This window comes from Tenrec ecaudatus, chromosome X, assembly GCF_050624435.1.
Source record: "Tenrec ecaudatus isolate mTenEca1 chromosome X, mTenEca1.hap1, whole genome shotgun sequence".
NCBI lineage: Eukaryota > Metazoa > Chordata > Mammalia > Afrosoricida > Tenrecidae > Tenrec > Tenrec ecaudatus.
In genome coordinates this window covers 110,784,777-110,856,865 of record NC_134548.1, presented here as the reverse complement: position 1 = coordinate 110,856,865, position 72,089 = coordinate 110,784,777, and the positions used below count along the sequence as shown (strand labels likewise).

The following is a 72,089-nucleotide window of genomic DNA, read 5'->3' as shown; positions in this document are numbered from 1 at the left end:
CCCAGGTGGGCTGCTCCAGGTGTAACGCCCATCCAAGGCCACTGGCGGGAAAATCCAGGTTTGTCCTCTGCTGGCTCTCCTGGGCATACGCAAATGGACTTCCCAATCCCTAGGCTAAGCTGCCTAACAATGAGGCCTTTCTAAAACAGGACATTTAGTAATTTATACTAATAAATAAATAAATAAATAATATATTATATATAATTTATATATAATTATATTAATAAATATATATAATTTTATATGTGTATATAAAATTTTTATCTCTAGGCAATGTTAAACTTAATAAAAAATGTTACTATATGTTATATTTGTTTCTTTTCTCATGTTTGTTTCTAATAACCCACATTTGATTTTGTTAGTTTTCTGGTAGTAACTACTATGAGAGAAAAGGAAGTTCTGAGTAATATATATTCATATATCTCTGGAACAAGCGCAAAGTTGCATGGAGGATCACGCAAGAGTTCAAGATTGAAATGGCTCCTGGGAAGCACAAAAAAATGCATGGAAAGTGGCAGAAAGGGGAGGCAGTGGAACCAAAAGGGGAGCATCGAACTGAAAGAGAGCGAGCTCTTGCCCACTGTGTGGCTTTTATCCCTCCTACTCCTACTGGGATGTCACTTAGGATGTGACTGGGGTTGGTGGCCGTTTTTAGTGGCAGCATTAGGCGCATGTGTGATGTAGTGTTGCTGAGTTCGAGTGTGGATGTTAGTCCATGAGTGGCCCCCAGGGGCGGAGTGGCTTCCTGTTGGGTTGCAAGCCACTGCATGGGCAGTTGGAATCCACCAGCCTCTCTGAGGGAAGGGAGAAAAGCTGGGCTTATTAGGGGTTTCTGTGAGTCACCCAGGCCCAGCCCGGAGTTCATGAGTTTGTTTTTTGAGTTTTTTAATGTGGTAGTGGGAATTGCTTCTCCCTGAGAAGGCCTCTGATGTGAGCTGGTATTGATGATTTCGTGGGCCTTATTCACCTGAGGGCCTGTTATTCCGCATCCCTAATCTAGGCTTTGACGAATGACTTGCATTTGATATCACAGAGTATGTTTCAGAGGGAAGAAAGCAGGAGCAAGGGGATGATTATAGACTGTTTCCACTTTGTTCAGCCTGAGCTAGTTCAGGTACGTATGCAACTAAGGCAAGTTTTAGGCTGCTGTAAGACATGGTCAGGCATGAGAGTGAATCATGTGCTGCGATACGAATCAAAACGTGACAGTCTGAACCGAATCAGCACTGGCAAAAAGATAAGCCAGTCTGTTTCCATTTGAGTTTTCTGATCTCAGAAACCTGGGAAGCAGTTACCACTCTATCCTATGCACTCACTGAGTCAGAATTGACTTGAGAACCTGCTGAGCTTTGCGCAGTGACAATATCGTAGCCAAGGAGGTCTATGCGAGGCACGATTATTGCTAATTGAAAACTTTTCCCCAAATGTTTCCGAAGCAGGATGCTTTTTTAAAGTCAAAATGTACATTTCAAAGAACCTAAGAAAGTGTAATTCAGATCAAAAAGGAAAACCTTAAAAATGATTAAAATTTATTTCAGTGCTGTTTTGTGGTATATAATCTTTTAAAGTAATTCGATGATATTAAATTGAATTCATAGATGTTTGTTGTGATTACAAGTCCGCATGCTTTTTAAAAAAAAAGAGGAATCAATATTCAAGTCCGCTAAATAGTGTGTTGGTTTGGGTTCCTCTATTTTGTTCATTTTTCCTGATTTTAAAGGGTTCTTATCAGAGTTACATAAAACAATGTTTGAAGAACTCATTCATGATAAATGTATTTGCTATAAACAAAACGCTACTCATCTCACTGAAAGTTTAATTAAATTTTTGGAGGGGAGTATTAATATTGAACAGTATTATCAAAGAATTTGGTTTCTTGCTATTAGAAAATTTTTAATAGTAGTCTCAAATATAGTTCATTCTTTTAATGTCTGCCTTCCAGGTAAAGGGTAGATTGGATTTTACAAACCACATGATCTCAAAATAAGTACTGATGCTCTGGCATTTCTCAGATTATTCCTGATAAGTCAAAATCTCATGTGAAATCATGTTACCTACTTTCAAATTTGTAGGTGACCTAACTGCAAGTTGTGCTTGCTTTGTTTCTCACCCCAACCTTCCTGAAATATTTTTTTATGCTTTGCTTTGTTTCATGACGTTATATTGCTCTAGGAAAGATATGGTATCCGAATAATTTGGCCTGGAGGACCATCTAAGACTGTTCCACCCACAGGGTCATTAAGCTATCCAAGGAGATTGTTCAAGCATATTCCTCTTACTGCTTTATCTAATTAATATAGTGGACATTTAAATCAATGATTATAGTTTTTATTTAATAGTGTTCATTGTTTTGATTACTAACTTGTTCTTTTCAAATCTATCCGCTTACCTACAGGCTTAATTAAGACCTTCCTTTATAATTTGGTATATTTTCAAATTAGTGTGTGCCTTCCTTAATTTAAAATAGGCATGTCCTAAGTGTGTATCTTGAAGGTCACGTTGGCAGAGGGCTCCTCAGGTCATCAGGGATCAAATTGTCACCAGAGGAGGAAGGAATATTGATTACTTTGTGGTTGTCATGCAAATGTATGACAAAGTCCCCTGGATAGGCAGGCATTCCTATTAGAGGGATAAGGGATACTGATAGCAAAGCCAAGTTAGGAGAGGGAAAGGGAGGAGACATGTCTGGGAGAAGATACAAGATATGTGCATGTCTGTTGGTAGAAAAAGGGGGAGGACCAGCTTCCAGGTGGGATAAAAGGTGATTAACAATACTTTTAAGGACCCTAACGGGGAGTATGATCGGTAATATGCCCTTAATATGCCATTTTGGCAAGAGTTTCTGCACACACGCAGGGGATCCAGGCCAAGTGCCAAAGAACACTGTGGTATTGAATTCTGGTACACACCACGCTCTAACGACCAGGCCACAGTGATCCAATGTGGAAACTCCATTAGGTGAAATAGACACTACTTCAAACACACCTATAACATGATGAATTAAGACTGAAAATTCATGGTGTTTGAAGAAGCAGAAGACAGTTATACCAAGAGTATTGAACTCTTGGTAGGCACACAAATTTTTACTTACTACATCAATGCCCTACAGGCTGTGTTAAGATATATATTATTCTGACAGACCTGTGATCAGAATTGTCGGTGAATATTATTGTAAATTTTTCCTGACAACCAACTCTCATTGTTTGTGTAAGTAGCTCCCAGTCACATAAGGAATTATTCTGTACAAGTGAATAATTCAGATATTACAAACGTAATTAGCCTACACTGGTCCAATACCCCTCTCTGAACACCGTTTGAACAAGTAGTACCAGGGGCTAATCAGTGACACTATTAACAGTAGACCTTATGCTCCAGGAAGATGATTGATATTATTCTCTACAGTAAGTTAACCAATAGGTCTCCACATGGAACCAGAAGCAGATAAAAAATACATAGATCCAAGAGTGGATTTTGGGCTGGCACTAAATCCTAGCTCCAATTAAAGAACGATTAGTTCCTACAACACGACCCTACTCGAGACTTGCCCTCCCGAAGGAAACATGGAAGATATGGGTGCTAGAGCAAAATGTGCGGAAGGAACTACATGGCACCTGGCTGGCAGATAGAATAGTATCTGGAGTCTGAAAGCTTTTTTCCAAACCAGCAGTCATCAAAGTGAGATATTAAATAAGTCCACATGGAAGAAGTACACGAACACCAGTCACCAAAGGATTGTAAAACATATAATCCGAAGCTAAAGAAGGAATAGTACCAGAGCCTAAATTGTGAGATTCTGATTTACAGAAGGCTATGGATGACATTCGGGAGCTACATTTATGGGAATCTACACAGGAAATAAATCTCTGGTGATTTTCTTTAACCATAATTGACAGATGGGAATAAACTGGTTAGCAAACAGAGAGTATTGGACAGATGATTATAAGAGATTAAAAGGATAGATCAGAATTGAAGGATAAAACCTTATCACTTGATCCCCCTCTGATACACGTTTGGTTTTCAATATTTTCTGTTTGTTTGTTTGTTTTCATATTGGGGTTTCTCTCTGATATATTTTGTCATTGTGGGTTGCCTTCTTGAATTTTTTTATGTTTTTTTCTGTGTTTTGGTATATGAAACCCAGGACTGATGAATCCATAAAGACGACAGGGAGAATAAGGGTTCCTAGTTGGGGGCGGGGTACTGGGGAGGTAAAAGGAAGCTGATATAAAGGAGTTCAAAAAGGAAGAAAATATTTTGAAACTGATTGTGGTAGCAATTTTACACTATTGTTTGATGTGGTTGAAGTATGGCTTGGTATAATATCTGTATTAACTCACAATAAAATGGTTTTGAAAAATAAAATATGTATGTCATATGCAACGTGTAAAAAAGAACATTTTAGGGTGGCAAATCCACGTGAAAAGGTTTAGTGTAGTCCAGGCTACTAGATGAAAATAACCTTAAGAACTGAGTTAACAGTTTTAACATGGGTTGAAAAACTAGGAAGAAGATGGAAGGGTTTATAATATGCTTTTGTATTTTTTAAAATTTATTATTTTAGGGAAGAAGGAAATACTTTTGTCCTAAGTTAGAATATCTGGTTGTGCTAGAATGTGAAAGATAGTGAAGGCTGACCTCAGGGTGTGTGGTAAGCTGTACAAAGTTTGAAGGGAAGTGAGCTTTGCTTTGGTGTAGAAAAGAAAATATTATAAAACAAACAATATGAAATAAAATATAGTAGATGTGTTGATAAGATACAAAAATCTGGTGAATCCCCACAAAGTCAATACTTTATACTAATATACCAATGGAATCATAGTCTCTTAATCAGGTTAAATAAAGTCAACCCAAAGGCTTCTATCATGGCTAGTTTATATCAATGATCAATCCAAGCAAATATTAATGATCATATTAAGTGTACTTGACCGGTGGAAATAAAGTTGAGAAAAGATTGCAAATGGATGACTCCAACAGTTGCTCAGTTATACAACTGAGAAATTATGGCATACGTTTTATTAACTTAGGTTTAATGTTATATCTGAAACTTTCAAGCATTGCATTTTGAGATATTTCCTTTTGATCTAATGTCCCTTCTGATTTTTAGTTAACCTTGCTTGGCTTTGCATTGATTCAGGATTTTTCTAATCCAGTCTTCAAAAACACACACCCACACCTCCTCACATGTGTGTGTGTGTGTGTGTGTGTGTGTTGCTGTTAATTAACCATGGTCAAATAGTTTTATCATTTACAGATACATTTTTGCTTTGTTAATCTTCTAAGATAACTGAACAAAATTTTCCAAAAAATAAATGGATCATATTGAACTTATGAAGGACTAATATACTGAGTTGTACCTCATCAAACTAAATCAAGAATTTTAGGACCCTAGGAGGAGACAGTGTACATGAATTACAACTGATCCAAAAATTGTCAAGAATAGCAACTATCCACTAAATAGATTAAATGTTTCTATAAATTGAACGTGTGGGAATATTGTGGTTGTTTGGCTATTCCTACCTGTAATGAATACTAAGGTGCAGGTCAAGAGAGTAAAGCTGCCTTGGGACTTCTTTCAAGCAAAATGGCTGTGGCAGTTACATAATCTGTCAACTTGAGGAAGGGGTGGCGTCTGGCCTGTCAGTCAGGTTGCAGCTTGATGATCTCATTTGGAGACGCTAAAGAGATAAATAGCTCACTGGATGCGGGACACACTCACTCTCTGGAAGACATTCTTGTTGACAAGACACATGTAGTCATGCTAGAGCCCTGGAGCTGGAGGAGTCACATGGAGACCCCTGCCAGTGCTCAGAAACTTCCAGTGCCACTGAGTTCACAAGACTTTCCACCCACTGGCTTGTGATCTTCCTCTATTCAGCACCATTGCATGTGTTACTTGATTCTGAAGAAGAATTTATAGATTGGTACTAAGCATATGGGCTAATATTGAACTTCCATGGACTTGATCTGGACTGGGCTGCAACGTTTCTCAATATACAACTGCTCTTTTATATAAAGTTATTTCTTATACCTGTATGAGTGTCTATGAATTTGTTTCTTTAGTCAACCCAGACTAACACAATGGCTGATAGAAGGAGAGACCTGCTGAATTTTTCCCCTTTGCCAGCGGTCCAAGGCGATATACATATTGATGGGATTGCCTACATAAGAAAGGATTAAATGTGTGAGTTTCAAAAATAATTGTGTTTAGGATATGGCCATATTAGGATTATATTGATTTCTCCCATCTACTCTAATTGACACAACGTGTGGTAGAAATGAATATAGATAATTAATGATTGAGGGAACTCATAAGTTTACCCATCTTCAGCCTTTACAATTGGATCTGTTTAAAAAGACATCAAGAGTTGCCTGGAGGAAATGACCCTTTGAAACCAACATAGGAGGCTTTAAAAGGTAAGCCTTACCCAACACTTTGACTGTCAGGATTTGCCAGATCATAAAAATTAATTGTTCTTAGATTAAGACTGTCACTAAGAGTAAACTCAAAATCTAATCATATATCTATGGCTGCTGGTCCACTTTAGAGATTTCATTATCCTTTAATTGGGTACATTATTAATCATCCCCATGGAGCATATAATAATAATTCTATTGATGTTATCAATTTAGCCAATGGTACAGAAAAGGAAAAATATATGTGTAACACTGGTCAACACACAGTTTGGTGCCTCAGATCTTAGTTTTTTTTCTCAGTGTATTTGATCTGCTGACTCAAAAAATTGTACAAGTTCTCACCTATCAGCTCTAGTTTTTGAGATACAGAATATATGCCATATGCCACTCTTGCCCATAAAACATCAGAATATTTTAATTGAATGTTAGCTAACCTGCTGGCTTTATTTAAAGTAGTTTATGTTATACCAAATACTTAGGTCAAGTTACACTTCACAAGGTGTCCTTTGATCCAAAAATATATTTGAACAGTGCAAATTACATGAACTTGGAAATTCCTCCAAGTGTCATTGCACCTTCACTAGGAGCCGAATAACAAACAGTTCCATTTTGTTATCTTTAAAGGGGGGCCAGGAATAGGAGTTACTGTACAAAAATAAGGAACCCGAATGGCATAGTGTGTTATGTGCTTGACTGCTAACCACAAGGTCAGCTATTGAGTTTACCAGCAACTCAAGAGAAAGATGAAACTTTTTGCTTCCATAAAGATTTACAGCCTCAGAAACCCACTGGAGAGGTTTCTGTCAGTCCTATAGGGTTGCTATGTATCGTAATCAACTGACTGGTAGTGAATTTGGTACAATCAATGTCAGGGTAAGCCAGCCCCTAACACATCATTACGGGTCCGGTAGGCGCAATTGTACGGCGATAATAAGTAAAGATCATAGTAAAGTCATAGAGAGCATGAGAGATAGAAGTGAAGTATAGAAATAAATGGGAGTCAGTTACAATTCATGGTAGCATGCTCACCTCAGCTCCACTCGATGGTCCACATGGAGGGAGAGAGAGTCTTTTTCTTTAATGTTAGCCCACGCTTTTTATCTTCTCTAGGGACGTGTAAGTCCCCTAATCACAGGTGAGTACATACGTCACAGGGAGGGGTGGTACCATAGGTAATACAGTAATGAGAAGGGGTGGTCTAGGGACATACATGCAATAGGAAGGGGAGGAATTGGGGGTATACATTTGATAAGATGGGCGTATAACTTAACTTTGGATGTCACAGTCAGTTTGGCCTGTTCCCTGACTCAGTTGATAGAGATCATTATTGGTAGGCTGAGAACAGCTTGGTCTCAGGCCTCAAGGAGGAATAGTTTATTGTCTCCAGTAGCAGGGAGTGAGGCCTGCCAGATAGTCTGGCTGACTAACTGCCCTAGAGGCCTACCCTGTAGTCTGGTGACTAAGTACCCTGGGGAGGATGTCTGTAAGGGCTTGACCTCTCCCCACAAATCAATAGAGATTCAAATGTCCTGATCCAAAATAGGTGTTTCAGAGTTCAAACTCCTTCATTAAAATTAAAATGTTCCAGTCTTGTTTTAAGAAGGTACAGTGTCTCTACCTGTGAACAGAAACCCTTAAAAATAAAAGTTAGAAAAATAAATAAATAAAAAGTTATAATTTTTCTTATAAAGCAGCGGAGTCAACTTCATCTCTAAAACATTTAACATGAATTATCCACTGACTTCTATGTATTAAAGTGTGTTCTGAAACATTTGCTGCATAATTTGAAGTAGAAAAATTTAGATCTGCAAAATATTTATGAAAATTCCTATAAAGTCTTACACCTTCCATATATGTGCCTTTTCAATTTTCTTTTTTCTTTTACACATTTCTCAAGCTGAATTCTAACTTTGCCGTATCGAACATGTGCACCTCAAGGGCAGAATCCCAGTAGTCTATAGCACACATCCGCTTTGTATATTACATAACCTTCCACACCAAAAGGGAAAACCCACTGCCATGTACTCAATTCTAACGCATAGTGAACCTATAAGACATAGAAAAACTGTCCCTTTGGGTTTCCAAGCATTTAAAGCTTTTAGAGGCTACAGAATGTCATGGGTTTTGAACCACCGGCATTACGATTGACAGCTTAATGTGTAACCAACTAGCCACCATGAGTCCATACACAACTTCCCTTGGAAGTTATTTAATATCTAATTATTTTCAAATATTTCTTAGCTGTTTTGTCTTATCCTATAGTTTGTCACTCTGAATTCTTCTCATATTGAAAGCTAGGATGACCAATTAATAAATTATTATAACTTAATACCTGAAAATAGAGTGGAGCAACATATCTAAGAAACTAGCACTGATATGGTCTACCCAATGCAAATTTCTGAATCAACACCCCAAATAGCAGAAGAACAAGCCTACAAACCAAGACACCTTGGTCTGCATGGGGCAGCTTTGTAGACTAAAGTGCATAGTTTGTTGACTTTCACGGATTAAAAACATAAGCGAATAGACACTTTACACAAACAATAAGGGTTGGCAATAGGGCAAAACTTTCAATAACACTTATTCACAAAGGCAGAACCATGCCTGCTAGATGCAGATATTCCATTGAAAAAGCAAAGAAAGCATGTAATTAGGGAATAACACTCATTCACAAAGAGTCCATGGACCTACAACTCTTGTAATAGCATTAATCTGCTACTTTTCAAAATTGGGAATTTCAGCCCTAACTCCAAGGGAGTAGTTCAATTTCTTCCATCTGCTACAGGTTAGTTTAAGGTAAAGCCCAGTTCACTTAGGGAACAAGAAAAACTCTCCAAACAGAACCACAGAAGTTGAACACCACAATAACAGAATTACACATTCTAAACAGGTGTTTGGTTTTTTTGGTAAGCCAATGCTTTTGAAGTTTGTAATCTCTAGCATCTCTTTATTGCCATGACATCATTTATATTGCTACTGAATTTTTCAAAATCACATCAGAGAACTTTGCATGATATACAGTGAAACTCTGAGAGTGTTAGCCACAAGACGGTTTTTCCAGGTCTTGCAAACTTTGGTCTATTAACCACATTAATTTTTAAAATGACAGCACACTTTCCATAAAAGATACCAATCTTTATTGCACTTAAAATAGAAAACGTCAGGTGTTTTTTTAGTTTTTGCTACTCTATTAAAAACATGTATACAGCAAAGGCCAGGAAAGCTGGAACCTATATAAAGCAGAAACCAGTCAGTGGAGGAAAACGCAAATATTTCCAGTAATAGAAACAGTATTAAGCTGCAACCTGTCAAATGTAGAAACCTTGCAAGTTCTGTAGAAACACACAATCCTGTGGTCAGCAGTCTCGTGTTTCATTTATATCATATTTTTAATGACTACATGGTAGCCCTCTTTAATTGTATGAGTAACCCACTGAAATCAAACTATTTTGACTCAATATAAGATGTCTGAGACTGTGAATTTCTGTATAGCAGATATCCTCATCTTTCTTCCAAGGAGTGGCTGGAGGGTTTGAACAGCTAACCTTGGGGTTCACAGTCTAACACTCTCGACAGCACCACCAGGGACATGCTTACGAGAGCCACATCCTTAGAAAAGGACCTCATACTTGGTACAGTAAGAGGACACTCAAAAAGAGGAAGACTCTTGACAAGATGGATTGCCGTGGTGGCTGCAAATGTGACCACAATTGTGAGAAAGGTGCAAGACAAGGTGGTGTTTCATTCTGTTGTACATAGGCTCTCTAGGCATTGCCACCAAATCAAGGGCATCTAAAAGCAGCATAGGTTAAGGAATTTTCTTTCTAAATTAGTCAAACTTCAGCAGTTTCCTCCACAGTTATTTTATGCTCTAGGGAATATCATAGTAACAATTGTACTTAGAGTTGCAAAAAATTTCCAGCTTTTTAAAACACACCACATCCTCCCCACCCCTCTATACATTCCTCCCAACAATACACACTAGGCAGATGGTGTGGTAGAAATGAAAACAAAATATGGATTGAAAAAATGGAATGATTTTGGAATAGGAAGATATGTATGTAGACATCCATGCAAGATATTGCATTCTTCCAAATTCCTGGAAAACAGTAAGGGTTTTAAAAGAATTAGTAAACAAAGATTTGTGCTCACAGGCATGTGGGAGTCAAGGGGAGCATGGCATAAGTTACAAAGGGTTTGTTATACTTTTAGCTTGAATATTATTATTAAGCTCTGTTTGTTAAATTCTGAGACTGTTTTTGCATCCCTGAGAATTTAACAAAACATTCTTTAACAAATTAGGGCCTCGTTATCCCTTACAGTTTCAGTTTACTTCCCTATTTGAACAAACTGAGTCTTTACAAATTTATAAAGAGTTAGTAGAAACTTTTGAGATCCTGGAAATTTCATTTGAGAGTCTGAATATTCAGATCTTAGCTCTACAGTTATTTATAGGTTCTAATGTAATTGAACATTCCTGGTGCTATTTCTATCCTCTTGCTGGCCAAGGTGCCTTCTCTTGGGTCAGCTGCACAAACATTCTTAACAGGTACCGAGCAATTCTTTACCTAGGTTAGAAATCCTGACTTCTGCATTCTTTTTCAAGCAGTCAAGAAACCTGACTGATTTCTTTATGAAAGTACAAATGAAAGTCTTAGTCGGGATTGAGTTTTTTTGTTTTGTTTTGTTAAAATTGGAATATTAGATTTAAGTCTGATGTCACCCATTGAATGGGTGACATTTTTCTAAGTTTTTTCCCCAGTAACTAGATTTTTCTAAGGTTTACAACTCCCAGAGGTACACCACCTGCATGCTTTTCTTCATACAATCATTCTCTTCTTACCCTGTATACCCCAACTTGAATGGATCACTTTTCTTAGAGGTATACTCTGAATAGCATCCATACAGTAACGTTTGCCGGTTTAAAGTTGTGATAGTAAGGTCTTCTAAGAAGCATATTATTTATACCTTTAGTCAGAGGCCGCCAAGGGAGGAGAGGTGATAATCGAGGACTCTTGCAGAAAACTCAGCACTGAAGAGAGGTGGAGACACATACCTACCCAGCACAAAGGAAGGTGAAGGATGGGATAAAACACATTTCCTTATCAGTGAAAGACACCTGGAGATAATGAAGTGGCCAGGGGAAGAAAGACAGGATGTTTACACAATCCTCACAATGGCTGCAAAAGATTCTGGAGTCTGGACCCTAGGTTCTGAGACAAGAGCACAGCATGACATCTGGAGAGGGGGGTGTGCTGCTGGGATGTGCACACCTGAAAAGAGGAGGTGCACTACAGAAGAGCAAGCAGAAGCAGAAAACCCTCCAAAAAGCCAGCCTATGATTGGTTTAGCATTAGCAAAATATAAGGTTTGGCTTTAAGTTTTGCCAGGCCTTTTAAATAATTAATTAATTTTTAAGGTTTTGATTCTTTACTTTTTAAACATAATATACAACACTATTTCAAATTATGGGGGGCCACATTGAAATATACTTACATTTGACATGTCACAGCTACAATGCTGAAAATTGTCATGAAGGTGGGTATTTTAGCCATTTATAAAACAATAAAATATCTGCTTGTTACATGGGTCAACTTTGTAATAGTAACATGTTTTAAAATACTGTCAATTGGACTTCAAGTTATTATTAAAGAATAATAAAGGTGACATAGGTATATGTTTCTGAAATATGCAAACCTGTTCTGAAAGGTGGAAAGATCAGGTAAAAAGTGCTTATCTCCACCAATTGCCTACGCTAAACAAAAATTAGCTGACCATGTCACAATAAAGTCGTTTGAAAGAAATCGTGCACATTTTAGACACCTATGGGGACAATTCAAAGCAGACCATACTCATTCCAAGGTCACCTAGACACAGGTGAAGGTCAACCTGGGCACAGTGCTAGCCACCAGCAACATTACATCACAAGAAAAGTGGTCAATACCCTCAAACACGCCCCCTTAAGTTGGGTGAGAGGGGATAAAAACCAGGGACCAAGGGCACTGCTCTTTTGTTCTGCACTCTTGTTCCAGTATTCCTTTTTTGTGGTTCCTCCACCCCCCACCTTCCCCGCTCCCTAGAAGTGGTCATCTTCAACCCTGGAATTCCTGTTCAGTACCCCGCGTGGCCTTCCACACTTCCCCAAGAGAGTGTGTACTGAGACTGTAATTCACGAAACTTCCCCTACCCTCATAACAGTTTCTTGGATTTACAAAAGTGCTTCTGCCGCGTGAATTCTTTCAGCGTTGAGAAGCAAGAAGCGACGTAAACATCCCAGAAACCTAACAGTTCTATTTTGAAGGCTGAAGGTAAATGTTATTTATTATGGAATGCTTCGTGAGACTTTTTTCTCCGTTGCATTTACTTGTCAAAGACCAAAGGCAAAGCCAACACTTTTCTAAAAGTCACAGCTATTTCCAGACTCCATTAGTATAATCACAGAATCACCAGAACTACAGGATCATTTTATACTAACCATTTTCACCACAATCCATCTTTTTCCTAACAGACAAAAAACACCAGGAATTTAACATGACAAAATCACAAACTTTCTGACTTTAATAAACTTCAACTCTTCTGACAGGATTCTGTAGCCATTGGTTTTTCCTGATGTGGTGTCCAAACTAACCTACTTCACGACTCACCACCCTCATATTCTAAAGACCATTTTGGTAATATTTCTCTTAAGACCTGGGTTTTCTTTCTATTGGAAATCCATGATATATTTAGTATTCTTTCCCAGCAACAAATTCAATTACACCAGTCTTTCTCTGTTCTTTTTTCATTATCCTGCTGTTGCACGATGTGAGGTAACTGATTTGCAATAGATTAGTCCAATGTGATTTCTTGATTGCTGCTTCTAGGGACATTTGCTTATGATACAAGTAGAATGATATTACTGACAAGTTCTTTTTATTGCTCCTGAGATAATCCTGGTGTAGTTTATCAATTCAGCTTATAAGACCTTTAGGCTTTATAAAATCAAAAGGATTTCCCTTTCATTCACATTCAAGTATAATCTAAACTATTTGATCTTCATAAAAATTTAAATTCCAGGCCACATTCTTCATGTACAGAAACACAAAAATCCTTAACAATATCTAATCAAATCAGAGCCAAAAGTACACATACCCACAAAACACACATATGTATTAGTCACGTAGGAGTGTGAGATTGGTTTTCCAATTGAAATCCTATCCGTGTAATTTTCAAAATTGGCACAATAAGGTGGGGAGTAGCTACCATTTCAATAGATGTTAAAAAAATGCACATTTGTCAAATTCAAAAACTATCTTTAATTTTAAAAATACTCTTTAAAGTCTAGCACACTTATATCCAGTAACAGCACAATGTATGTTATTCTGTAGTGTACAAGGAGCATCTTTTAAGATAGGCCATATTTTAAGGCACAAAGTAAATTTCAATTAATTTTAATATGCTGAAACCATACACAATATATTTTCCAATCACAATTAAATGAAAACATAAATTAATAATTATAAAGAAAACTTCCAAATACATGGAAACTAAATAACAGAAAAATATTAAGTAGAGAGTGCTAATATATGGTTATTCACTATCATATTCTTTCAAATTGTCCATATATTAAAAACGTTTTCCTGCCCCCAACACGCCAGACCTCCAGGCAGGAGTCCTTTGGTCCATTGGCCTCCTCCTGCCGCTAAATTGTTGTCCTCCTGCTGTGTATGCATATCTGCAATCTCATCAGGTTGGGCCTGGGGGTGGCTACAGTCAGTTGTTTTATTTGTTTTGTTTTCTTTATCCTCTTTGATTTTGTTTTTCTGTCTCCCTTCCACCCTGTGTTTGGTCTGTTCAAAAAAGTAACTGTTAATTTAGCAAAAATTGTCATAATTGACTTTTTCAGAACTCTGAAATCTAGCTCACAACAACCAGAAGAAATCTTAATGAAGAAAGGAATTGTGGAATTGGGGTTAGCAAGTACTATGACATTTTAAAGAGTCTGTATGCCATCTGCCACACATTGGTAATGGCCATGAAGACACTGGATGGAGATTGTTAGTGTCACAGGGGACAAATAGGACCTCATTCTCAAGGAATTGTGGTTGTGTGTTTTGAAGGTCTAGAACTAAAGCAGGGACAGGATTTGTTTCACCTAATACTGAACATTCCCAGAGATGGGGTGAAGTTCTGGGATGCATTGGCTGAAAGCACTTAAAGACCAAGCTAATTATTTCTGAAATCTGGAGCAAGGGATAAAGTCACGACAAACAATACATGGAATGAAAAGCCTGAAAAAATGGGAATGAAGAGCCTGGAAAAAATGGGAAAGGAGATGTGTAGAAGAATTGGGTTCTTAAGAACTCCATGTATACCAGGAAATTAATAAGATCATCGCCTGCCGAGGACTGAACTCATAGTCAGAAAAGATGGGAAAAGCCACAATGCTCTCAGCAATGACTGACCTTCTGGCTCCAAGAAAACAGGAAGTAGAAGCCAAGGAAGCACATGTTGAAGGAAAGTTCCAACACAGTGTCAGTATGCAAAGACTGGGGGAGGCTTTCTCCCTCTCTTCTCCTAAGCTCAAGAAGTTTAGAGAAAGCTGTCAAAACATTAGATGAACACTAGCTAATGGAGCAAAGATTTCAAAAACTGTATATGACAAAGTATACAGACTTTACAAAATACTTTATCAAAGTCACTATAGAAACAAACAACGGCTCATATTAAGACGCAACAAAAAATTCCAAAAAGGAGGGAGCATCTTAGTTCCAGAGTTGCCATATAGCACCATTCAAAAATTGTATATATACTTATCATATTATACACATACTATAAAAATAAAATTCAGTAACAAAAATACAAGATATGCAAATATACTAGAAAATATGGCTCATACACTGGAAAAAGAACAAAAAATATCCCTGAGGAAGTCTGCCCATTAGACAAAGCTGTTAAATTAATTATCTCAAATGAACTCAAATTGGTGAAGGAAATAATGGACAAAGAAATACAGGAAACTAGGAGAATTATGTCACCAAAATGAAAATATCAATAAATAGGTAGGTATTATAAAAAGGACAAAGCACTAATTCTAGAGTTTTAATATATTAAATTCACTAATTTCGCTCAACTATAGATTTGAATGGGCAGTAGTCTTGTTCAGTGTACCTGAACCTAGAACAATAGAAATTATCTAGTCTGAAGAAGAGAAAGAAAAAAGCGTGAAGAAAAATATCCAAAACATAATGAGCCTGTGGGACACAATCAAGCATACCAACATATGTACAACGATCATGTCAGAAGGTGAAGAGAAAGGGAAAGGAGCAGACCAAATTTTTGGGGGGAAAACCGCTGAAAATTTCCAAGATCTGATACAAAACACGAATCTACCAATCCAAGAATCTCAATGAACACAGAGCAGGATAAATTCAGAAAGCCACAAAAAGACACCAAGCCAAACCAAACTCACTGCCATCCAGTCAATGCTGATTTGTAGGGAACCCCTCTCTGGGGGTCTGAAACTGTAACTGCTTACTGGAGTAGAAAGCCCAGTCTTTCTCCTGTGGAGTTGCTGGTGGTTTCAAACCACTGACCATGCTGATAGCAGCCCAACATGTAACAAAGAGATTCAGTGTAGTTCAAATGTCGTGAGTAAAAAGAAACTCTCAACCAGATTTACAGCCAATTTCTCTTCGGAATTCATGGAAGCCAGAAGGCAGTGCGATGACGTATTTCAAATGCTTGAAGGAAAAATAAATGGTCAATCCGAACTTCTGCAACTGGCAAAATTATCCATCAGAAATGAAGTAACTTAAGTGTCCATTCAAGCATCTACTGAAATCACCACTATTGTAGGAATGCACATAAAATTATATTTACATCTATAACCTCCCTTGCTTCCATGGTTTTGTCAACCTCCTTCTTATTTTACATTATCCTCTCCTTCATCCAAGTGGCACAATGGGTTACAAGATAGACTGTTAGCCACAAGGTCAGCAATTCAAAACCACCACCCACTTGGTGGGAGAAAGAGGAGGCTTTCTAATCCCATAAAGCTTTACAGTCTTGGAAACTGGCAAGAGCAATTCTACTCTATTGTGTATGGCCATCAAGAGTTAGAATTTATTATGTGAGTGTGACTTTTTTTTGGTCCAATTGACATTTGGTCCAATTGACATTTGTCTACGCTCTAGCCCATGAATCCCCCTCCCTTACAACTCTTGCTAACCACCAAAGAATGTTTCTACAATGTGAAAATCCTCTCCTTGACTTTTTACAATAGTGATCTCATACAATATTTGTCCTTTTGTGATTAACAAAGTCACACAACATAATGTCCCTCAGGTTCAAATGGGAAGCTTCACAGAGTTAATATTACTCTTTAATGTGTAGTATTCCACTGTGAATTTGTACCAAAGTTTATTAATTTGTTCTTTCATAGATTGTTGTTTCCATCTTTTTTGCTATTGTTATTAGCACTGTGGTGAACATATGTGTACATGCATCCATGTATATTGAAGCTCTTATTTTGTAGGATATATACCAAGGGGAGAGATTTCTGGGTCATATGGTATTTCAATTGCTAACTCCTTGAGAAAGCACCACACCACTTTCCACAGTGGTTGCAGCATTTTATAGCTCTATCAGCAATGTGTAAATATTCATAACTCTCTGCAACCTTGCCTTCATTTGTTGTTTTCTGTTTTGTGAAGTTTACTATTAATGTTGGGGTAAGGTTATATTACATTAATGTTTTGATTTGTATCTCTCAAATGGCTAATGATTTTGAGCATTTCTTCATGTGTTTGTTAGCTGTCTGTATGTTTTATTTGGTGAAGTTTCTGCTCAAGTCTTCTGCCCATTTTTAATCAGATGATTTGTATTTTTCTTGCTGAAGTTTTCTATCAATTTTAGAGATTAATCCATTGTCTGATATATCATTGCCAATCCTCCCCCCCCCCTACCCAACCTGTGAGGTCTCTTTTAATTCTTTGGTGAAATGTTTTTATGCATATACTTAATTAATCTTTTCGAGGTCCCAGTTATCTAGTTTGTCTTCTATTGTGTATTTTTCATTATGTTTCATAATTAGCATCTCTAAGCTTGTATCTGTTTTCTCATTGATGATGTTTATAACTCTAAGCTGTACATTTAGGTCTTTGATTCATTTTGGGTTCATTCTTTTATATGGTTGAGGTAGGGGTTCTATTTCATTCTTCTGCAAAAATATATCCAATTTTGCCAGGATACCTCTTCCCTATTTACTGTGTTTCAGCCCTTTATCAAATATCAGCTGTTCTTAAGTGGATGGATCTAATACTGGTTCCCAGTTCTGTGCCATTGGCCTGTTTGCCTATTGTTGTGACAGGCTGTTTTAATCTCCTGAAGTCTTCTTGAAATTCAAACAGTAATTTATCTTAGCTAGTAAAAGATGTCTAACTTGAGTATTATGCCCTTTTAAGAACAAGTGATCTCCATCCCCCATAAGAATATATTTTAGAGGACAGCACTGAATCTGCAGTTCTGGGAGAGGGACATGTCTTATCAGAGGGCATAGGAGCAAATGAAGTGGGAGAAAGAGAGAGTGGGCCACATCCTGGACCACCAAGCCTTGAGGACGATATTCCCACTCAGAGCAGCCAATCCACAGAGAAGACCACATGGCCAGCCCCACTAGGAGACACGATGCCCCTCAATGTCCCATAGCCCTACAGGGGACAACACTGGAGACACAATATGGGAATTGCACTCGATTTGAGCCCACCTAACCGAGGCAAAACACTAAGGGCATGGAACAGAAAAATAAGGGGTACAGAGCAACGAAGTCCCCAGGGAATACCAAAAATAGACTTTGGGGCCAGGGCTTGGTGGCCTATCAGACTGGACTAGAAAACACTCCTAAAGGCTAATAAATAGTCCTTAAACTAACTAAAAGCTTTTCTTTCTTGTTGTATTTTGTCTTGCTTTTTGTCATTGGCTTGTTGTTGTTTTGTTTTATTTTGTTGCTAGGTTTTTCTGTCTTGTTTTTGTGCATGTTATTATCTCTGCAGGTCTGTCTAAATAACATAAGTTGTATGAACAAACTGGAAGAGAAAACAACGGGACCGACAGTTCTGGAGGGACATGGGAGAGGGGGAGGTGGGAGGAAAAGAAGTAGTATTAACAAACAAAGGAACAAAAAACGATCCAAATTGGTGGTGAGGAGAGTATAGGAGGTGTGGTAGGGCATGACCAAGGGTAATGTAACCAAGAGGAATTACTGAAACCCAAATGAAGGCTGAACATGTTAGTGAGACAAGAGGCAAGTAAAAAGAAATAGAGGAAAGAGCTAGGAGGCAAAGGGAATTTTTAGAGGTCTAAATAAAGGCATGTACATATGTAAATATATTTATTTATGAAGATGGGGAAATAGATCTATGTGCACATATGTATAGGTTTAGCATTAAGGTAGAAGGTGGTTATTGGGCCTCCACTCAAGTACTCGCTCAATGAAATAATACTTTATTCTATTAAACTTGTATTTAATGATGCTCACCTTCCCAACACAATCACTGAAGACAAATGGGTGCATAAGCAAATGTGGTGAAGAAAGCTGATAGTGCCTGGCTATCAAAAGATGTAGCATCTGGGGTCTTAAAGGCTTGAAAGTAAACAAGTGTCCATCTAGCTCAGAAGCAACAAATCTCACATGGAGGAAGCACACCAGCCTTTGCATTCACGAGGTGTTGAAAGGAATAGTTATCAGGCATCAGCAGAACAAAAAATCATATCATTATAAATGAGGGTAAGTACGGAATGGAGACCCAAAGCTCATCTGTACGCAATTGGACATCCCCTTATGGAAGGGCTGTGGGGAGGAGACGAGCCAGTCATGATACAGTGTAGCAAGGATGAAACATACAACTTTCCTCTAGTTCCTAAATGCTTCCTACACCCATCTCCCACTATAATGATCCCAATTTTACTTTACAAATCTGGCTAGACCAGAGGATGTACACTGGTACAGACAGGAACTGGAAACACAGGGAATCCAGGGCGGATGAGCCTTTCAGGACCAGTGGTGAGAGTGGCAATACCTGGAGGGTGGGGTGAAAAGGGGGAACCAATTACAAGTATCTACATACAGCTTTCTCCCTGAGGGATGGACAACAGAAAAGTGGGTGAAGGGAGACGTCGGAAAGTGTGAGATATGACAAAATAATTATTTATAAATTATTAAGTGTTCATGAGGGAGGGTGCAGCAGGGAGGGAGGGGGGAAATGAGGAGCTGATGCCAGGGGCTTAAGTGGAGAGCAATTATTTTGAGAATGATGAGGACAACGAATGTACAAATGTGGTTTATACAATTAATGTATGTATGGATTATGATAAGAGTTATATCAGCCCCTAATAAAATGATTTTAAAAAAAGAACAAGTGATTTAAAAATTGATGGTGAGGAGGAAGTAGAAAGTCTTGTGGGACTTTATCAAGTGCGCTGTCGCCGAGTGAAATTACTGAAAGCAGAATGAAGGCCGAACATGATACTGTGACAAGCGGAAAATAAAGGAAATAGAGGAAAGAACTAGGAGGCAAATGACATTCATAGAGGTATAAATACAGGCACATGCATATGTAAATATATATAAAATGATAGGTACATAGATCTAGGTACATATATGTTAAATAATAAGGCAACAGATGGACATTGAGCCTCTACTAAAGTACTCCCTTAACATGTAACCTGGCATTCTGTAATGCTCACCTTCCTGACACAATTGCTGAAGATAAAATGAGTGCATAAGCAAATGTAGTTAAGAAAGCTGACGGTGCCTGGTTATTAAAAGATATAGCATCTGGGGTCTTAAAGGATTGAAGATAAACAAGTAGCTATCTAGCAGGGAAGCAACAAAGCCCATATGGAAGAAGCACACCAGGCTGTGTGATCATGAGGTGTAGATAAGATCAGGTATCAGGCATCAGAAGACGTGGGGTGGGGGAGGGTGGCAGAGTGGAGAACCCTCACAGAAGGGTCAAAAGGAAGGGATGAGGCATCCAGGGTGCAGTATAGCAATGACAAAACATACAACATCCCTCTAGTTCTTTAATGCTTCCTCCTCACCACTATCATAACCTCAATTCTACTTTACAAATATGGATAGACCAGGGCATGTATACTGGTATATATAAGAGCTCTTGACACACGGAATCCAGGACAGATAAACTCCTCAGGAACAATAATATGAGTAGTGATACTATGAGGGTAGAGGGAAGGTGGGTGGAGAAAAGGAAACTGATAGCAATGATCAGTGTATAATCACCGTCCCCCCACCCTGTGGTAGCTACATAATCTGGTGTCAGTTTTGGACTTCAGAAGATTAAAAGTGAAGGTGTGGAGCCTAGTCTGTCAAACAGGTCATAGCCAATGAGGCTTATGTGTGGGCATGGATTTCCCCTGAGGATTCTGGGAATTCCTGCATTTCCTCCTTGGAGTCAGGAGAGACACTTTCTCTGCTCACTCCCTGAGAGGCACTCTACTGACAAGATCACATGGCACTGTGCTTATAGACCCTGTGCTCTGGGAATGGGAGGAGTCACATGTAGACCCCTCAAAGCGCTGAAATGCTTCCACGGTCAATGGATCCACAAGACATTGCACCCACTGGCCTATCATCATCCTGCATTCAGCATCATTGCATGTGTTTCATGAGTCTGAAGAGAACTTTATAGATTGGTATTGGACATATGGGCTAATATCAGACTTATGGACTTCATTCTGGACTGGACTTGGATATTTTCTCAATATTCAATTGCTCTTGTGTATAAAATTCTTTATTTTTTTCTTTTTAAATCATTTTATTGGGGCTGATACAATACTTATCACAATACATACATACATCCATTGTGCCGAGCACATTTGTATATTTGCTGCCATCATCACTCTCAAAACACTTTCTTTTTACTTGAGCCCTTGGTATCAGCTCCTCATTTAATTTTTTTATATACATATGCATGTCTATGAATTTTTTCTCTAGTCTACCCAGACTAACACCCTCACCCCAGGGGGACAAACGTGGATGAAGGGAGAAAGCAGTTGGTGTCAAATATGAAAATAACAATAATTTATAAATTATTAAGGGTTGATGAGCATGAGAGGGTGGAGGGAAGAAAAAAATTGAGCTGATACCAAGGGCTCAAGTTGAAAGAAAATGTTTTGAAAAGTATGATGGCAACTTATGTACAAATGTGCTTGATACAATGGATGTATGGATTGTTATAAGAACTGTAAGAGTCCGCAATAAAATATTTTTTTAAATTATCTATATGGGATGAAATTGATAACAGTGATTGAGACGCTTAACCTTAGGAGGTAGAGAATTTATGTTAATGGAGAAGGAAAAGGATAGTGAACATAGCACAACTGGAAGAGGGCAACAAACGCCAATGAACTGTACATGTAGAAATCGTCAAATTGATGCATATTTTGCCGTGTATATTTTCTAAAAGGACAAAATAAAATTTACATACTTTAAGATACCTATAAAGTGCAGTGGAACAGCAAGGGAATGGAGCGGCAAGGTCCCCAGGGAATGCTGAAAGTGGACTTTGGGGCCAGGGCATGGTGCCCCAACAGACTGGACTGGAAAACACTCCTAAGGGCCAACAAATGATCCTTGAACTAAAAAAAAAAAAAAAAAGATACTTATAAAGATTTACACCACAGAAATCCTATATTGGGTCACTATGACTCAGAAAGAACTCAGTAGCAGTGAGTTTATGCAGGCAAATAAAATATATTATTTAATTTTGGGCTAACAAACCCGCTCCCCACTATTAAAAAGGCAAATGCATTAGGTGCTATCTTTGCTCTCTAATGCCAGCCTGCGCTGCCGAGCTCCAACTGAAAAAGAGGATGGGTGGGGTGTAGGGGGGAAGAGATGGATTGAGGAATGAGGTGGTGTCCCTACTAGGGCTCCTACCACGCAGACAGCCCTGCAAATCCATCAGCTGTAAAGCACCCTGGACACAGCTGGCTACAAAAGCGCTCACAAGAGTGCGCCCTCTATTGGAGGCAAGGTGGTGGTAAAGAAACCACATCATTATAGGCCTGGTTGCTGCACTTCGTGAGATTAGACATTAACAGAAGTCCACGCAACTTCTGGTTCTCACAATTTGCTTCTAGCACCTGGTGTAACAAAACGGCTTAGGGCTTCCAAACACACCTGCACTTCCAGAGGGCACCTATTGGTACTTCGAAGGAGGCCAGGGAGGCCTTTCTGGTTGGCCATTTTGAAGCCACAGACCTGTGTGCTGTCCATACCAAACGTGTAATAATTACGGCAAAAGACATCCAGCTAGCATGCTACCCACATGGAGAATGTGCTTAAGAATCTACTGTGACGGAAAACATTTCATTCTTAAAATAAATAAATAAAAGATTCTCTTCTTCCTGTTCTTAGTAGTTCTGAACCATTCGTTTTGTTTTTTTTTCCCTAGGGTCAAAAGGTACCCAATTATATGATTGCAAAAAATAGAGGACAGCAATCAGGTGTTGGCAGTTTTTCCATTTTCATTTGTATGGGGATTTTTACATGATAAAAATATAGCATGCAGATATATAAAGAAATTGTACCATTCAATGACAAGGCAAATACAAGCAGACCCTGGGTAATGAACAATATCCATTCTTAAGTCTTCATGTCAAAGTTCTAGTTAAGTCAGAACATTGATAATGGTTCTTACTTAGCCTTATGTTAGTGCAAGAAAAGGCTTGAAGACTCTTGAATAACATAAAATTGTTTAATCTTGGTGAAAATTAAATCCATCCTGGAGAATGACAGCTTATTGGCATCTTACTGACATTGAGTCAATGCCGACTCATAATGACCCCGTCCTGCAGGGACAGAATAGAACGACTTCTGTGAGTTTCCAAGACTGTAACCTTTTATAGGAGTTGAAGGCCTGCCTTTCTCCCATGGAGCAGCTGGTGGTTTCAAACTGCCAACTTAGCAGTTAGCAGCCCAATGCTTAACCACTATACCATCAGGGTTCCTTACTTACTAGCATAAAATTCTTAATTTAACATATACATTAGTTTGGATCATATTCATGCAATCATATTGTGGAATATGCTGGAGCACGGAATGAAGTTCTGACATCTGGAGACCAGACCATATGTTTACACTTACAGTCATTTTATTATTGTTCAATTTCTTTCCTACAGTTCTATGTGCTTGTTTCTCTGGTTAAAAAAAAAGTTAATCAGAGGAAAAAAGAAAAACAAATTAAAACAAAGCATTATCACTAGCCAGGTCCTCAATATTGTTGCTGTTTAGTGCCACCAAGCGGATTCTGACCCAAAATGACCTTATGCACAACAGAAGCAAAGAAAGCCCAGTCTTGCATCATCTTCACAATTGTTGCTATATATGAACCCCACTGTTGCAGCCATGGTGTCAATCCATCTCATTGAGGGTCTTCCTCTATTTCACCACCCCTCCACTTTACCAAGCAAGCTATCCTTCTCCAGGGACTGATCTCTTTTGGCAATATGTTCAAAGTACGTAAGACAAGGTTTCACCATCCTTGTCTCTAAGGAGCACTCTGGCAGCATTGTGTTTCTAGCAGTCCATAGTACTTTCAATATACTTCTCCAGCACCACAATTCAACTGTATTAACTATTTTTTGTTCATTATTTAATGTCCAGCTTTCACATGTATATGAGACCATTTGAAAATACCTTGACTTCAGTCAGACACATCATAATTCTCAAGTAAAACCCTTGTTTTTCAATACTCTAAGGAGGTCTTGTGAAGCGTATTTACTCAATGCAATGCAATAGATCTTTTGATCTATTGGCTGCTGTTTTCATAAGCATTGTGGATCAACGCAAGACAAAACCCTTGACAAATTCAATCTTCTCCCATTTATTGTAACGACCCATTGGTCCACCTGTGAGGGTTTTGCTCTCTGTTACATGGAGTTGTAAACCATACTGAAGGTTGTAAGCCGTGGTCTTCATCAGCAAGGGTTTCAAGTCCTGCTCACTTTTGGTAAGCAGGGTTGTTTCCCCTGCATATCATAGGTTATTAATAAACCTTCCTCCATTCTTGATGCCAAATTCTTCTTTATATAAGCCAATTTCTCTGAATATTTGCTCAGCATACAGATCGAATAAGTATGATGACAGGATACAACTCTGTCCCACACCTTTCCTGATTTTGAACCATGCAGTATTCCCTTGTTCTGTTTGCACACCTGCCTCTTGATCCATGTATACATTCCGAGCACAGTGAAGGGTTGTGGAATTTCCATTATTCTCATGGTAATCAATAGTTTGTTTTGATCCACACAGTTGAATGCCTTTGCATAGTTAATGAAACACAAGTAAACATCTTTGTGGTATTCTCTGCTTTGAGGCAAAACCCATCTGACACCAACAATGATATCCCTTTTTCCACTCCTCTTCTGAATCTAGTCTGAAACTCTAGCCACTCTCTGTCAATGTACTGCTACAAACTTTTTGGATGATCTTCAGCCAAATTTTACTTACATGTGATATTAATAATATTGTTCTATAATTTGAGCATTTTGTTGGGTACAAGTGTAGATCTCTCCCTGTCAGTTATCCAAGAAGATGTCTTCTCAATTTCCGGGCATAGAAGACTGAGTGCTTCATCGGCTTCTTCAAACATTTCATTTGCTCTCCTATCAATTCCTGGAGCCTTGTTTTTAGCTAATGCTTTCAGTGCAGCTAGGACTCCTTCCTTCACCACCATCGGTTCCGGCTCATGTGCTACTTTCCGAAATGTGGAATGTTCACGAGTTCTTTGTGGTAGAGTGACTATGTATTCTTTCCATCTTCTTCTGATTCTTCCTGCATCCTTCAATGTTTTGCCCATAGAAATGTTCCACATTGCAACTTGACATTGGCATTTTTTCTTGAGTTCTTTCAGTTTAAGGTGTGCTGAGTGTGTTCTTCCATTTTGTTTTTTCTAATTCTAGGCCTTTGCCCATTTCATTATAATATTTGGCTTTGTCTTCTCAAGATGCCCATTGGAATTTTCTATTCAGGTCTCTTCTGATATCTACTTTGGTCTTTTCTTTCTTTTTAATGATCTTTTGCTTTCTTCATGAATGGTGGTCTTGATGTCCTCCCATAGCCCATCAGGATTTCTGCCAGGTCTTGTGTCCATTGTTTAAATCTTTTCTTGAGAGGTTCTCAGAAGGAAGATGAGATAGACTCAAGGCCTATTTTGGCTTTCATGGATTTGTTTTAAATTTCTCTAGCTTTATACTGAACTTACATATGAGCATAGTCTGTTCCAAAGGCATCCTGTGGCCTGGTTTTAGGTGCTGATACTGAGCGTCTCCATCATCTCTTTCAACAGGTGTAGTGCATTTTATTTCTCGGTATTCTACGTAGAGAAGTTCATGTGTATAGTAGCTTTTTGTGTTGTTGAAAAAGATATTTGTTATGAACAAGTCATTACTTTTGCAAAATTTTATCATGTGAACTATAGCTTCATTTCTATCACCAAGTCCATGTTTTCCAACTACTGTTCCTTCCTCTTTTTTCCCAATTTTGGCATTCCAAGTGCCAATAATTACCAATGCAATTTGACTGCATGTTTGGTCAACTTCCTAAGGAAATCCTTGGTAGAGTAGTTCAATTTCTTCATCACTAGCATTTGTGGTTGGTATATAAATTTGAATAAAAGTTGTATTGATTGGATTTCCTTAAAGGTAGATAGATATAATCCTATCACAGACAGCATACTCCATGACTGATTTTGCAGTGTACTTTTGACAATGAATGCCATGCCATTTCTCTTTATTGTGTTATTCTCAGCAAAGTAAATCATATGATTTTTTGAATTAAAAATGGTCAATACAAGTCCATTTAAGCTTACTAATGTTTAAGATATTGATCTTTATGCATGTTATTTCATTTGTGAAGACTTCCGTTATTACTGAATTCATACTTCGCATATTCCATGTTCTAATTATTAGCAGATTTTTGCAGCTGTTTCTCCTTATCTTGAGTTGTGCCCTACCAGCAAATGAAGACCCAAAGGGATCCGTTCCCACGGGCTTTTCCTGACTCACGTCACCATGGTGAACTCCACATCAAGAAGTGAGCTCTTCCTCAGTCACATTTGGAGTGCCCTCTAACCCAAGGTGCTCACCCTCCAGCACTATCTTCAACAATGTTCAGCTTCCATTCTTTAGACCTTCAATTCTCACCATGTTTGACAGCTAGGCATAAGGTTTTCAGGGGCTCCTTCCTCCAAAGTGGGGAGCCGAGTCCTTCTTAGTTGTCTGTTTTTCTTCTGGAACCTTCCCTTAAACCTTTGGGTGACCCTGATGGCATTTGAAACACCAGTGACATAACTTCCAGCATCACAGCAACACGCAAACCACCTCAGTACGACAAATTGACAAATGAGGGTCCTCAACATTTTCTTAAATTTCACCTTCACAGTCATTGCTATTGAGTCAATTGTGACTCATCATGATCCTATAAAACAGTACAGAACTGCTCTTATGGGATTCGGAGACTATAACTCAAAGGAAGCAGAAAATCTCCTCTTTCCCATGGATCAGCTGGTGATTTCAAACCGCTGACCTTGTGGTTAGCTGCCCAACTCATAAACACTATGCCACCCAGGAGAGAATAAGCTTTCTATTTAGGTAAATAGTTTTTCCTCCTAAATTGACCCTTTTCTCACAAATTTAGGTTCAATTATATTAGTAATGAAGAGGCACCATTAATGACAGATGAAAACATTAACAAAAATATTTTATGTATATGTTAAGAAAATAACTTGTCAGGTTTTATTTTTCTAAGGAATTATTCTATTGTGCAAGGATGCTTGACTACATTATCCTTAATATCATCAATACAAATTGAGATTTTATAGATTTTTAATTTCTTTCTCTTTAATAAAAACAATATTACTGCTGAATGATCATCAGGTTCAATTTTAAAACCATCATTTATTTTCAGTCAGGTAATCATTAATTTTTATAAAGATATGAAATGTCTCAAAATCATTTGAAATAATTGAAAGTGTCAAAGGTTGTAGAGCTGTGTCTAAAAGAATAAATAGCTTTCCCATAGACATGAAACCATTTTAAGAGCACTTTAGGATGAGAGAAAGAATGGAGAAAGGCACAGAAGTAGGAAAGTGCATAGCATAATAAAGAAATAGCAAATAGCTCTTCTTCGGCGCTGCCTACGGAGGAGGCAGCCATCTCCCACCGGCATCATGGCTGCCCTCAGACCCTTGGTGAAGCCTAAAACTGTAAAAAAGAGGACCAAGAAGTTCATCCGGCACCAGTCCGACCGCTATGTCAAGATTAAGCGCAACTGGCGCAAGCCCAGAGGCATTGACAACAGGGTTCGGAGAAGATTCAAGGGCCAGATCTTGATGCCCAACATTGGTTACGGGAGCAACAAGAAAACCAAGCACATGCTGCCCAGTGGCCTCCGCAAGTTCCTGGTCCACAACGTCAAAGAGCTGGAAGTGCTGCTTATGTGCTACAAGTCGTATTGTGCAGAGATTGCTCACAACGTTTCCTCCAAGAATCGCAAAGCCATTGTAGAAAGAGCAGCCAGCTGGCCATCAGAGTCACCAATCCCAACGCCAGGCTGCGCAGCGAAGAAAATGAGTAGATGGCCCATTTGCGAGTTTTATTTGTCCTAAATAAAACCATAAATGAAAAAAAAAAGAAATAGCAAATAATCCAGTATGGTTTGGATGCCAGCCACATGGAGGCATATAAAAGGAAAAGTGGAAAGGCACAAATGAGTGCAGAGATGCATTTAAGGATCTCATTATATCTATAGATTAGCTCTCATTGAGGTATTCTCTTTCAAAATGGAGGGAAGGCGAAGGACCAGTTGCTGCTAATAGTCCAGTTGAGCTGTTAGAAAATGAGAAATCCACACACTGAGTTGCATTCACAGGCAGCAACTTTTTAAGATATGTAACAATTGGATTAGCCTTCTTGATGCATAAAACAAAAAAAAACCCCTAATTGCCATGGAGTTATTTACACTTACAGGACAGAGTAGAATTGCTCCCCTGTGGGTTTCTGACCCTGAGTCTTCCCGGGAGTAGGAAGCCCCTTCTTCCTCTGGCGCAGTGGCTCCAAACTGCCGACCTTGTCATTAGCAGCCCCACACCTTCTCCACTATACTGCCAGGGTGATATCGGCTTGCCCAAATTATTTTCTTAAGAAGGAAAATAAGAAGATAAGGCCAGCAATAAAATTTTGGTGGCAAGCACACCCTAAGGACAATTTAAAGGATGATCCTGATTCTCACAAGCTCCACTACAAGAAGATACCATCAAATTTTGCTTATACAAACACACATACACTCGCATTCACCCTTCTCTTTTGCTAACATTGGAAAATCTCACAGCCATGAATTGATCACGTCTTCTCTATAGGGCATTTGAGACACAGTACGTTTTCAAAGGGTTTGGAGAGATTGCAAAGATGCACAATGCTGAGAGTAGTGCACACAGCTGGAATTCCCAGTTAGAGGAGTACTGTGAATTTAAAAATAAATGATAAAGAATTTCATAACCATCTGCATTATAGCTGTACATTTCAAAAGTCTAATGTACAAGATATATAAAATATAGGTCCAGACATGACCTCAATAGAAATTAAACCAGGGTTATATGTTATCATGTTGAGATTTTCAGTTTAGGCCTTTTTTCAAATACATAGAGGGAATTATCAAGTTTAAATTTTGACCAGCAATGTACACTAATACTTATATCTATATTTTATAATTTGGGGTAATGAAGGGGTGAGGAAAATGACAGCAAAATATCAGGGATAAAAAAGGCAGAAATATCCCCTAGATCACAATCTATACACTGCCATTTCAAATCAAAACCCCCATCAAGAACCTACTTTTGAGAAGTGTAAACAAGAGGAGCTAAGGTAGACAATAGTGTGTCAAACTGGTAAACTCTGCATATAGTAAATTAATGGAGTTAGGGCAATTAATTTCTTTCTAACTATAGTTTTCTGAAATAAGTTGATATCATATGATTGTGGTGGAACTGAGATTTAACCTGAAAACAAACAAACAAAACAACCCCAGCATAAAAGGGGACTGTCTTCAAGTAAAGGTGCAAATCACCAAGGTCAACGCATTGGATGAGAGTAAGCAGTTCCCAAAATGGGTCAAGTGAGACTATCTGTGAAATAACTTCTATAAGTGGGACTCAGAAAGCCACTCCTTTGAGGCCTATGACTGCAGGGGAAAAGAAGCCTCAGATGAAGCAACAGATGTGGTACACCTGGTAAGGAGGGTCTGTTGACGGCATAATGAGGTGGATTACTGAATGCAGGTGAGAATTAGGAATCCTTCTGGAGTTAGAAAACCTCAAGTTATCCAGATGTGTCATCATATGAAAGTGAAAGTCCTTGTACAAGTTCTGGGGCCGATATTGAGATGAAAAAAATAGTGTTCCTTTTCCTTACACTGTATTCCCCTTTCCTAGAGCTACTCAGACTACATGGCTCAGTCCTCACCTGGAGCCTTGTCATGTGGGACTTTCAGTCCACTGTTAGCATGGTCATGTCTTTTTGTGTACAATGTGATTCTATTACTTGCACATGTCAAAACTGTCAATGTGGAGCCTTGCTGTACAAACTGTACAGACACAGCAGGGCTATTCATCCCCTTATTTGTGCTTTTTCCCTGACTAGATTCTCAATGAAAAAAACTATGACAGTGTTTTCACCAGTTTTAGCACACAAATTTATTAACAATATATTAATCACGTCTCAAATGAATGCACTCATGACCATATAAAATGCACATATATAGTTTACTCAAGACAAATGGGTTCATTATCAAATTATGTTGAAAAACTACTAAAATATCTCAATATATATCTGGCAATAAAATTTTATAGCAAAATAAAATCAACAGATGTTATCACTCTTGAGATCACTTGGAATGTCAAATAAAATTGACACTGTCCATCAACACAGATAACATGCATATTGAATTTATAATCTAACGCATATTGGTTTCATATTTCAAAACCAAAAGTTCTTCAGAGGTTTGGGATATCGTATGATTCTTCAAAGTTTGAGTATTAATTGTGCAATTTTATCTCTCACCTCAGTATCATTGTGCTCTGCTAAGTCGTGGAGTTTCTGAGAAAGCTCTTTTGCTTCATGAAATATGGAAATAAGTTCATCCTTAGAGAACTGTTCCTTGGTAAAGAGTTTTACTCCCCGTTTGAACTGGTAATTTGTATTCTCAAATGTCTCAATGATAGCAAGAATAATGAACTTTGACTCATACTTATTGAAAAGTGCAACCAAAGATGACAGTACTTCAGCACTGATCAATTCTCTGATATTGACTTGATTTTTAGATAAATAAGAAAACACTTTTAAAATAAAAATTTTCGTCATAGCATTTCCGTTGTTCAACAAGTAAAAGGATATCTGGAATGTACTTGATGATTATATTGTGATCTGGAAATTTCAAACTCAGGTTCACTAACACTTTTAGTCCAGAAAGCTGCACAATGGAATTCAAAGGATAAGAGATTATATCCTTGCAAATTTGATTTACATATGAAGCTCTCATTTGCGATACTTCAGAAGACTCAGAAATGTCATCTGCTATATTTAGAGTTCTAGGATGTTCTTTAACATTAGGATTAGTGATCAAGTTTTCTACCATAACATTAATACCTATATCATGAATTATGTCTTGGGTAAATGGATAAGCAGGACTGACACCCATTACCATTGTAGCAATCTCATGAATGAAAGGATCCTCAGTTAACTTCAGTAAAGCAACGAGTCTTTCAAACTCTCTAGGCTCCAAACTAATGCTGTAAGCTTTGCAGCGGCAGTTCTTTGGATTGGGCCCATATTTTTCCCCATACCTAATCTGATGTTTTATTTCAGCTAAGGGCTGGAAGTAAGGCCCACTATAGGGTGATATCTTGGTCAGAAGCTTTATCCCCAGAGGAGTTTCTGTCAAGGTTTCAATTAGGGTCCAATTCCCTTCTGGAGGCAAGAATAGCTCTCTGACATCGATTGGGACTAAGACACTATATCTGGCCCTTAACCATGTTGCTGCTGCCTTTTGCCTTATAGTAAGTTCCCTTTGGGGTATGAGCTCAGGCTTGTCGTTGATCTTTGGCGGGGGATTATAAACTTGAGGAGGGGTCTCTTCTTCAGACCAGAACCAGGACTCTGTACTAGATTCTTTTTCAGTCCATAACCAGGAACAGACATTTTCTTCATCCTTGTCATTGGATTTGACTCTAATGTTAGCTTTGTTACCAGCCTCTTCCCTTATCTGGGGTCTGGACTCAATACTGGTCATGTCAGCAGCTTTCACACATGAACTAATATTGACCTCATTTCCAGCATCAGTCTTGACTTTAGATTGAGTAGTGGCACCGTTACTGGAGCCAGGCATGGCCTGTGACTTTATCTGGGGCACTACTCTGGGTCGTGTCACTGTTTTTCTATCAGTCTCAGGTATGACATTGGTCTTAGTCATATCTTTCATTTTGCTCACTTCCCTTGTCATAGCCACAGCCTCAGTTTGTGTGCTTCTCTGTGTCTTGGACACTGCTCCATCCCCAACCTTGGCCTGAGTCACTGATTCTGTTTTGAGTTTTGCCACAGCCACTGTTTTGGCCTGGATCATAGCCTTGGCTCTGGTTTGGGAATGGCCCTGGAATCCAGCCCGTCTTCTAGTTCTTGCTCTGGCCCTGGAGCCAGCCATGGTTGAAATAAAAGACAAGACCAAGTTATGTTATCTCACCCCAGTCTCAGCATTGACTGGAGATCAATCCCAGGTTGGTCTTTTCTTTTTTTTTGATTGTTTGATTAGGGGTTCATACAACTCTTACCACAATCCATACATACATCAATCGTGTAAAGCACTTTTATACATTCATTGCCCTCATTATTCTCAAAACATTTGCTCTCCACTTAAGTCCCTGGCATCAGGTCCTCGTTTTGCCCCTCCCTCCCCGGTTCCCCATCCCTCATGAACCCTTGATAATGTATAAATTATTGTTTTCTCATATCTTGACCTGTCTGATGTCTCCCTTCACCCACTATTCTGTTGTCTGTCCCCCAAGGAGGAGGTCACATGTAGATCCTTGTAATCATTTCCCCCTTTCCAACTCACCCTCCCTCTACCCTCACAGTACCCAGGTTGGTGTTTTCATACAAAGTTTAGTGGTCCTTCAACTCCTTTCCAAACAATTGGCTCTGCCAATGATATAGACAATGTGCAGAGGAAGCTCACTCAGGGTAGGGAATGATGGCTGTTTCCCTACGTGCAGCCCTGTGGAGGATGGTCCTCTTCGGCCACTTCAAGGTCACCAGATCAGCCAATGAAGGTAGACCTAGAGGTTGAGGAAGGAAATAGGGCTTTTGGGGTTTTTTTTGGGTTTTTTTTTTATAGAATATTCTGTGTAGTGTAGATTAGCACAGAGAGATGACAGAAGGTGGAGATTCAGTTCTAGGTGGAAGAGGTAGATAATTAGGACACTCTCCCTTGCCTCTCATGTCACTAACTCTCCATTCATCCAGGTGATACCCAAATCCTTTCTGAACACCAAGAAGAAATAGGGAGGATGGAAATGAGAGAGTTTGAGGAATTTCTAGGTTGGATCTTAACCCCTGTTTGACCCAATCAAGGAGCTCTGGTGGTGCTGTTGGGTAAGCAGTTGGATCGGCTGCTCCATGGGCAAAAGATGAGACTTTCTGATCCTGTAAAGATTTAAAGCCCTGCAAACCTTATATATTGGTAGCTGTGAGTTGGAATTGACTCAATAGAATTGGGTTTGGTTTTAGTTGGGACCCAATCAGAGCTCTACCATTCCATCCTATAGGTCTACTTAGACAGTGGCCACATTCCTACCTACCTGTATTGATCTGGAGTAAGGTTGTTCTCCTTTCCTTGTTGCTAGTAGCGACAAGTACTGAAGTAGACCTATAGGCAGACCTAGGGACAAACAAGAGAAAATGGTAGATAAAATGTGTCTTCCCATATAACGCTTGGCCGGCTTCAGAATTGCTCTTCCTCCTCCCTATCACCCACCATTCCCTTTTCAAGGAGAGCTTTAGTATTACCCTAATTAAGAATTGGGCTAGAGTAAACCATGAGAGAAGATAAACCATATGAAGTGTAGGGGAGGTAGGTCTTAGCATTCAGTACCCAAAAGCTTACCAAAATTTCCATCTAAAATAAGGAGAGAGCCCAACAAGGGTATTGGAAAGTTGGTAAAATGAAAGAGAAAGAATTGTCTTATCTTAATCACTTTCTGTTCCTCTACACTCACACCTACACTCATTCTGTTCTTCTACACTCACAACCTATAGGACAATGCTTTCTTCTTTATTTCCCAGCTTCAAGCCAGGTTGTTTTGTATAAACCTTCACAACAACGAGCGTTCCAAAAAACCTAGGAAAAAGGTTTACACACAGAAAGGTACACAACTGGAGACACAGAATACAGTGAGTCCATGGTCGAGAGCCTGGCATCTAGGATACAGAGCCTCTTTGAATAGAGGTCTATCATTTTCTACCTTCTTTACTACCCTCAGAGACAAGGCCAGTGGTTCCAATCCAAGAATCACTCTAAGGGAGAAAGATATACAAACATAAACATCCTTTTCTCTCAAGATCATGGTAAAGTTAGGAGAGATAGAATGCCAAGACACATCACAGAATTAGGCAGGGAAAACCGTGAAAAGTACTATTTCCAAATTTCATCTAGATTTCTAGGTTTCCGCTCTCTTCCATTTTACCATTTCCTGCAGCATAGTGGCCGTGAGGGAAGGGCATATTTGAAAGTTGAAGAGTTAGGAGTTCCTCTAGACCCCCTAGACAGAGCTGTGTATTAGGCATTAGGCTGATAACCAAAACTTTGGTTGGTGTGGATTGGCTGCACTGCAGTCATATGGTCTCAGAAATCCTATATAGTATCTATCACATGTTGGCATCAAATCGATGGTAGTAGATTTGGTCTTTGTAATATTTTATTTTTCCCCCTAAAACCCTAGGCTCTTGTTTCATCCCTCTACCACCTCCATCCCTCAAGGGGCACCCAAACATTGCCTACGGAACAAAAACTGAGACAGTTTCCTTCTCCACCAATACATTGAGATCTGCTGCCCCCTACAGATCATTACTGAAATAGGAGTTACAACAGTTAGATTTAGGAACAGACCTACACACATAAATGCGTGCATTCACACGCAAAGACCAACCGAAAGGGCAGTGAGAAGAGACTGTAACTGGTCAAATGAGTAACCAGAACGTGAGACCCTTTTAGAATACAGGTCCTTGATTATAAAATATTTATAAACTCGTTTTACAGCCTCGCCCTGTAGGGCTTCCCAACACTGAATACCAACATCAACAATCCCCTTCCTTACAGAATCCATTATTTCTAGAAGCTAGAAGCCGCCACTACACCTCTTTCCCTAGTGGAAGGAAAACATGGTCGAAAGTGGGGTGAATGTTTGGAAATCAAGAGAACAAGAAGCAGATCATTCTTAATTTCTCGTTGTGTCACTCTGTGAACGCCATCGCTCTCTCCCCCTCTCTTCTCCCTCCCTCAAGAGCAGGTCGAGTTTCCGGAGGAGTTCCTTTCCGTAGTAATCAGGACCTACACCTCTAGATGCCCCCTTTCGTACTGACCTGCTCTGCTTGGATCAGAGGTAGTTTTCTGATTTCCTGGCCTCAAAGGGTGCCATGCCCTACAGAATGAGGACCAGGCAGTCAGACAAAACGACAAGAGACAATGGCGACGAAAGTGTTTGGGGGGTTGGGGGATGGCTCTGCACCTAGGGGATAGGTGGAGATAGCTGCTTCATCAGACTAAGGTCTGTAATTAATAAATAATTGGTACTCCCCCTTTCCCGCCCCAAGGGCACCTCAGGTACCCTCACATAGCGACTAATTAACATCTACCTTTTCCTCCATCGGTTTGCCACGTCCCAACACCAAAATCAGCAGCCAAGCAGCTGGAATGTAGTAGACGGTCTGGACATTCAAAGGAGGCGGAGTGATATCTAGCTTTGCATGGCCCCACCTCTTCCTCTGTGTACTCTGGTTGTTTCTGGTCCTGGAACAGACAAGTGCAGGATCCAGTTATAGAGAAAGAAGCTTTGAACTAAGAGGAGCAAATTAATGCAACAGTGTTTTATTACTGGTGCGCTCATATAGGAGCTACTCTCACTAAGCTTACTTGTATGTATGTGTGTGTGTGTATATATAATATATATATATATTTTTATATATGTATGTATATATATATAAATTATATATATATGTGTGTATATATACTTTTTTCGGGAGTTCCAGGCGGTGTCGCCAGTAAATCAGCTTTGACCTGACAAGGAGGAAGGAAACCAAAGCCTTATATGCACATACCCACTTACCGAAATGAACGCGTTGGAGAAGGACAGAGGTAGTAAAATAGTCAAGAATGAGGCTACCCTATATGAGAAGCCCCATTAAACCACATCCTCAAAGTAGATTATAGCGGCTCTCCTTGACTCCTTTACTCTCAACTCTACCTACACCCTGCTTAACGAATGGATATTCCCTTCTTCAATGAATGCATACAGTTGCTGATTTACCCTGCCCAGTAGTAAGAGGAGAAGAGTGTTAGTAAAAAACAGATTTTAAATTCCAGGAAGACAGAACTCCCTTTTAAGTCTGAAAACTAAAAAAAAAATTTACTGAATGAAATTAGAGTTGGCCTTAACAAATGGAATGGCATCCTGTGTCCAAGGATTGAAAGACCTGATATTATTGAGATTTTATTACTACTCAGAGTGAATGAACTACAGAGTCCATGGAACTACTATCAAAATTCCAATTATCTTCTTTGCAGAAATGGAAAAGCTAATCCTCAAATTCATAGGGAATTGCAAGGGAATCTAAATAGTTAAAACAATATTGAAAGAAAAATCAAAAATAAAATAAGAAAAATTGAGTATTTCTATTTCTAGATTTTAAAACTTCCCACAAAGCTACAATAACCAAAATAATGTGTACTAAAATAGGGATAGATATAAAGACCTATTGAATAGAATTGAGAGTCAATAACTCTTATATTTATACCTAATTTATTTTCAAGACAGTTGCCACAAACATTGAATGCATAAAGGCTAATCTTTTTAACAAATGTTTCTGGGACAACTGGATATTCACATGCAAAAGAATGACCTTGAGTCCCTAACTCACATAATATAAAAATAACTCGAGGACTCAAAGACAGGCTAAAACAAAATTTCTTAGAAGAAAATATGGAGGAAATGGTCACAACTTTGAATTCAGCAGGAGCTTCTTAGATAGAACACCAAAATCACTAGTTCAAAAGGAAAATCAGATAACTTCGACTTCATCAAAATAAAAAGCTTTTTGCATTAAGAGGCATTACCATGGAAGTGAAAAGATAACTTAGAAAATAGAAGAAAATAGTTGGAAAACGTATATCAGATAAAGGTTTAATATGCAGACTCAAACCAACCAAACCCACTGTCATTAAGCTGTTCTGTAAAGCACAGTAAAACTGCTCCTTGGGATTTCTGAGACTGTAAATCTTTATGGGAACAGACAGTCATCTTTCTCCCATGGAATCACTTGTGGGTTTGAATTTACAGTCTTGAAGTTAATAGCCCAACACTTAACCCACTATGCCACGAGGGCAAAATATATGTAAAGAACTCTTAATGCTCAACAAAAGACTAATAAGCTAATTAAAAATAGATACAGGACTTGAATAGACATTTTCCCAAAGACAAAAAATAAGTAACCCAAAAGTACACAAAAAGATATCATTATTAATCAAGGAAAAATTAATATCAATATCATTATTAATCAAGGAAAAATTAAAACCATAATGGGATACAAATTCACATCGAATAGTCACAATATATAACTTTAAATAAAGAAAATAGTGTGGCCATGGATGTTTCTGGTGGGAATGTAAAATGGTGAATCTAATATGGAAATCAATTTTTCAGTTTCTCAAAAGTTAAACATGGAATTAACCATATGACTAAATAATTTCACTCCTAAGTATTAACTCATGGCAATTGAAAAATACACTCAAACATTTGTACATAAAAGTTATACCAGATTAGCCCTCAAACCTAAACAGTGGTCTGAGGGGCTTAAAGAAAAAAGGAGGAAAGTGAAACTGATGTGGACTTGGAGTCTTGTGACAAACAAGTTCACTTCAAACAATAACACACACACACAATACTACATACGATCCACATTAAAGGGATATTTGGACACCTGAAAAAAAAAGTTATACCAGAACTACCATGATCTGAATTCTATCTTGCAGGACTGGATAGAGCAGAGGTTGTACACTGGTGCATATGAGGGCTGGAGGCACAGGGAATCCAGGGTGGATGATACCTTCAGGACCAAGGGTGTGAGGGGCGATACTGGGAGAGTAGAGGGTGAGTGGGTTGGAAAGGGGGAACCGATTACAAGGATCTACATGTGACCTCCTCCCTGGGAGATGGACAACAGAGAAGGGGGTGAAGGTAGACTCCGGATAGGGCAAGATATGACAAAATAACAATCTATAAATTATCAGGGGCTCCTGAGGGCGGGGGGAGCGTGGAGGAAGGGGAAAAAAAAGAGGACCTGATGCAAAGGGCTTAAATGGAGAGCAAATGCTTTGAAAATGATTAGGCCAAAGAATGTACGGATGTGCTTTATACAATTCATGTATGTATATGTATGAATTGTGATAAGAGTTGTATGAGCCCCTAATAAAATGTTTAAAAAAAGTTATATCACCACTATTGACAGAGACCTGTGGGAAAATCCCATTATCCTTTAATTCCAATTTTCCATTAATTTTTGAACCCCCCCTTTACATTATTACAAGTGAAAGAATCCAGAAATAAAACGTCACTTTTTGTATGACTTAATTCATATAAAATATCCAGAACAGGTATAGACGTAAGAGCAGATTGAGTGCCAGGACCTTAGAGAAAGGGCAAATGGGAATCATTATTGAACTGGTACAGGTTTTATTTTTAGCTGATGAAAGTACTTTACCACTAGACACTCTTGTTTGTTGCATAACATTGTGAATATCCCATATGCCATTGATGTGTTCACATTAAACTGGTTAATTTTATGTTATGCAAATTTCACCTAAATTGAGCAAGTAGACTTCACAAAGAAACTACAAAAACATAAAGAATAATAGATGAGTATTGTAAACATGCTTATGCCAGTGAATTTTAAAATTAAATGGATATTTTAAAAATCATCTGCATGTGGCCAAATGGTCAACAATTACTGTAAAATAAAGATGAGAATGTGAGGAGACAAGTAAATTATAGTATTAGTAACTAAACAACCCAAAAGGAAATAATGGGAATGTTCACACAATGTAAAGAATGTAAATGAACAGTTTGAGTCCAAATTCTTTTTTTTATTTACATTTTATTAGGGGCTCATACAACTCTTATCACAATCCATACATAAACATATACATACATCAATTGTATAAAGCACATCCGTACATGCTTTGCCCTAATCATTTTCTTTCTTTTTTTCTAATCTTTTTATTGGGGCTCATAAGGCTCTTATCACAATCTGTACATACATCACATGAGCAAAGCACCCTTATACATTCGTTGCACTCGTCACTCTCATAATTCACCTTCCACTTGGGTTCCTGGAATCAGCTCGTTTTCCCTTTTTTTCCCCCCATCCCCCTCCCTCCCCGATCCCACCCCTGGTCCCTTGATAGTTTATAAATAATTATTATATCTTATCTTACACTCCCTGGCGTCTCCCCTCACCCACCTCCCCCTTGACAATGAGTCCAAATTCTTGAATGTGAATTTAAATAACTGTTAAAACCTCACTCAGAGCACACTAAAATATATTTTTAAACAAATGAATGCAAACCTGCATTTGCATTATGATTTCACTTATACAACAATATGTGGGAATATACATTGATATGTGCATATATAACATTGAGCTGGTTGAAGTGATGCCAGTAAATGGATATACAAAGTTAGATGTTCAGAAACAAAGTATGAGAATATCCATTGTGCACAGTTTCAGAAATAACTCTGGAAAACATACACTTTGACATGGGACATGGGTATATGCTAAAGAAGGTTTCAGGGTTAGCATTTGTCATAGAGGGTGGACCCAAAGAGAATTGAGCGAACTGGCAGGACAGTAGTTGACTGGAAAGTCATAGTGTCTGGACTGGCTAGGAAAGGGGTCAAGGACAGGAAAGACCACTTCCTAAAACAGAGGAAGTAACTGGGTGGTGGGATGGATGCTATGATTCCCACCCACAAGAGTACTAAGAGAACCAAGAGCACCTGAATTGAGCCAGTCATTGACATTGTTCATGAACTGCTGAGATAATTTCCATTCCTATCAATGTACCAGAAAGGTGCATACTGTGGTTTCTGTTCTCTAGGTGACAAGAAAGAGAGGTACAACCCTGTGGAGGCAGAGTGAGGCAGCCCACATTGAGTTTACCACAACCTGACCAGGTGCAAATTGTTGAGCCTGTGAACTGGTGCATGTTGTTGCTGACTTTATGGATGGGCTATCCGGATTTGACATTTCTTATGGATGCAGACTTCACAAGGTTCCAACTGGAATGAAGACTCCTCATGTCGAAAAACATGATTGTCTTCTCAGAGCGCTGGGTTGATGTAAGTGGGTAGTATATCAATTTGGATACTCAAAATTGGGGGTGAAAGGCATGGAGTGGTTTGCTTACAAACTTTCACAGGTGGGGGAACTTATTCACAGGATTATAGGATTAAGGTGCAGGTGTAACTTAATTTCAATTGCAAAGCCAGGTTGGCAAGGAGTGGATTGAGGTAGCTAGCTTATTGTGTCAATCTGACCAACAAATACTTGTGGGGTTAGTTGAAGGGTGGAGGGATTAATGGGTTAATGTTGGACTTGTGGGCATCGGCAGCACTGGGTTGGGATGTTTTCTTGATGTGCACTTAACCTTTACATAAAACTCTCTCTTATACATGAGTTTCTGTGTATTTGTTTCTCTAAAGTACCCAGACTGACACAGGAGGAAGGTTGGAAGGAAATGGGAAGCTAATAACACTGAGGCTAGGAAGGAAGAAAATGTTCTAGAATGGACTGCAATGATGATTGTGCAACTCTTTTAATATGACTGTACTACTGAAGAGTGAGTTATGTAAATTATCTCAAGAGAAAGATTTTTAAAAACTCACTGCCATCCAGTTAATTTTGACTAATAGTATCCATTCTGGAAAGAGTAGCACTGCCCTTGTGGGTTTCTAAGACTATAAATCTGTACAGAAGTAGAAATCTTCATCGCCCCCACTCCCTTGGAAGAAGCTAGTGGTTTCAAACTGTTGACTTTATGCTTAGCAGCTTAACTATAACCCACTACTCCACTAGGGTTCCTGAGTCTGTACTCACAGTGATCCAACCTTGTGTTCCTTGAACCATTATTCTGCACATATTCTAGATGTTTGTATCTGTACATTTTAGAAAACTCTTTAGGAATATAGCACACCTCTTCCTGTGTTTCCATTTATACACCACCCTTTGACATTCACTAGAACATAAGTCTAGTCATAGATCTAAAAGCAATACTGATTGATGAAGTTGTTTACTGGGAAAATTTAGCAATGTCTTATCAGGCATCTGCCATAGCCTTGGGTGCTTTATCAGCAGCCACAGTTGGGGCAATCTCCTCAAATATGGATGGAAGAAATAATGGTTCTACTGATAATGAGTTAGTAGGCAAAGGGGGAGTATTTGCTTCAAATGTGAGAAGGGATAGTACTATTGTCCAAAGGGATTCAGTGGAATTTAGTGGCCCAATGTCCATCTTCCTGATTATCTGTTCATATATTCCAATGCCAAATTCCAGGGTCCCATTTTTCCCAATCAATGACTCAGTTTAATATCAGATACCATCTTATATCAGGAATCCTGTTGGTGTTGTACTTCAGTTGCTTTTATGATACGACTCTGGATTTTATTTCTGGCAATATCATCTCTGTTACTACAGGACATAAGGCACAAATGGAAAACAAGATGTCATGTGAGCTGTGCTTCCAAAACCTTGAACTCTTCTTTTTCTTCACTTCTCTGTCTGTTGTAGGTCTTCTTCTCTTAGGTGCCATCAAGTTAGTTCCAAACCATAGTGACTTTAGGAAGCTGGCCTATTGCTCTGGCTCACAGTCTCATAGTCTCAACATTTCTCCAGTGCTCTGTGTCATGATCCTTGCCTCAGACTTTGGTCTCAGCCTGACTCCTTTGCACTGTTCCACGATCTCCTTGCTGCAGCTTCTGGTGCCTCTGGTCTGGGCCTCCATGACTTTCAGACAGAAACCTCAAATGTCTTCTGGTGGTTCTTCGTATAGTCTTGAGATTTTTCTCTGTGCTTCTGAGGTGGCTCTTCTACATAGAGGAATGGCTTTGGTGGATGTATGATTTTTGCCTTTCAGTAGGCCGTATTCCCAAGGAAATGAAAGGTGCAACTTGATTCACATCCTTTCCTAAGGTTGATCCCTTTTGATCCTACTTTAATACTGTCTTTTAGCATAGCACAGGACTTCCTGATAAAGAAGATTATAGCCACAGGTATTGAGTCCAGAATTTATAGTGCATCACATAAGGGATTATGGCTAGAAAGGACATATTAATTGACTATATATCAAATAGCAATTAATTAGGTTCCCTGTACTGCTCTTTCTGACAAAATTGCTGAAAAATAGCAAACACACAATCTCATAAGCCTCAATTCTCACCAACACTTCATCAATTAATGGTGATATTTTGGGTATTCACATATTATTTAAAATGTGAGCTCAGACTGGCTATTATGTAAAGAGTGACTCCAATTTTGTTCTTCCATGCAGTGCCTCCATCAGTGCCTCCATGATTAGACCTTGGGCTCTGACCAATACTGAACAATCCTAGCTCCCTCATGCTAGGTCATGAAATTTAGACCAGTCAACCCGCTCTCATTTTTCCTTTTTCCCCTGGAAACCAAGTCCACAGATGTCAGTGGCCAAATTCAACCCATCTCTTTATTGATGCATTTCTCCCACTTTCACTCAACACGTAGATTTAGGTGGTCATCTAGCAAGCATTTCAGCCTGCTCTCAGGCTTCCTTTAACATTCAGTCCCAGAGAGGAGTTTTCTTCATGGTTCCAGACTTTTTCCAGCTTCTGACAAAGACTACTGGTTCCTGAGTACTCCAAAGCACTGGGTGGGGTATATCTTCTCAGAGATTTCTTTGCAGGTATGTCCTAAACCCATCTAAAGATAAAATGTTAATGATTGAAAGCAAGTGGGCTTACAAACTCTCTATTTTCATACTTCCCGTACTTTCCCCAGAAAACAACCAAGTAAACAGTGTGGTTTTATCTGACCTTTGGATTGACAAAAAAGAAAAACTACCATGAGGAAGAGATAAAACAAACATCTACTCTCTATTTTATGATTTGTTTCTCTGGTACCCCACTCTCGGTACCATATGTGTTAGTCTGGGTATTACAGAGAAATAAATCCACAGAAACTCATGTATAAGAGAGAGAGTTTTATATAAAGGTTAAGTGCACATCAAGAAAACATCCCAACCCAGTGCTGCTGAAGCCCACAAGTCCAACATTAACCCATTAAACCATATGTCCAACACCAATCCACAAAGTCCTCCTCCATCTCCCAAATCAGACGCAATGACGCCAACTGCAGGAGGAAAGCCGAGTCAGTGAATTTGTAAACATCTCAGCACTGACAGGGATCTCCACACGGGTGCTCCAGCACCCAGGGCTGCATCGGGGTAGGTCCACGTGGTAGGTCCATCGGGGTAGGTCTATCCTCCGCAATGTCTTGCAGGAAGTGAGCCTTGCCAGCTGAAGCAGACTAAGGCAGCTGCACCCTGGTCTGACCATCAGAAAGCAAGAGACCCGAGAACTAGAAAGGCGAGGCTCACTGAGCTATTTATCCCTCCACCCTTCAATTAACCCCACATGTGTTTGTCGGCCAGGTTGGCGCAATAAACTAACTTCCTCATTTACCATGCCTCCATGAAGCCATTAATCCAATTACTGTATCTATACATTTACCTATCCTAGATTTCATATACTGGAAAACATACCGAAATAAAAGAGTTTAGAAACAAAAACAAAAAGCCATCCACCAGTGTGCTGGAAGAGGTGGTGCTTCCAGGAACTGGTTAGGGAAAGGCTGGAGGAGTATGGGGAGAGCAAGTCGCCAAGATGAAGGTAAAGATACTGAGCCAGTATCCGGACAACTATGTCAGCGAAACTAAGTTGGACATAGAGAGTTCCAAGAAACTATGATCCTGCCTTATATCCATTTGAGGTTCCTTGAGAATACGTAAGAGCTTTAAATACTACCAAACTGGAATGGGTGTTTGCAAAACCATTCCTTGCTTCCCTGGATGGTCACCGAGATGGAGTCATTTGCTTGGCAAAGTATCCAAAGAGCCTGGCTATTGTCCTTTCTGGGGCATATGATGGAGAGGTTAGACTCTGGAACTTGATGAACGAAAATATATTCGCATAATACAAACACATGAAGGTTTTGTATGAGGAATATGCACTTGCTTTTGTGGGTCTTCTTTTATTTTATTTCTTTTACTATTTACTGTTGGTGATGACAGAACTTTGAAACAGTGGAAAGTGGATGAACTAGGCTCTGGAGAAGAGGAAGAGCCTTTGCATACAATATTAGGAAAGACAGTGCATACTGGAATTGACCACCACTGGAAAGAAGCAGTTTTTGACAAATGTGCACAGCAAGTGGACATTTAGGATGAGCAAAGAACTAGTCCTATTTGTTCAATGACCTGGGGATGTGACAGTATTAGTAGTGTTAAATTTAACCCAATTGAGACTTTTCTCTTGGGAAGCTGTGCTTCTGACAGGAATATAGTGTTATATGATATGAGGCAAGCTACTCCTCCAAAAAAGGTTATTTTAGATATGAGAACAAATACAATCTGTTGGAACCCTAGGGATGCTTTTGTTTTAACAAATGAAGATTATAACTTGTATACTTTTGACATTTGGGCACTGGACTCACCTGTGATGGTGCATATGGATCATGTGTCTGTGGTGCTTGATGTGGATTACGCTCCTACTGGGAAGGAGTTTGTGTCTGCTAGTTTTGACAAGTCTATTTGAATCTTTCCTGTGGACAAAAGTTGAGGTAGGGAAGTATATCACACAAAGCGAATGCAGCATGTCATCTGTGTCAAGTGGACTTCTGGCAACAAGTACATTATGTGCTCTGATGAACACGCGCCTGTGGAAAGCTAACGCTTCTGAAAACTGGGTGTGCTTTCATCACGAGAAAAAGCAGCCAAGGATTATAATCAGAAACTGAAGGAGAACTTTCAGCATCACCCTCAGATAAAACGGATCACTCGCCACCGGCATCTTCCCAAGTCCATCTAAAGTCAGATCCTGGAGCAGCAGGTCATGAAAGAAGCGCGCTGAGGTAAGGAAGTGAATCGTCATAAACATAGCAAACCTGGATCTGTGCCAATTGTATCCAGGAAGAAGACACACATTGTGGCCGTTGTGAAGTAAAATTTCGTACTCCTGTCAGTCTTGATATGTAAGGAGCCTGTTCTGCTGTGATAGGTAGATGCCACAAATAAAAGTGCTGGCTTGCATTGAATGAAAAAAAAAAGGCACCCAACAATAACAAATAAACCGGAGAAAAATCTTAATAGAAAAGAAAGGAAACCACCTTCAGCAAATGGTATTGGACAAACTGGATTTCCATATGCAAAAGAAACAAGACCCATATCTCTTCCCGTGCATAAAACACACTCAAGATGGATTAAAGACCTAAATACAACCCCCAAAGCTCTCAGGATCATCAATGAGAAGGCTGGAACGAATTTATGTGCCCTATTGCAGGGCATACATATGAGACTACTAAGAATAATGGAGGAGGCACACAGCAGAACTCAAGATAGATGTCCGGGACATGCTGAAATTACATTCCTTGTGAACATCAAAAGACTTCATCAGGAGGCTGAAATACTTTTTACCAATGACATATCGGACAAAGGGCTGATTACCAAAATATACAGAACTCTACAATATCTCAATAAGAAAATATAAGAGACCCTGTTAGGAAATGGGAGAAAGACATGAATAGACAGTTCACCAAAAATGAAGTACAAATGGCTAACAAACACATGGAAAAATACTCACAATCACTAGCCATCAGTGAGATGCAAATTAAAGCCACAATGAGATACTACTTTACACACACAATGCTAGCCCACAGGGTCTACATCAGAAAGATTTCACATAGAGGCCATGCTTCAAAGCTTTGTGCACCCTTAGACTGAGTACTGGGGTCCTCAGATGGGAGAGAAAGCAGTCATTGGACCTTGAGGAAAACCCTGACTTGGTGGGTATCTAATGGAAAGGGACCCAGAATCTTCATATGTTTAGTATTTCGAAGCCCACCTTGACAGGTTTTGATCCAGTGGGCAGGGATCTGCACTTGGAAGAATTGATGCAGGAAGTTTTCCCCTGGTACCAACCCCCATCCTTAGGGTAAACAGAGCTCAACTCATTGTGAGATCGAACTGCGGAGGGCAACACCTCATAACAGGTCTTCTGTCATTAGTATTGAATGCATTTACTCTTTTCTTGAGATGTTCTCAAAATTCACGTGGGACAGACTCAAGGTCCTATTTTCTTTCTGGTGGAGTTCTTTAAATTTCATCAGCTTCAATTTGAACTTACATATGAGCAATTGAGGGTCTGCTGAAGTCAGTCGTGGCCTGCTTTTAGCAGCTGATATTAATCAATGGTATATCGCTTCCCACATATGTCTTTCCACAGATGTAATCTATTTGATTTATGTACATTTCATCTAGAGAAGTTTATAGTTGCTATTTGTGATGTTGAAAAAAGATATTTGCTATGAACAAATTGTTGGTCTTGCAAAATTCTATTGGTATCTCCAGCTTCATTTCTATCACAAAGTCACATATTCCAAATACTACTATTTCTTGCTCTATGCTTCCAACTTTTGCATTTCAATTGCTAATAATTACCAATGTATCTTGATTGTATGTTTGATCAATTTCAGACTGAATATATTGGTATGATTCTTCTATTTCTCCATCACTAGCTGTATTGCATAAATTTGAATAATAGCTGTACTGATTATAGTTCCTTGTATTCATATAGATATTATCCTATCACAGACAGCCCTGTACTTCCAGCTACACCTTGAAATGTCCTTTTTGATGATGATTCATTACCATTCCTTTTAAATATGTCATTCCTGGCATAATGACTTAATACCAGTGTATTTTAACTCATTAATGCCTAGGATATTGATCTTTATGTGGTCCATTTCATTTTTGACAACTTCTAAATTTCCTAGATCCATACTTTGTGAATACCAAGTTTCAAATATTAATAGATGTTTGCAATTGTTTCTTGTCATTTTCTGGCATGCACCATCATGCAAATGAAGATCTTAAGAGTTTTACTCCATTCCTATCATTGGGGTCAACTCTACTTGGCGATGACAACTCTTTCGCAGTCATACTTTGAGTGCCTTCTGGCACTTCTTCTGTTGCTATACCTGACAGTTTTCTTCTATTCATGAGGTTTTCAGTATCTGAGAATGCTCTGCTGTTATCCATAAGGTTTTCTGTGGCTAATTCCTCAGAAGTGGACAGCCTAGTCCTTCTTTGTAGTCTTTTCTTGTCTGGAAGCTCTGCTACAACTTATTCTCTTTGGGTGACCTGGCTAGTATGTGAAATATCAGTGACATGACTGCCAGCATCAAAGCAACACACAAGCCACCAGAGCACAACAAATTGACAGACAAGTTGGGGAATACATGTGCTATGTTCTGCCAATTTTTAAAAAAATTCATTGAGTCTATTTGGTTTTGAGAAATTAAAAAAATAATTGTGTGCACCAGTATGTATAATGATCTCTGAAAACAGACCTGGGATAATAACTGCAATCAAATTCTGATATGAGAAATTAATTAGTCCACCAGCTCTTTAAATGGAACAGTTTGCTACTTACCAGCAATTCAGAGTCTCTTTTATAATATAAACCAATAAAATTTGGATAGACAAACCAGAAAACACTGGAAATTTAGTTTTTAACTCAATTCAATTATGGAGAAGCATTCATTGAAATACATAGAATATGGTTAAATGTAAATGGAATTAAATTACCTTAGTATATCCTACATCATCAATCAAATCAGACCCTACCGATACAATTTTTTACTTGTTTTCTCCAAAATTACAATCAACTTCTCCACCTCCACCCCACCCCTCCAGATTCCAAAACTTCTTGCAAGGGTGAGAATTCTAGTTCTTTGTTAATTATTGATTCACTAATATCATGCAGAGAGTTCCTGAATTATTTTTATTAACTAAGGAGCCCTTGTGGTGTAATAGCTGCACATTGGGCTGCTAACTGCAAGGCATCAGTTAAAAACCACCATCCACTCTGGGACAGTAAAACGAGACTCTACTCCCATAAAGAGTTGTGGAAACCCACAAGAGCACTTCTACCCTATCCTATTGAGTCACTCTGAGCTGACATTGACACAGTGGAAGTGAGTTTGTTTTGTTTTGTGGTTCGGGGAGTCATAAGGAGCCATAATGGTGATGTTTGGTACACTTAGAACTGCTAAGCATGGAGTCAGCACTTCAAACCCACTGGCCACTCCACAGGTTATCTTCTCTGATAAAGATGCACAACTTGGAAAATATGCACAATCCGTGAGTCACCATCAAATGTATGGCACTGAGTTTTTGTATTTTGTTTTTTAATGCATAGCAGTTGGAACAAGGAGAGCTTTAGTACTTTAGTAATGTGGGTGTCATTATCATATTTGTTCATCTGTATTGGGTCGATGTCTGTAGAGGACATTTTTGTTATCAACGCAAGAAAACTGCCTAATTTTTCTAGTGGGGTTCATATTCTTAGAGTGCATTCCCTTTTCTCTCATTCTGTCATTTTCTTAGAGAATCTAACTTCATTTCTGGCTCCCAGGATAGACTCACAATTCATCTCATCTAAGGTAATATCTTAAATCTTTCACCCCAGTGAGTGACTCATAATTGGACTATGAACAAACACAGGCCAGTGAGATATGAAAAGTTTGCTAGGAACTGCTACCATGAAAAGAACTTTACTCTTCTGGGATGGACTTACATGATAAAATAAGGAGGCATATTTTTTCCTGGCAGCCATCTTCTGAATATGAGAATACCAGCTTTGGAAGGAAGGTAAAACTGTGGATAACAGGGTGGATAGATGGAAAGACTGGTTCTGTCTGTTCACATTTGAGTCACTGGATCAACCAACATGGAAGGCCAGTCTACTTCTAGACATTAAGGTCTATAATAAAATGCGTCTTTTTAATTGTATAAGTCAAGGTGAATTAGACTTTCTGTTGCTTGCCATGTAAATATCCCTGACTGAAAGCATACAAGTTATGGCCATTTTTTGAATTTGTACATATGTTAGTGGAGGGCTGACTTTGCACATGTCAAAAAGTTCTGTCCAGGGAGATTTATGTGTATCTTAATACTAATATTCCACATAATTCTGAATGTTGTAAGCCCAAGTGGTGACTAACTATGAACACTTGATTGGTGAGATGTACTTGAATAGGAAGTTTCGTAGTGTGCTATCTTGAACCTCTGTGTTGATAGTGATCCCCATCTATATTTGTATTTGAACCAGGTATTTCTAATAGATGCACTTCTACAAATCCAAAGTCCTCGTAAAATGTGCACATCATTGAAATTTATCCTTCACTGTCTTGTATCTTTGTCTAACTCTTCCATGTATGTGCATTTGTTTATCTCTGACAACATGATGAGGTTCTAAAGTAAAGTAATAGAAATATTAAAAACCTATATATTGATTGTGGTGGTTATATGGATGAGTATATTGGTTTACTTCCATCGAACTGTACACCTAAAACAGGTGTGCTATATTGAACAAATTCATGTTTCAATAAAGTTGATTTTAAATCTTTAAAGCCCTTTCAGAATATGGAGACTTGGCTTTTTCATATGTGGATTCAACATGTATTAGATGATTGAATTATTGTATTAAGTTTTACTACTGTCATTTTTCATAACCAAAAACTTCCTCAAGAACTTCACAGTTGTACATCCCAACTCATGGCCCTACCTTGAATTGTTCAATAGGCTCCACCACCAACATAAACAAAACACAATTGTTTTACATAAACAAAAACATATACAAAAGACATGCACAAAACAAAGCTCAATTTCCTGACCTTACACCAAACCAGGCCCACAACCAGCTCAGGCATCTGTTAGCCACATTTGCTCCACTAAGTTTTAAGAGACACACTTGATTCCTCGCTATTCCTCACCATGTAAACACACCCCAATGGCAAATCTAGTTGACTCTATGTTCAGGTGGAATCCCTGTCTCACTATCCATCAAGGTAACCTCTCGTTTGAATTATTACAATAGTTTCTTACTCCATATCCCTGTCCCGACTGTTGCTATCTTTCAGTCTGTTCTTCAGAAAGTATTCACAGAAAGCTTTTTTTAATAGAGTATGATATCCATTTCTTTCTTAAAACCCCATGACACCCATCATAAGATGAATAGACCTCATAGTTCTTACCATGGTCTACAAGGCCTCCTGTGACCTGGATCTTCTGAACAATCACTCCCTACACTCTCTTCCTAATGCACACTGGCTTCCAAGCTCTTCCTTACACATGTCATGCTTGTTCACATCTCATAACCACTGCCTTGGCTGTTACTTTTCTGTACACGTCCACATCCTATATCTTCCTTCTTGCTATTTGAGTTTCAGGTCAAAGTCACTTCTATCGAAAAGCCTCCCTTACCTTCCCATCCTAGTCATTTGCTATCACATTTCCCATTTTATTTTATTAATAGGATTAAATTATTGACTGTAAGATATAACATATAGGCAGCGGGAGAGTGATAATATTGCTTGACTCAAATAAGCACTACAGTCATTTGATATAACACACAATATCACCTATTATTATTATTTTAAAAGAAACTGAGGGGAATATATTAACAAAACAATAGCCTAAGAAAAAGGAGAGTATGACATGGATGCTGAAGATGATGAAAGACTTGATGCTATTGCAGATTGTGTTCAGGAGACTGAGAGTCACGTCATGAAGGCATCTTCTGGGACCTCAATCACAGGCTAGAGGGAGGGAAGAGAGGAAGTGGGACAACATCAGAGCTAAGAGTTTTGAGATTTATCCTCAGGCCACCTGGCCTCTGCTTAATGAGTTTGAGCACCCATACCTCACTGTGGACAGTGTTGTAATAAAGGCATTTATGGTGGGGGAAGGACAGGTGACACCTACTAAGACTAAAGGGGGTTCATTGACCATATATAGCCACATTCCTCAACTGGGCACCAGAAATATGCTTCCGTAAGTGTTGCAAGGCAAGCTGCAGAGTGAACAGGGTGGCCAGGTGAAGATTCCCAGAGATTCCATTATTTGTCACTAAGGAAACAGGGGCCATGGAACTAAGGGCATACTGCGCACCTTTTGAAAGCAGCTAGGTGGCATAAGATGTCAGTGGAAAAGATGGTCAGCATGACAGTGGGTGAAATAAAGAATCAAAGCACCTTCCCTGAAAGCTTCCATAATTCACTCCACAGCTTCTCTCAGCTCACTCTACCCCCACCCACTACCAGCACTCACTCTGAGACTACTGAAGGCCTGGAGCTTCATCCCAAACTGGGACAAGAATGTTCACATTTCCTTCTGCTTCTGTGAGACAATGGGCACAGAATCGAAGGAGGCACTGAGGTGGAGAAGTCATTTTGGTTCTCTTTTAGTCTGGCATCTCTCCTAGTCAGTTGGTCATTCATGATGCATAAGCGGGGTTGGGGCGGGGATGGGCTCCCAGACAGCTGGGCAGATAGACAACCTCACCCCCAACTATGATTTTGCTCCCATTTAGCAACTACTTTCCTGTCATTTACTACTCTATCTACCTCACAGATTCCTTGGCTGGTACCCGTTCCCAACTCACAGAACCTGTCTTTGGAGAGATGTCTGCCAGCCTTACTAGATTTTTTAGATTCACCTCCACCCCAGAAAGAGTTTCATACTCAGCTTTACCCTTTACAATGGCTCAAAAGGTGGGTACTCTAACCTTCATATTCAGAGAAGGACATGGAGTCGCAGCAAAGCTGTGTAACTTGACAAAGGTGATAGAAAAAGTGAATCCTAGAGCCAGGTTGAGAAACTATGCCCTTAATCACTTACATGCTAGCTCCTTGAATCTACCTTTTCGAATTCTTCCATGGTGGGGAGACCCTGAGGAATTCACTGCCGCCACCACCCCACATACACACACTCCGGACACCCCCAAAACAAAATAACCTGTAATTTCTGTAATAAGTCGAAATGAAGGTCCAGGAGAAGGCACAGACACCAGCCTCACGCACTCCTTCCACTTCCATGACAGCAAACAACGAAGCCTGTCAGAGTTTCCATGCTTTACACACTCATCAACGCTCTTACTATCCCATGCCACCCTGAGGGGGGTTGCACAGGGACAGTTGTCCACTGAGATTCTAAGAGGGAGATGGCAGCACTGGGAAGGGCAACAATAGGAATCATCACCTAACAATGCTAAGGACTCTAGTCTTCTCAAGTGCATTTACCTCACGTTTCACAGTAGTCAGAGGTGGGTATACCTAGACTAATTTTGCAAATAAGGATTCTGAGAAGCTAAGCAAGTGCACCAAGTATAGAGTGTGGGATGAAGACATAAGAAATTAAGGACACAGCTCATGTCTCTAATACTTGGTCTTTGGTGTGATAAGCAGAAATAGATATCAATTAGAGAAGGGACCTGTGAAACCTGTAAAGTTCTGATGGAGAACAGCAGGGACATGAGGATGGGACTCTACAGACACTTACTGTGTTAGTCCGGGTAGACTAGAGAAACAAATCCAGAGAAACTCGTATGTGTATAAGAGAGAGTTTTATATAAAGGGTAATTGTACATTAAGAAAACATCCCAACTCAGTCCAGTCCAAGCCCATAAGTCTGATATTAACCCTTATGTCCGAAGCTAATTTATAAAGTCCTCTTCATATTCAAGAAGCGCTTGCAATGACACCAAATGCAGGATGATCACAAGCCACTGGGTAGAAAGTCTTTTGATCCAGTGGCTTTGTAAGCATTTCAGCCCTGGCGTGGCTTTTCCAATTCCCACACATTTGGTCTCATCAGGATAGGTCCATGTGGCTTCTCCTCAGGGATGTCTCACAGGGAGTCAGTCTTGTCAGTAGAGAGTCTCCAAGGAAGTGAGCAGAGAGTCTCTTCCACCTCCAAGGAGGAAAACCAGATTTCTCAGAATTCTCAGGGGAAGGCCATGCCCACACAGAGGCCTCATTGGCTATATCCTAACTGACAGCCTAGACTCCACCCCTACACTCTTAATCCTCAAATTGACACCAAATTATGTAACCACCACACTCACCCTCATTGAACTTCCTGTTGACAGAAAAACAGAGCATCTTTTCCCGTAAGAGAAAAACAGCTCAGGGTCCCAGGATCCTAATAAACCTCCTACCCATCCCTGCTCTCTAGGCCAGGATCAGGGAGGAAGCAGGTGTTCACAGGGGGACATAGGAGCTGAGATCGAACAGGGTTTGGGGCATCACACCAAGGAAGTCAACAACCTCCCTTTTTTGTGTGTTTCAGCAGCTGAGTCAGCATAACTGTGTAAAATGAGGAAGATAATATCAGAAACTGCCTCACTTGCCTGGTCCCTACAACTGACTCCTTCTCATCAGAGACTTACAGGGGTACTTGATTTTCTTCATATTCTTGCAACTCCTGGAGTATTTGCCCAAGCTGCTTCTAAAAGTGAAAGAGGAACAGGGGTTGAAGCGAAATCACAGGACTCAAGGCTGTCACTGGGTTTGTGATATGTACAGAACTGGGTCCTCAAGGTTGAAATCTATGGTCAGTGTGAAGCAGGCCTCATCATGGCAGACACCCAGTGGATTCTGCCGGTCACCAGTCATAGATCCAGTAATACCTTTGAGGAAGCACAGGGGACAGGCTCTCGGTAGTCTAACCCCCTAAGTGAACTTGGTACGTCCTTCCACAATGAACTAGCCTGTTCCTGGTTGGTCTGAGCCCTCACAGTCCTCCTTGCATCAGGGTTCCAGAAGGACTTACTGCTTCAGGAATTTCAAGACTAGATTCTTTGAGGTCTGAGATTCAAAGAGCCCCACCCCCACCCACCAGAATCAAAAGTGTTCAGAACCTTGGCTTCTATCCCCTTCTCTCCCACCTCTATAAGCTATGCTTGATCCCACACCCTCACCTTGTAGACTGGTAGTTTGTAATCTTCCTGGACATCCTGGAGAAAAGAAGAGGAAGTCAGCAGTATAGATCAGGGAGAATGACATTGAATAGGCATGGAAAAGGATGAGCCCAAGAAAAGAGTTCATGGGGAAAGGGCTCTAGAAATTCCATGGAAAAACTACACTGGGGTGTTCAACAGGGGTCTCAGAAACCAACTGAGAACTATGGAGATGGTTTGTAGCCTCTGTTCCTTACTTCCATAAGGAATAGGGGTCAGATTCAAGCATCTAACCTGGGCAATATCTAAGACATTCAAGACAAATTTTAAGAGGTATTCCACACCAGGTAGAGGAGTGAAAGACAAAGGAATACACATACCAGGCATAATAACTTCAGGAACAATTCCAGGAGGTCACTGGAAGGTCGCAGGTGGTCAAGCCAAACATTAAAATCGTGTAACATCAGCATTTGCTTGCCTCATTGAAATAAACACATCTACACAGGAACACAGACAGGTATGTCTCACATCCTTTCCATTGCCATCACCCCTCAGAGACTTTGGGCATTTCCTCTATGGACTCACCCAGTGCTCCCTCTAGACCACTCTCTCCCTCTTCTTCATCGGGGCAAGCTGACCCAAGGGCAGTCCTGATCCATTTCTTCAGTGACACAGAAGCAGTATGTAGAGGCCAGGTTCTAGGAATTCATTCCCCTCCCTGCCTTCCTTCTTTCCTTCCAGGTCCTCATGGAAGGCTCCATAGGGAAGAGGGAATTATGTAGGGCCCAGGGTTCTGCTACATCACCAGTTGTCTATGACTCTACCAGGCCTGGCCCTGGACAAGATCGGAACCGCCTCCTGTGATGGCCTAGATGGCGGGGAAGTCCTATGAGAAAGCCTCAGGAGGCAGATAAGAAATGAAGTCATAAAGGTAAAACAGGGAGTAGATGGGAGAGATGGTGTGAAGTGGGGGACTGGAGAAAAATTCAAGGAAATACTAGGTAGAAATTAACTGTGAGTGGTAGGATTAGGAAGAAAGGAGGGAAAAGGGGGGAAATGGCTTCCCTGATGCCACCCTGTCCTTCATCTGTCTCTGGTTGTCCCTGGGCATTAGGTAAGAATGGAAAACAAGTGCTTGTTTGGCTGGGCCTATTAGCCTTTGTCACATGTACACTAGAGAAACAAATTCATAGACACTCATATGTGTATAAGAAATAGTTTTATATACCAGACCAAATGAATATTGAGAAAACATTCCAACCCAGTTCAGATCAAGTCTATAAATCTAATATTAGCCCATATGTCTGATAAAGTCCTCTTTAGACTCTTGCAGCACATGCAGTTCCACCAAATGAAGGAAGATCACAGGCCAGTGGGTGGAAAGTCTTGTGGATCTAGTGGTGGTAGAGGCATTTCAGCACTGGCAGGGGTCTCTACCTGGCTTCTTCAGCTCCGGGGCTTTAGAATAGGTCCATGTTTCTTGTCAGCAATCATGTCTCAGAGGGGATGAGAGTGTGCCCCACCTCTAGTGAGCTATGTATCTCTTTAGCACCTCCAAATGAGATCATCGAACTGCAACCTGATTGTCAGGCTTAAGTCTCAAATTGACAACAGATTATGTAACCACCACAGACAATCCCTTGTCAATTTGACACTTTCACACAGTTCTTTAGCCATATATAATTTTCAAGCAAATAATAATAAAATCATATCTGTACCTAACAGGATAAAACGAAAATGCATACAATTCAATATATGCCACCCTCATTTAAACAAAAAAACCAAAAAGAGACCACATTGTTGAGAATGAAGGGAGTTGGAGCAGAGACCCTAAACCCGTCTGTAGACAATGGGACATCCCCTCACAGAAGGATCTCAAGGAAGCGATGAGTCAACCAGGGAGTTGTATAGCACCGATGAAACACACACAATATTCCTCTGATTTCTTGAGGCTTCCTCATCTCCCACTTATCATGACCCCAGTCCAGCCTTTCACTACGGGTTAGACTGGAGCATGTGTACAGGTACAGATGATTGAGCTCACAACACATGGAATCTAGGAACAATAATGTTAGTATTGATACTAGGAGGATAGGGGGAAGGTGAGGAGAGAAGGGGGAAGGGGAACCGATAGCAATAATCAACATATAACCACCCCACTCCCCACCCCTCCAGAGGGACAAACAACAGAAACCGTGGGGTCAGGGAGACGGCATTCAGTAAAAGATATGAAAATAATAATAATTTATAATTTATCAAGGGGACATGGGGTGGGGAGAGGGAAAAAAGAGCTTATACCAAGGGCTCAATAGAAAGTAAATGTTTAGAAAAAAATGATGGCAACATATGTACAAAAATGCTTGATGTAATTGATGTATACATTGTTATAAGAGCTATAAAAGCCCCCCAATAAAATGATCTTTTAATTTAAAAAAACACTTCATACTTAAAAAAATAATTTTATTCTTGGAACTTACACCTGCCGTTCTACCCTGTCCTCCATGGTCCCTGTGAGGTGGAATAGACTTGAGAACTGTGAGTTTGGTTTGGTTTGCCAATCCTGATGCCCCATTCTTCTTCATATAGTCCAGCTTCTCCAATTATTCACTCAGAAAGCAGATTGAATAAGTATAGCAAAAGGATAGCACCCTGTCACACCTTTCTTGATTTTAAACCATTCAGTATTCTCTTGTTCTGTTTGCACAATTGCTGTTGCCCTGTATGGTGTCCAAGGTTGTAAATCTTTACAAAGCCAACTGCCACATCTTTCTCCCATGGAGAGGCTGGTGGGTTTGAACCACTGACCTTTCAGTTAGGCACCAGACGTTTAACCACTGAGCCATTAGGGATCATCTGACATTTGCTATGGACCTGTATTATTGGGAGGAATAACCTTTATTGTTTTGTGCCATCTCATCTGTAAATTAAATTAACACCCTTTTAGGATGTGTCTATTTTGGGGACTCCTCAGGTGCTTGGTGGCTTTTCTTTGTCCCCATTGCTGATCTGTTATGTTCCCTTCTTGGTTCGCCCCCTGGACTCTCCCCCGGTCGTGTGTCTCCAGTTACATTATGCTCCAGTGAGGGGACATCATGTCTTGAGCTGATGTTAGCCCTACAGCCCCCTCTGTTTCTTAGCAGTTCCATGCAGGGATGTTGTCCTCAGGACTTGATGTGCCAATATTGGGTCTAGTCCCTTGCTCCCTCTTTTTTCTTCTTGGTTTGTTTCTGTGTGGGTGTGGTATGCAGGCCCCTCTACCCAACCTGTAGGTTTAGAGTTGTCCTCGGTAGCACATACTTCTAGGTAGGGTACAGTTTGGCTCTGATTGGGGCCGACCCTGTAGCCCACTCTGTTCGTTCGTTGCTCTGTGTGGTTATGTTGCCCTCAAAGTTGTGTGTACTGTGGTGGGGTGTGTCAGTGCAATCAGCTTATACCCCAGGGAGATCGTTGATAATGTTTTTCTTTTTTATTTGTTTTGTTTCTCTTTTGATGTTGATGTTTGTCATAAAATGATATATAGCTGCCAAAGTAAACCAGAGATGTTCATATCCCTTGGGCTTGCAGATGAATTCTGGTCTCCCACTTTATTCTAGCCCCAATCCCAGAAGAGTTAGTTCTTATAACATAGCCCTGCTCTATACTCAGGTTCATGAAGAAATCATGGAAGAAAAGGATGCTACTGTAAAGTGTGGTGAAGGAAGTAGATGGTTCCTGGTTATCAATTGGAATAGTGTCTGGAGTCTTATATTTAAAAAAGTAGCCCTCTAAGTAAGGTGTCAACTAAGTCTGCCTGGAAGAAGCACACCAGCCTGTGTCATCCTAAGATTACAATAACAAAATCCAGACATGATGAAGGGAAATGGATCAGAGCTTAAATTGTGAATACCCAATTTGTATAAGGCTAAGGAGGACAGTGGGTGCCCCAAATCCATCTGCAGATAATCTAATCAGATTAAGCCTCTGACTGTGGGGGGAGGTCAGATGCTTACAGACATCTTCCCTGAAGATGTGAAGTATCAATGAAAATATTTTTATGTTTGGGAGGTCACCACAACATAAGGAACTATATTGAAGGGTCGCAGCATGAGGAAAGTTGAGAACCACTGCTGTACAGGAAGGCTTAATATTATAAAAATGGCAATACTTCTCAAAGCAATCTATAAATATAACACAACTCTTATTCAAGTCCAAACTTCACTCTTTAAAGAAACAGAAAAACTAATTACCAAATTCACATAGCACAGGAAGAGAATAAACAAAGAACTCCTTAAGAAGCAGAAAAATGTAGGAGGCCTCACACTACCTGACCTCTAAACCTATTAAGCAGCTACATAAGTCAAAACAGATTAGTTTGTAATGGTGCAACTATCTGTAATGGTATAAACAGTCTGTAATGGTACAAGTACATATATATAGACCAATGGAACAAAATGGAAAATTTAGAAATAAACCCACCCACCAACAGTTAACTGATCTTCAATAAAGGGTCACAAAACATAAAATGGGAAAGAGACAGCCTCTTTAACAAGTGGTGCTGGCAAATTTGGATCTCACTCTGCAAAACCATGAACCCTCACCCCATGCACAAAAACAAGCCCAAGATGGATCACAGATTTAAATGTAAATCCCAGAACAATAAAGATTTTCAATGAGGAAATAATGACAAATTTAAAAATCTTAGTGCATAGCATACACATACTACCATAAAGGAAGCACACACAATAGAAGACAAAATAGATGACTGTGAATTAGTAAAGAAAAGACGCATGTACATGAAAAGGCTTCATCAAAAGAATAAAAAGAAAGCCCACAGAGTGGGAAAAAATTCTTTAGCAATGACACAATGGACTAAATTCTAAAATCTATAGAATTCTGTAACACATCAATAAGGAAACAATAACCCAGTTAAAATGGGCAAAAGATTTGAACAGACAATTCACAAAAAATGACATAGAAATGGCTAACAAACATATGAAAAAAAAGGTCATGATCACTAACCATCTGGTAGGCACAAATCAAAACAATGAGGTATTACTGATAACAATAGACTAATTAAAAAAGAAAGATTAGAAAATATCTAACGCTGGAGAGGGTACAGAGAGATTGGAATTCTTGTAAACTGCTGATGGGCTTATAAGCATGCACAATCATTGTGGGGCACTGCCTAAAACAGCTGAGAATAGAAGTACCTCTTCTGGATATATACTCTACAGAAGTAAGAGAGAGAACCAGACATATGCTCTCCCATGTTCATTGCAGCCCAGTCCACAATAGCAAGAAGCTGGAAACAGCTCAAATGCCCATCAACAGGAGAATGTGCAAAGAAACTCTGGCCCATACACAGATTGGAATACTATGCATCCCTAAAAAATAGCGATGAAATCACAAAATGCCTCATGACATGGGTGGACCTGGAAGCCATTATGGTTAATATAGTTCCAAAATAAAACCCCACACTCCCTAACATTGAGTCAAGTGACCCTATAGAACAGGGTAGAACTACCTTTGTGAGTTTCTGAGATTGTGACTCTTCTTTTTTAATCATGCTATGGGGAGCTCTTACAGCTCTTATCACAATCTATACATACATCCGTTGTGTCTAGCACATTTGTACATATGTTGTCATTATTTTCAAAATATTTTCTTTTGACCTGAGCTCTTGATATCAGCTCCTTATCCTCCCTCCTTTCCCTCATGAACTCTTGATAATGGATCACTTTGTCCCCATGTCGTACACCACCCACTGTCTCCCTTAACCCGCTTTTCCGTTGTCCATAGGAATGGATTATATGTAGATCATTGTGATCAGTTCCTTCTTTCTCCCCGACCTTCCCCTTCTCCTCTCAATTCTCATTATTGATCCTGAGTGGTTTATCTGTCCTGGATTCCCTGTGTTTCCAGGTTTTATCTGTACCCAGGTACATACTGTGGTCTAGCCAGATTTGTAAGGGGGAACTGGGGTCATGATAGTGGGGGTGGGAAGGAAGCATTAAAGAATTAGAGGAAAGTTGTATGTTTCATCAGTGCTATACTGCACCCTGAATGGCTCGTCTCTTCCTTGTGACCCTTCTGTAAGGGGATGTCCAATTGGTTACAGATGGGCTTTGGGTCTCCACTCTGCGCTCCCCCTCACTCACATTGATATGATTTTTATTAAATACTTTTATCGTGGGCTCTTACATCTCTTATCCCAATCCATATTCATCCAGTGTGTCTCAAGTGCATTTGCACATATGCTGCCACCATCATTTTCAAAGCATTCTCTTCCAACTTGAGCCCCTGATATTAGTTCCCCATTTCTTCTCCCTCCCTCTCTTGCCCACCCTCCCTCATGAACCCTTGATAAGTTATAGATTATTATTTTCATAACTTACATTGTGCTCCATCTCCCCTAACCCACTTTTCCGTTGTTCGTCCCCCTGAAAGTGGGTTAAAGGTTGATCCTTGTGATCAATTTCCCCTTTCTCCCCTCCCTCCCCTAATCCTCCTGGTATCTTTACTCTCATTGTTGGCCCTGTTGGGGGGGGGGGTTATCTATCCTGGATTCCCTGTATTGTGGCTCTTGTCTGTAGCACTGTGCATGTTCTGGTCTAATCTGATTTGTAAGGTAGAATAGAGGTCATGATAGTGAAGGGAAGAAAGCATCCAAGAACTAGAGGAAAGTTGTGTATTTCATCAGTGCTATACTGCACCCTGACTGGCCCATTTCTTCCCTGTGAACCCTCTGTAGGGGGATGCTCAATTGTCTACAGATGGGCATTGGGTCTCCACTCCATGTCCCACCCCCACCGTACATTCACCTTGGGTATGATTTTGCTCTGGGTCTTAGATACCTGGTGCCTACTCCCACTGACACCTCATGATCACACAGGCTGGTGTGCTTCTTCCATGTGGGTTTGTTGCTTCTCAGCTAGATGGTAAATTGTTTAACTTCCAGCCTTTAAGACCCCAGATGCTATATCTTTTGATACCCAACTTTCTTCACATTTGCTTATGTACACATTAGTCTTCAGTGATCATGTCAGGAAGGTGTGCATTATGGAATGCCAATTTAATAGAACAAAGTGTTCTTGCATTGAGTAAGCACTTGAGTGGAGGCCCAATGTCCACCTGCTCCCTTAATACTAAATGCAAATAAATTTTTGCTAATGATTATTCTGCAATGGTTGAAGCAATACATTGATAGGGAGCTGAAGAGGTTCAGGCTGAATTCAGAAGAGGACATGGAACAAGCGATATCATTGCTCATGTCAGATGAATCTTGGCTGAAAACAGAGAATACCAGAAAGTTGTTTACTTGTATTTTGTTAACTATGACAAAACTGTGGATCATAACAAATTATGAGTGGACTTGGGAGGAATAGGAATTCACTTCCTTGTGTTCACATGGAACTTGTACATGTATTCAGAGGCAGTTTTGCAAACAGAACTAGGAAATAATGCATGGTTTAAAATCAGAAAACATGTGAGGCCGGGTTGCAACCTTTCACCATACTTAATGCAATCTGCATGCTGAGCAAATAACTTGTGATATGCAGATGACACAACCTCACTTGCTGAAAGTGAGGAGGACTTGAAGCACTTGCTGATGAAGATTGAGGATTACAGCCTTCAGTCTAGATTACAGCTCAATGTAAAGAAAATCAAAACCTTAGGCTTGCACTTAACTGCAGCTTAAATCCAAGACCAGCAATGAAAGTCCCTGAAGAATTGAAAAGTAGCCTTTGATTCAGGAGGCAGTGTATGTTCATTTGTATAATTAAGATAGTTCAATACATGAAATCCAAGATAGATAAACCACTCAGAAACAGTAATGAGAGTAATGATTCCCTGAGGGTGTGGGAAGAGAGTCATGGTAGAGAAGGGGGTGGGGGAACTGATAGCAATGATAGCAACTGATAGGAATGAACAACAGAGTTATAGGTGAATTGGATGTTGTAAGATATGGCAACAATAATAATAAAATAATAAATATATTAAGGGTTCATGAGGGTGAGGATAAAAGTGATTTGATATCAAAGAGTTCAAGAAAAAAGATAATGATTTGAAAATGATGGTGCCAGCAATTGTACAACTATAGTTGATATAATGGAAATATAGATTGTTATAATATCTGTAAAATGATTTTTAAAGATAGCATTTAGCTATTATGATATAACCCTGCTTGTTGCTTTTCCTCATAAAATGATCACTGGTGATACGGATGCCACATCAAAGTGTGGTGAAGAAAACATGATGCACGGATATAAAAAAACATAAAATCTGGGGTCTTAAAGCTTGTATTTAAATGAGCAGCCATTGAAGTGCAGTGTCAACTAAGCCCACAAAAAAGAAGTGCACGAACCTGTGTGGTCTAAGTATGATTAATTTTTTAAAAATCCATGACTAAAAGAGGGAAATGTATCAGAGCTTAAATTATGAACACCTAATTTGCAGAGGGCTTGACCGTGGGAGACCAAAATCCATGTTTGGGGTCTCTACATAGATTAAGCCTCTGGTAGATCCCTTCAACCAGAGGGATGTGAACAAGCTTGATATCAGATAGAGAGTATTGTAAGCTCTATTATGGCAGATGTAATTAGTTTAAAATGTGGTACCTGGTTATTTGATCTACCGTTTGACCCATTTTGGATCTGTTCTGATTTTCAATATTTCCTGCGTTTATTTCTCAACAGAATTTTTTCCCCTGGTTATTTTAAAATGTTTGTTGGTTTTTTCTTTCTTTCTACTATATTAGCTGATTTAATTTTTTTGTTCCTTTGGTTTTCTATTTTTGTATGCTTTCTAGTGTATGAAACACAGAATGGTAATACATGTAGAAACAATAACTGGTGTAATGGCTTATTGTAGGATTGAGGATATTCAGGTGGAGGTTGGAGGGAATTGTGGGGAAAATAATGAATATAGAAGGGGAGAGGATGCTCTGCAACTGACTGTGGTAATGTTTATACAAATCTTTTTTTTTAATTTATTAGTTTGACAGACATAAATTTATTTTCTAACAAAAACAAACCAAACTCAGCGCCATCAAGTGAGCTACCTGTAGTGCTGTCTACAGTGTGACCCTATAGGACAGAGTAGAACTGCCCTGTGGGTTTCTGAGAGTAGAAAACCTCATCTTTTTCCCTCAAAGCAGCTGATTGTTTTGAACTGCTGACTTGAAGTTAGCAACCCAACACTTTACCCACTTGTCAACCAATTATTTTGCCAGTTCTAGGTGAAGGCTTTTTCTCTCTCTTCACGCTCTGGAGGAAGGTTCTTGTATCTTCAGCATCGCATCTACTTTCTGTTTGCTTGGAGATCTCCATGTGTCTTGGCACTTATCTTGTTGTTGTTGGTAGGTGCCATTGAGTCAGTTCTGACCTATAGCTATCCTACGCCCATCAGAATGAAACACTGCACGGTCCTGTGCCAACCTCATAATTGATCCCATGCCTGCGCCCATTGTTGCAGCCACAGTGTCAATCTGTCTCCTTGAGGGCTTTCCTCTTCTTCGCTGCCCCTCCACTTTACCAAGCATGATGTCCTTCTCCTGGGACTGGTCTCTTCTAATAATATGTCCAAAGTTGTGTGAGATGAAATTCTCCACACCCTTGTCTCTAAGTGACACTCTGGCCATACATTTTTGATAATAGATAGATTTGTTTGTCCTTTTACAATCCCTGGCATTTTCAATATTCTTAGCCAACACCACAATTCAAATGCATCAATTTTTCTTCAGTGTTCCCTTTTCAATGTCCAACTTTCTTATGGATACCAGGCCATTGAAAATACCATGGCTTGGGTCAGGAGCACTTTCATCCTCAAAGTAACATCCTTTCTTTTCAGTACTCTCTAAAGAGGCCCTGTGAAGCTGATATCTTTTGATCTCTTGAGTGCTGTTTGCATGAGCCTTGATTGTGGAGCCAAGCAAGACAAAATCCTAGACAACTTCAACCTTTGCTCCACTTATCATGATACCTATTGTTTCAGTTGTGAGGTTTTTGATTTTCATTACATTGAATCATAATCCATACTGAAAACTAGAGTCCTTCATCAGCAAGTTCTTCAAGTCCTCCTCACTTCCAGCAAGCAAGGTTGTGTCATCTGCATATCAAATATTGTTAATAAGCATTCCTTCAATCCTGATGTCACATTCTCCTTCATATAATCCAGCTTTTCTGATTATTTGCTGAGCACAGAGATTGAACAAGCATGGTGAGAGGATACAATCCTGATGTACACCTTTCCTGATTTAACTAATTAATTAAAATGATTTAGTAATAATTTTAATGGGGGCTATTACAAATCTTATGACAATCCATCATTCAATGTTATTAAGCATACTTGTATATATGTTGCCACCAATGAGACAGATTAGCTAAAGAAGATCCATTTATGTTAGCTGCTAAGTAACTTGCCTGTTCTTCCCACCCATCTCAGAAATTTGATTGGTAGTCGACCTGCCCATTCTCCCTCCCCTTATGGGCAAGTCTCTGCTGATGATTAATTTTGGAATGTACTCCCATGTTCCAGGTTCAGGACACTAAAATTATTTTTGATTATTCTTCACTATATCATTTGTTTTAATTAATTTTCAATATTATCCCTTTTGATGCTGTAATCTGAATGGTGTAGTTAATCTTGTCATGATAACCAGGATGTTACCATCAATTTTGGTATTGTTTCTTTTATCATAAGGAATGTACCTAATAATGCATGTTTGCTCGCCTTAGAGTTTCAATTAATCCCTAATTTTACTTTCTGCTTCTGTTCACGCTTGCTTGAACCCTAAACATGTGATTAATGAACTTTTGGCCTTAAAGATGGACTGAGAAGTCCACTCAGGGCTGCTATGTCGGAAAACATCTTTAGTTTCTGAGTAGTCCAGCTACCTGAATAAAGACTCTTCTACATCTCAAGACATCATAGAGGCTGTCATTTATTTGAATCCATAGCACCAACATTTCCACAACATTTCCTTTCTCCTTGAGCCCTTGGTATCAGCTCTTCCTTTTTCCTCTCCCTCATCTACCCTCCCACCCTCATGAATCCTTGATCAATTATATATTATTGTTGTTATTTCACGTCTTACACTGTCCTTTGTCTCCCATCACCCACTTGTCTGTTATTCATCCTCCTGGGGGGTGGGTTATATATCCAAACTTGTGATGGGTTTCCCTTACCCCGATATCTGCCTGCCCCTCATTCCCCTGCCCTCATGATATTGCTACTCCCACTACTGTTCCTGAGGGTTTTATCTGTCCTGAATTCCATGGGTCAAGAGATTATATTTGTACCAATGTGTACTCTGGTCTAGATGGACTTGTAAGGTAGAATTGGGTCATGGTAGTGGGGTGGGGTGGGGTGAGAAAGCATTCAGGAACTAGAGGAATGATGTGTTTCATCAGTGTTATACTGAATCCTGGTTGAATTGTCCCTTCCTTGTAACCCTTCTGTGGGGGGATGTTCAATTGTTTATAGATGGACTTTGGGTCTCCACTCCAACCACATTCTCATTGACATTATTGTTTTGGATCTTTGATACCTGATACCTGATCTTGTCTACATCTCATGATTGCAAAGGCTGGTGTGCTTCTTCCATGCGGGCTTATTTGGTTTCCTGCTAGGTGGATGCTTGTTTAATTTCAAGTGTTTAAGACTCCAGATGCGTTATCTTTTGATAGCTGGGCACCATCCACTTTCTTCACCACATTTGCTTATGCACCCTTTTTGACTTTGTGATAGTGTTGTGAAAGTGAAATATACATCTTTTTAATAGACCAAACTATGGAAGTGTATGATATCTCAATGAACTCTTGGGGGTGGGGGAGAAAATAAAATTACTCACAACTGGACCAATAGGGAATAATATCACAATAAATGGAGAAAATATTGAATCAGCAGTGCTCATGAGAGCAGCAGTCAGGAGATCAAATGACACTTTACATTGGGGTTATGTGCTGTACAAGGCCTCTTTAAAATATTATAAATTAAGAATTTTACTTTGTAATAAGGTGCTTCTGATCCAAGCCACGATGCTTTCAATGATCTTATATGCATATGAACGTTGAGCATTGAATAAGGATATTGGAAGAAAAATCAATGGGTTTGAATTGTGATGCTAACAAAGAATATCGAAAGTACCATGGACTGCCAAAGAACAAACAAGTCTCTCTTAGGAGAAGTACAGACACATTGTCAGGGGAGGCCAATCCCTGGAGAAGGACATCATGCTTGGCATATAGTAGGAAACTCACTGCCATCGAGTCAATCCTTACTCATAGTGACCCCTTGCACCCCTGTGGATTTCTGAAACTTTCTGAAACTGTAACTGTTTATGGGCGTAAAAAGACCAGCATTTTTCCCTTGGAGCTGCTGGTGATTTTGAACTGCCGAACATGCATACCACAGCCCAATGCATAGCCACTACACCATCAGGGCTCCATATTGATAAAGTAGAGGAGCAGAGAAAAAGAGGATGATTCTCAACAAGATGATTGACAGAGAAACTACATGGATGGGCTCAAAAATAACAATTGTGAGGGTGACACAAGAGCAGGCAGTGTTTCCTTCTGTTGTACTTGGGGTCATTGTGTGTTGGACCTGACTCAGCAGAACCTAATAATATTTGGATTTTAATGAGCTCTGAAGTCAAGTTGAACAGTTCTAATATACCAGCTGCTCCAAGGGAGGAAGATAGGACTTTTTGGTAAAAATCCACAGCTTTGGAAACAACAGGGAGCGATTCTATTGGCTCCATGGTTGCTACAAGTCAGAATCTACTGTCATAGCCATGTGGAATCTTTGGATTTTATCAATTTTGTGTGTGACGTACTACATGCTGTTTTAGAACATACATATATGTAAAAATCAATTTGTTACTGATAACTCTATGATGCCCTGATTATGACCAGGCTGCATAATCACTCCTTTGGGGAATCAGTGTTTCATGGTGTGACCCAAAGTCATGAGACCCCCTTCTACATACTACTTGTGTGGCACTAGGAAAGGAAATTTAGCATGGAAATGCACTTAGAATTTCTGCTTGCTCAGACCCAAACATTTGGATGTACTCTGTAATTCTCTCTCTCAAACTCATATTCTACCAGATGATGAAGAAATCTCTTGGCTCTGCTTTCAAATTTTATCCAGAATCTAGCCATTCCTGAATTATACGTCCCTCTACTTTCACCCTGTTCCCATAATCTATTTTTAGATCATTTTGGGGGCTCTTACAGGGCTTATAAAAATCCATAAATCAATTTTATCAAGCATAAGCATATTTGTATATATGTTGTCATCATTATTTTATAAACATTTACTTTCTATTTGAGCCCTTGGTATCAGCTCCTCTTTTTTCCCATTCTCCCTCATGACCCTTTAACAAATAAACCATTATTATTGTTTTCGTATCATACACCGACCGCTGTCTCCCTTTCCCCATGGTTTCTGTTGTTTGTCCCCCAGGGGGAGGGAGGATTATGCCTCAATCATTGCCATCGATTCCCGCTTCCTCCTCTCCTCTCCTTCCCTCTATTATCTTGGTATCACTACTCCCATTTCTTTTCCTGAGGGGTTTATCTGACCTGGATTCTGTATGTTGTGAGCTCTTAACTATACCAGTATACACGCTCCGATCCAGAACTGAAAGACAGAATTGGGATCATGATGGTGGAGGATTGAGGAAGGCTCAAAGAACCACAAGAATACCCCGAACAAAAAATCATATCAATGTGAATGAGAGGGAGTGTGGAGTGGTTACCCAAAGCCCACCTGCAGACAATTAGAAAGAAGGGTCACAAGGAGGAGATGAGCTAGTCAGTGTGCAGTGCCGCACCGATGAAGCATACAGCTTTCCTCTAGTTCCTAAATGCTTCCTTCCCACCCCCACTATCATGACCCCAATTCTCCCTTACAAATCTGCCTGGACCACAGCATGTACCCGGGTACAGATAAGACCTGGAAACACAGGGAATCCAGGACAGATAAACCCCTCAGGACCAATAATAAGAGTAGTGTTACCAGGAGGGGAAGGGGAAGGTGAGGGGAGAAAGGGGAACCGATCATAATTATCTACATATAACCCCTTCCCTGAGTGATGAAAAACAGATAAACAGGTAAAGGGTCATTATAAGACATGAACAAATAATAAGACATGAACAAATATAATAAAACATGAACATTATACGACATGAACATTATACGACATGAACAAATAATAATTTATAAATTAGCAAGGGTTCGTGAGGGAGGGAAGAAGGGTGGGGCAGGGAGGGAGAAAATGAGCTGATACCAAGGGCTCATGTAGAAAGGAAATGTTTTGAACATGATGATGGCAAAAAATGTACAAATGTGCTTGACACAATGGATGGATGGATACATTGTGATATGAGTTGTATGAGCCCTCAAAAAATGATTTAAAAAAGAAGAACCAGAAGAATATTATGTGTTTCATTGGTGCTGTACTGCACCCTGGTTGACTCATCCCTTCCTTGTTCCCATAGCCTATTTTCAACACAGTAATCAGATTGATTTTTAGCATAGGTCAAATTATGTCATTCCTAAACTTCAAACTTTATAACAATGGTATGAAACTCATCAAAATGTTAGAGCCATGAGTTCATAATGATATTATACAATAAATAAAAATAAATCACATCGTTACCTTTGAAGAATGACAGAAAACCAATTATTTTATGAAACATTAGTAAATAAAAAGGAAAACCAAATACTATCCTGCTAGCTCTATACAAGTTGCATGTCAAGGTAGCCAAACTGTTGATTAGTTTGTCTTTATAGAAGTATTCTAGCTAATATGCAAAGAAGAGATGGTAACATTTTAATATCTCCTTTTAAAACACCCTAATTAAATAAAGGAGACCTAGTGCATAGTGGTTAATGCTGCCAAATGAAACTGCTGTGGTTCAAATCCACTGGCTGCTCCATGGAAAATTATGTGGCGGTATGCTCCCGTACAAATTCCTGCCTTGGAAACCCTATGGGGCAGTTCTACTCTGTTCTGTAGGGCTTGTAAGAATCAGGATAAACTCAACAGAAACAGATTTGGCTTATTTGGTAATTAAGGGTTTAGGTAATGCTCACCAATACCTACAAGCATTATTATATAAAGGGATACAAACATAATTTTCTTTGTTATAGAAAACCATATGAAATGGATTTTTCAAAAATATGAAACGCAAATATATATATATATATATATATATATATATATATATATATATATATATATATATGAAACGCAAATCTAATCAAACCTCAGAAGCAAATTAGGTCCCAAATCATCATGGCAAAACATTAAAAAAAATCCAAGATTCAGTAAAAGTTACAGGACAAACTAGTCATCTATGTAACTAGGAAAGACAGAGAAAATGTGTATGTTTAGTGTTGTACATTGTATGCTATGAGATATATTATGCATATTTCATAAATGTTGTCAAAATCTATCCATGTGATTAAAAAACTTTTTTCTTTTTCACTTAATCTTTTTATGTCATTGCAGGTTGAGAAACAATATTTAATTGATTTTTTATATTTTATTAAATCAATGTATTTCTTCTTTAAAGACAATGAAAATTTAGAATTAAGATCACATCTTTTTCAGAGCAACACTGAGGAATGAATTTCATTCAGGTTGAAATCCAGGAAAGAATAAATGATTAATTTGAAATACATCTTTTCTTTTCTTTTTTAGACATAAAACTTCTAATTTTGATACAATGTAATTTAGACATGAGATTGCATCAGTTATAATTATTCAAGAATAATTATTCAAGAATTATTTCCAATATTTATCATTATAACTGTGCTGCTAAGAATAGAAGCATAGACACTTTGTATGAACTTATTTGATTTTTTTCCTTGTGAACATTCTCAAAAATGAATTGTTTTGGTTAAAGCATGAATGTATTCTATTTTAAATATTCATTTTTATACATATTTGCATGGTATTCAAGAATATGTGAATGGGTCTATATCCCCAAAAGTTCACATATGTTGATACAAAATTTGTCTGCTTTAAAACTTTAACTTAGGAAGAAATATTGCCTATAATGACTACTAGAGGGTATGTAAAAATATCTTGCTACAAAACCATTGTTGCTGTTAGGTGCTGTCGATTGGTTCCTTTTCAGTGCCCCTGTTTACTACAGGACAAAATCCTGCCCAATCCTGCACCACCCTCACCCGCACAATTATTATTATGATTGAGCCCATTGTTGCAGTTACTGTGTCAAGACATCTTGTCGAAGGGCTCCCTTTTTTTCAATGACCTTCTACTTCAGGAAGCTTGATGTCTTTCTCTAGGGTTTGGTCTCTCCTAATAACATGTGAAAACCACATGAGATCAATTCTTGCCATCCTTGCTTCTAAGGAGCATTCTGGCTATACTTATTCCAATAGAAATTTGTTTGTTCCTTTGGAAGTCCATGGTACTTGCAATATTTTTTGCCAAAACTATAATTAAAATGCATTAATTCTTTAATCTTCTTTATTCGTGCCTAACTTTCCCATGCATATGAGGTGGATGAAAATACCATGACTTAGGCCAGTCAAATCTAGTCCTCAAAGTGACCTACTTGTTCTTCAACACTTTAAAGAGGTCTTGTGAAGCAGATTTGTTAAATACAATATATCGTTTGGTTTCTTGAGTGTTGCTTTCATGAGCACATTAAAATCCTCAACAACTTCCACTTTTCTCCATATAAAAGCCCTTATTAAACAAAAATATCAAAAAGTTAAACTATTGGCTCTGGAAGTATCGTCCATCTAGGTTTATACACTTCTGAAAGTGTTGTTTCCACTCTCTAACTCTTTCCAAAGAACTCTGAGCTTTCATTTACACAATGCCAGATCAGTAGTTTGGGCTTTCTTGAGAGGCATAAATAATATTCCTTTAAATGCTATTTGAATTTTGCGAATTAAAAGAAGTCTGAAGGGGTAAAATCAGGATGTAGGATGAATGAAGTAGTTTATCAATGAAATTTTCTTAGAATGGTCTTTTCTGCCCTTGAAGAATGAGCAGTGAATTTTTGTGAAGAGGATATCCCAGGAGTAAATTTCCTTGCATTTTTCTTATCAATAGGGTTCTCAATTGTCTTAAAACTTCTTCCCAATCAGACCCCATGATTTTCATGGGTCCTTCAAGAAAAATGTATCAAGATAACCCCTTTGGATTCCTATAAAACAATTGCTATAACATTCTGTAGCCCTCGTATAGTGGGTTACATACTGGGCTGCTAACAACAAGGTCAGGAGCTTGAAACCACCAGCCACTCTGTGTGACTGAGAGGAGACGTTAGTCTCCCCTAAAGAGGTACACTCTGGGAAACCCACAGTGGTAGTTATACCCTGTCACATAGCATCACTATGAGTTGGCATTGAAAGTGAGTAATCTTCTGAGTTGACCTCTATGCCTTGAATTTAGCTTATCCCAGCAGATCACCTCAGAAGCCATTTAAAAATTTTTTTATTAAATACTTTTATTGGGGCCTCTTACATCTCTTATCACAATCCCTGCATTCATCCATTGTGTCAAGCACATTTGTACATATGTTACCATCATCAATGTCAAAGCATGTTCTTTCTAATTGAGCCCTTGGTATTAGCTGCTCATTTTAAAAATCATTTTATTGGGGGCTCATACAACTATTATCACAGTCCATACATATATCATTTGTTTAAAGCACATTTGTGCATTTGTTACCCCCATCATTCTCAAAACATTTGCTCTCCACATAAGACCCTGGCATCAGCTCCTCATTCCCCACCCCCCTCAATACCCTCTCCACCCTCTCTCATGAACCTCTAATAATTTATAAGTTATTATTTTGTCATATGTTACACTGTCTGACGTGTCCCTTCACCCACTTTTCTGTTGCCCATCCCCCAGGGAAGAGGTTATATGTAGATCCTTGTAATCAGTTCCCCCTTTCCACCACACCCTCCCTCCACCGTCCTGGTATCACCACTGGCACCAGTGGTCCTGAAGGAATCAACCGTCCTGGATTCCCTGTGTGTTTCCAAGTTCCTATCCATACCAATATACAACCTCTGGTCTAGCCAGATTTGTAAGGTAGAATTGGGATAATGATAGTGAGGCAGGGGGGCAGGGAGGGAGGAAGCATTTAGGAACTAGAGTGAAGTTGCACGTTTCATCGTAGCTACACTGCACCCTGACTGGCTTGCCTTCTCCCGGCGGCCCTTCCGTAAGGGGATGTCGAGTTGCCTACAGATGGGCTTTTGGTCCC

General features: G+C 39.3%; 1 protein-coding gene, 1 non-coding gene and 2 pseudogenes across 2 annotated transcripts; 3 read left to right on the top strand and 1 right to left on the bottom strand.

Moving 5' to 3' along the window:
* Positions 1 to 1,345: 1,345 nt before the first annotated feature.
* LOC142435177 (U4 spliceosomal RNA) lies at positions 1,346 to 1,485 on the top strand. Its single transcript, XR_012781288.1, has one exon. It is a non-coding gene; the product is annotated as a U4 spliceosomal RNA (small nuclear RNA).
* A 26,127-nt stretch (positions 1,486 to 27,612) lies between these two features.
* On the top strand, positions 27,613 to 28,054 carry LOC142434285 (large ribosomal subunit protein eL32-like; annotated as a pseudogene).
* Positions 28,055 to 30,495: 2,441 nt separating this feature from the next.
* On the bottom strand, positions 30,496 to 32,170 carry ARMCX5 (armadillo repeat containing X-linked 5). The gene is given in 2 exon segments (XM_075538430.1): positions 30,496 to 30,855; positions 30,857 to 32,170. Coding segments are annotated over 2 exon segments (1,674 nt in total).
* Positions 32,171 to 43,707: 11,537 nt separating this feature from the next.
* LOC142434748 (DDB1- and CUL4-associated factor 13 pseudogene) lies at positions 43,708 to 45,045 on the top strand (annotated as a pseudogene).
* The last annotated feature ends 27,044 nt before the right edge of the window (positions 45,046 to 72,089 follow it).